The sequence below is a fragment of the Styela clava genome, chromosome 1 (assembly GCF_964204865.1).
Source record: "Styela clava chromosome 1, kaStyClav1.hap1.2, whole genome shotgun sequence".
NCBI classification, from domain to species: Eukaryota; Metazoa; Chordata; class Ascidiacea; order Stolidobranchia; family Styelidae; genus Styela; species Styela clava.
This window is the reverse complement of record NC_135250.1, coordinates 24,296,912-24,369,000: the sequence shown is the minus strand read 5'-3', so window position 1 is coordinate 24,369,000 and position 72,089 is coordinate 24,296,912. Positions and strand designations below refer to the sequence as shown.

Sequence of the window (72,089 nt, the reverse complement as noted above, 5' to 3'; positions counted from 1 at the left end):
CCAAGAACATAATATATTTTGTTTAAAATACAATGCAGAACGATAGTTTTTCGTCCTCGAATACCATGGTTCGTATACAATTCATATCGGAAAAGGATTCTCAATTTTTTTCTTTTTTAAATTGTGCAATTTTTGGTGATTCATAAGTTATATTAACTAGCCCGTATAGTTTGAGCACTTATAAGTATGGTCTCATTACTTGAGGTGAGGCATTAAAATTTGTATTTTAATAATTCCCTCGTTCGAACTTTGCCCCATATTGGTGTTTGATAAATATTTCTTTTTATTCCTATATATCGTTGCACTTAATTTCCTTTTTAGTCATTTCCGAAAAAAATTATATTTAATTTTCCCAAAACGAGATATATATTAATATTTCAAAAGAACTAAATTATATTTTATAAATAATTCAATGAATTAAATTGCACCAAAAATAAAGAACGAATAAATATTTCCCCGAGTATGGAACGTGCGTCAATCTATATTGAGCATGATTGATTTAGATATGTTTTATGCATGACTACGTCACAAAATCCACAACCAAACGTGTCAAACTGAAGTGTCCAATTTCAATATCAAATTCCATATAATTAATTTGGTAGGTTATGTACGTTTCTAAAAACAACTATCGACGGCGCCAATTTAAATTAAACGGTTCCTAGGTTTCGTGTTATTACGTATTCTTCGTGTGATAGATGAGACTCGGTAGTTTAAGGGCGATATAGTTTGATTTCCTACTTATGGAGAATTAGAAGATACCGGGAGCCTTGTTGATGACGTGTGTTTAATGTTAACAAATTACCTTATCTCGATAATCAGCGGGCCATCCTCGGCAAATGAATAGATTGAAACTTAGGCATGAAAAATCATTAACTGAGTATGAAAAGAATATAATATATACATGGTGTTTATACTGGGTTTCGAATTAAAATTTCAGCATTTGTATTCACTCCATTTCCTCCCACCCAAGCACAAAACTGCTTACGATAGGCTTCAGATTCGATCACAGTTTTGCTTCTGCCAAGACAACTTTATGGATTTGGGTTGTAATATGTACATGAATTTACCACAGGTGAATAGATGCCAATGTATTAGGAAGAAAATTTTTTAAAGTTTTTCCGATAAGGGTAGGCTACCAGATCTGGACTTGCAATCAAAAATCTAGGACAGAACAGAATAAATTCATTCGCACCGACTTATTTTCATATTTGCACAAACCCTTCCTGTAGGTGCTATAGTGACAAAGCACGCCGACATCCGTTAGATGAACCCTTAGCTCTGAAGCAAGTGTTTATCCAAGAGTCTCTGTTTAGGAAGCATTTGTTTACCTTCACAAGGAAGTCTATTCGTCAGTTATCTTCTATTCCGGCAGTCAAGCTTAGGAACAGAACTAACCTCACGTGAAATAACAGAGAAACAAGTGCGGCTATATCTTATAACTTGATAAAAGGCACAGTTTAGCAGGCCCCTTGCCAGCGACACTCTCAGATAGCGTTTTGTTTGTTTACTGCTCATCTGGCACCCGCAGCTACCAACCTTCATTTACGCTAATTAATGAGTTAATTAATTGAGCACTTGACAATAGACAGGATCAAAGGAAGTCTGATGATGTCAAATTCGCACTTCGGCGCGGATTGATTTCTCGCAATTAAATGTCGATGGTTCCCGTCTACCAACAGTAATTTAACAAGCAGTTATTTGCATTTCTGCAGTAGACTTGCGACACCAAATTGTGAATCACAATGGCGCTGGCTAAATCGTGTTAAGTACATTTAAATCACCGGTGCCAGACTTGTTAGAAGTTTCGTCATAGTAAAATCGAATTGAACATGAGACTGAATGTACTTTTTGGCGCCAATTTTAAGCGACTGATAAGCCATCACACGCCACTTATATAAAGGTGTAAAGTTGGAAAAGGCTCACACGGTAAAATATCGGGGATGTACCATGTTGCTATATATATACCTATATATTTCAGTAATAGGTCAGTAAATAAGAAGAATGATATAGACGCAGCAGGCATAGCCCACATTTGTAACTAGTTTGAAATTTGGGATTAAATAAGCCTACTTGACGAATATTGGAAGTCATTGTTGTTCAACAATATCATCAATGTATGCTTGTGCATTAACATACTCTATTTTTATATTTGACCCAAGAGTCTTGCTGCACAAATATATTTCTGCAAAGTTTCGTCCCACCCAGGTCAGACAAGAATATTTCAACGATGTTAAGAAAAGCGATAGTATGCAAATAAGTAAAAGTTGACGTCGAACGAAACGTTACAGAAATAAATTTGTGTCAGGGTGCATTAATACTCTTGAATCAAATAGAACGTCATCATAATTCTTGCCACAGCATTCTTGCATTCTATGCATACGGATTCACTTGCACAAAGGCAATAAGTAATGAAAGGTAGTTAGCCATACGCAACCCCGACTGGTAGATGCTTTACTTTATTGTACGTAACTGCGACGGAAATAGATCCCAGAACATTGCGCCCTAGTTTAACAGGAAATGGCATTATTAACAAGTGCGACGTAGTAAACGTATTGTCAATAGAATTACAATAAGTATTGTACATTTCATAAAACGAAATCTATTGTCGCACGCCAAGGAGGAATCAGTCAATCTGGAACTCGAGTAAATCTATTGTTGCGTCACATGTAAACAAAGCAAATGGTTAGCGAAGGCGCGAAATGCAATAAGAAACTAAGAGAGAGGATTCGGAGGCGCGAATAGAAAAAAGGCATGAAAGTGAGAGGATTAATTAAAGAGAATAGAAGAGAACCCGCTGGGTCACTGATTCAAATTTCAATCGTCGAAACGACTTATTGTCATCGACTTGGTTCGCGAGTCGTAGTCGTCGAGTTTTCGTGACATATTTCCAATCGAGTACTGCTGTTAGTTTGGCTAACTAAGTTGTGTTTGACAGATTGTTGATATTTTATGGTATTTAGCTTATGGAAATCATATCTGACAGTTTCCTCCCTTCTAAATATTGTTTCCATATTGTGTTAGACGCCAGCGAGGGAATTTGAAAATACATGTTAGAATTACAGTTTTATATTTGGTTTGTATCTTGGAAGAGAACTTTTTTATAGGCAACAAAGTCAGACGTTCTAATTGTAGCTTTTTACTGCATTCAATTATTCCGAAGTTCAAAGGGTTTTTTTATGTTCAGATATACGTGCATAAATATTAAACATATTATCGACTCAAGAGCTTTATTTTGATGTGGATTTTTGAACTGGTATCAGAATTGATTTTGACAACAACTATCTAAAAAGCAAAGAAGTGTTTTGTGCAACGAAAAAAAGTTGGTGGCCTAAAATGTGGAAAGAAGCATTTGACGGCGAACCCGTAACAGGGATGTCTGCTACGTATTACGCGGAGGACGGCGACTCTTATGGGTCGCGTCGTGTCAGTGCTGCCTCCGACGATTCGTTCGATGCTTCGAGTTATGTACATGTCGACAGTAAACTCAGCTTAAAAATGCCAAAGTGTATTTTAAATGACGAAAACGTAGAACCAAACGTGAATAATCATTTCACAAATTGTACGGACAATAATGCAAATCATGACGTCACAAAAAGCGGAAAAAAGATAATCAGAAAAAGATTGAGTGTATCTCAATTTAACGCTTCAAGACTGAAAAACTTGAACAATAATAATTCAAAAAACAATAATGACTTATCATCCTCTTCATCGTCGGATAGTGACACTCTTCCCAAACCAGAGAAAAAGAACAAGGACGTACTTTCAGCGAAAATACAACATCTTCTATTTGGAATGGTGAGTCTGAGTTTATTCCATCTTTTCAGCATTTACCATTGTATGTCATCGTACAGAATTTAATGCTTCCTAAGTATTTGAACCAAGATAGCGCACACCTGAAAATAGTATGTGTACCAGGTTAGGGTTAGGACATAATTTTATTCCAATTTTTCTTATTTTAGTTCTATTACGAGTTAGGGGACTAGCCAACTGACTCCCGTAGTATTTGTACCTAAAATTATGGCCTAACCCTAACATGGTACACATACTACATTCCGGTGTCCGCCATCTTGCCTCACATACTACGGGAGTGCCGGATTTAGTATATTGAAATTCCGTATGGATTTATTTCCTCGTGTGTTAGTTGAGCATATAGCATTTTGTGACTGAAATTTCACCAATACTGTTGGCATTTATGACGTCACATTGGGAATTTAAAACGTTTTGGAATTCTATTACGTTTAGTTCCCGTAACGTTCGGGTGACAGGTGCGATCGAGTTACTTAATGCAACGGTCTGATGAAATTTAGTATCGTCTTATTGCGAAATAAAACTTGACCACCTTCTGTAGGCTATGTTCGGTTTTCTATTTATATTCAAGTCTTATTTGGCCATACTTGGTTGCTGAATTGAGTGGATTGAAATGGTAATGAGGCAAAAAGATGAGAAAATGTCTCTTAATGGAAGTGCACCCTATCGATTTCCAGGCGAAAGTATTTTGACTAAAATGTCGCGAACATATTATATGTTTATCATACATGTGCTTTTCGTGGGCTGGCATTTTATACATTGATTATCTCTGGCCAATGATTCAAGTCTGTTATTTTTCATCCATATAGTTTGGCTCGCCAAACTTTTCCAATATCGACCCAAGAAAGATCGATGCAAATAATTTGGCCTTGATATTAGAGGTCAAATGCCATACGTCATGCTTGATTGCGCGTCTCAATAATAATTGTATATCTGAAATGTTTCGGTCCACGTTAAGTTCTGAGATAAAACGGGATTACTGCATAAACTGATGGGGTATTTCCCAGTAGACCAATTTACCTTGAAATTGAGGATTAGCGTTGTATCAATTTTCGACCGAATTTACGTTAGCGTATGATTGTCTTTGAATTTAGGGAACGATGGTCATTTATTTTTTTCAAAACGAAGATTATTGTAAGTTTATCGTGGCATGAGTATTTAATTATTCATTTAAGCGATTGATCCATAGCCTATATACCGTAGCGGGGTAAATCATACACCATACACGACCAAGAACTAAATATTTTATGCCTTTGTGTGATACGTGGCACTTCGCTTAAAATTATCGTTTGCGTGATGACGTAATTTTGAATTGACGCAATAACGTGACTATTATTTTTACATTACGTATAATATATATCACGCAGTACATGTCGCCATTCCGGATAATGACCATGATTTTACGAATCTATACAAAATTGTCCCGAGTTTCACCACACGGCAATTGTCCCATTATGTTTAGCTGATAGCATCAGCGTCTCTGCATTTAACTTAGAAAAAAATCCCGAACAGCCTAAAAATATCAGCATCGACCTCCAAACCTATTTCTCAGACGCATCGCTGTAATGGCCACCTGGCTACCAAAATGGTTTTCTGCTCAAGGCTTTTACCTAAAAGCCCACTATAACGTCCTATGTAATAGATACCCCTGATATGTGTCTGTAAACCGCTTGGTTTTGGTCTATTTGCTCTTAGCAAAAGGCGCCGCGATTTGTTTACGCCATGATGGTTGACGCGTGGCGGTTTCGCAACAAAGTCGCCAGTCCGTTACCCTTTGTATCACAGCAATCGTTGCATCTGGTGAGCGCCCCCATATCAGAAAACATTGCTGAAACCACTTATCTATTCTGTCATGTCATGATTTTATTATAAATCGAGATAATATTCACATTGTTGGACAATCTATATCTCGAGCTTCACCCTCATACCCACCAATTTATCACAGCACATGGCATTAAAAGGGTAGGGCTGTGCTTAGGCGGTTCAATTTCATCCCTCTCTAATATTGAGTGGTCTATTGTGTACAGTAGTATGCTGTTCTAGGACCTTGTTTAATTCGAAGGCTTTTCGCATAAATATATGGAAATATTATTGAAGATTCAGATTATTTTGAATTCAATTTTGTAATATTCTCGTTACCAGTACCTAGTTTCTTAATGCTTCTAATTTATATCAATTATATATAATTTCCAGTGAAATAATTGAAAAACCTACAAATTTGTCACTAAACACCAAATTTGGTGGTACTTATTATCCGATTACGGACTAATTATAATGTTATGCTGAATTTCATATAATTTGAAAAAAGCCAATTCATCAATTTTGTGAAAATATTTATAATTTGTAGAAACTCGACCGGTTCATATAAAACAGGATACAAACATTTATGCAATATCTATCGATTAATATCCCAGCATGGAGTGTTTCTATATCAAAGAAATAGAGTTTAAAACTATAATGTATCACGTTGTTCGACCTATTTACCGCTCTGTTCACTTCGGTATATCTTTGAAATACGACAAAGCTTTATACGCCAGATGGCTGACTCTAAGTCTATAAGATGTAGATATCGTACAAGTGATAACAGATTGCCTATTATCGACTATTATACTGTTATACATTGCAACGCGGAAGAAACACGCGTCCTTGGTGTAACTAAATACGCGTACACATTTCATACAAAAGTGACCACTGTTAGAGAAAGGTATTTAATGAAAAGAATCGTAAAGAAACCGAGTTTTAATATTACAACCCAAAACATAGGTGAAACCGTTACCGGATATTTCTTTTGGCGCCAAAATACTGCCAAAAACGCTCTGTAATGCTTCGGTTGTAACGCTATATTGAATACAGCTTTTAATAGTAACACAAATCAAAATGAAATCTATATTTAGTTAAAGTGTTATTTCGGTTTGGCGTTTTTGTAAAGGTTTCATTCAATATAAATCACCGTTACTTGTCAAACACTGGGAGTTATTACGTCATAATCGCGTGTAAGAATTTTAATGCCGATATGCGTGGATTCCCGTATTGTAGGGTTTTAATGATTACAATAGTCGAAATCGAAAACGAATCACATATCTAACGGTCTTATCTTAAACGAAAATAGAAGTCTTCAACGATTTTTGTGTATAATGGGTTTCGTTGCGTTTCCAATAGATCACGTAGAGGTGATGCAATTAGAATTACGGTACTTTTTTAGACGACGGGGTGATCAGGCAGTTTGGTCGTATTGCCTAGCTGTACAGATTTTGAAATATAGTTATACAAGGTATATATGCAAGTACTTTGTCACTCCTTCAATGGCGTAAATCAGTTTTAATATATATTTATCAAAACCAATACAGCGAATATCCGGCTTGGTGCGCTTAACAAAGGCCACATGACATGTCTTTAAATACTAAAGCGGCTTAAATCAAAAGTTTTCGTCTTAGTGGAAAAGGCTAAATTTTTTGTTGTTCAAAGTATTATACGAATTCAATGCTTCTTTTGTAATATGTTTGTTCATTTGGGATACTTTTGTTTTAGTCGACAAAATATGTCATCATTAAATTTTCAGATTTTCTATATTACTAATTTTCTACGTTCTTATTGGGGACATAAGAGGGCTCAGTGTGTAAACATTTTATTACAGAATGATTGACAATGAAATTTAAGTAACCAAAAAGAATTTTTTTACAACTGCACCGTCCTGTAATTTGTTTGTCGTAAATAAATTCCAGTACTTGACCGTAACACGCGCAATTCGCATTTAATTGTAACCTATTCCGAAATTTTGTCTGCGTTTAATGAAATTCCTCAAGAAAATTGCACTTTGTGCGCTGCCTTACCTAGAAATTTTTAATTTTGTTGTATCGTTTGCTTTAAAATTGCAGTTAAAAACGTTTAATTAGCATATTTGTTGTTTCTGCAGTTCATGTAACATTTATCGAGTCCAAAATATCATTGTGCGCATCGAAGATGAAAATAGAATTTTTTTTCCAATAAATACAGCACAAAACGCTGAAATATAAAAGGCAATTGTCTTCGATTCTTGGTTTAAATCGATTCATAATAATTACCCTGTCGTTGGCTACCTCACCATATCGACAGCTAGCTTATTAATTTCTATTTTTGTGCAGCCATGTTTATTATTTGCTAATGGAAGCCAGTTAATTTAGGAAACTTTGTTTACTGATTCCAATTTCCTTGAAGACATCATCTCCGCTAATCTGAGGTTTGTTACGTCACCATGTACCTTGCTCCAAGATTATTACGTCACATCACGTGATGCATTAATACAAAGAGATTAGTGAATTTAAATTATTACGCTCTTATTAACAATAAGAACAAACCGACAACGTGCGGCCTAAATCACCGTGATTTAATTCGATCAATAACCGATGTATATTGGATATTCGTAAGAATCAGTGGTGAAAGGAGTCCCTAGTTTATTATCCGAATATGAAATTAAACCCAGAATATGGATACAAATTAACGTTAGTATGTCCGCCCCTTTCTGACCGCTTTGAGCAGTTAGCCAGTTATCAGTATAACCGAACAGCTATCGCTTTTTCATTAGTTATATGTATGTACGTATCTCTTATGAAGTACAGTATTGCGTGATATCCACGATTTAAACGCATTTCTGTATTTCTGATTCAATTGTTTCAAATTATAGCCCTTGCCTTGAAATTATTTGTTTCGCACGCACAGAAAAGATTTGCGGACAGCGCAGGCTATCATTATACCTGGCCTATTTTGGATCATAGGATTTTCAACGGGTGAATCCTTTCGTTCGCACATAGTGTATCGTTCACAAAATTTTCGATCAAGGTTATTTCCACTGAACTAAAGTAAGAAAATTGTTGATGAATTGGGAAGTACTGCCGTTAAACCAATGAAATTGCTGTATTTTCTTACATTCGCGGAACCGAAAAATAGTTTATTTGTCCGAATAAACTCCCAACTGTGGTTGTTGGTAGTAAAAGCGGAACGTAAGAACAACAACATCCGGTAGTTTTTGTGTGATATCCCTCCCTCTCTTGAGCTTCGTACTTTACCGCTTTATTTTGTGTTTCTCGTTTTTTTTGTCTTTCCCATTACGTAACCGGTTTTGGGAACTAAATTTGTGAGACAAATCGGACCGCCTGTAGAGTTTTTCCCACGCAATGAATTTGAAGATCAATTCCATGGGTTATATCCGATTGTGTGGTGATGTAGTTAAACCGTGTATGGTTTCGGACGAAATTTTTCAAATTGCAATTTGAAATCTGAAAATATATTTCAATCATTATTTCAAAAAGAGAAATAGTTACATAAGGGGGTTGGTTGGGTGTTTAATATGGATTCCTTGTTTTTATACGAGTCTCTTCTAATACTGTACCGACGGAAATTGGCTTCTTCCATAATTCGAGATTTTGTTAATGTGAGGTTTTTCAAATACAACTCTACCAACGATGTGAATGTTCGAATTTGTGCTATAATGGTTATACTATCAAACTTATCTCATTAAAATTTTAATATCTTTAAATTTATTGTAATCATTTATAAAAATATATTTAAATCACATATGGTTCTTGCCAACAAGGTAAATTGAATACTGTATTATGCTAAATTACTTCGGTATCCATGAAGATATAAATTTGAACCGTTGGTCAGTTTCGTCTATCACACCTGTGCGTTATTTTTATCCAATATCTCGGTTTTACAGCGGCTACTTTGCCACTGGACAAAAATAGAATTTTGTACGTGTCTGTACGGTGTATTTGAAATGTTTTAACGCGCGTAATCCGGGTAGCAATGTTCTATATTGACATAGGTGTTCTCTATTCTTTCAGACAAATAGCCACTCCACCCAATAACTTCGCAAAACGAAGTCGTATGTTTCTTCCAATATTGGCTTGTTTATACATATGAACTTCTGTGTATGGGAGTGTGTCCGCTGACAGCATTTACCCTATTTATGAAAGTTATTCTAACGGGACTTTATCATAAGCAGAAGAAACGGTGCGTCATAACATAGAAACAAGACTTCTGTTATCAAAATTTCGCATCAGTTCTCCTTTGTGTTTTTTTCGCTTCAGCTATTTCAAAACTTCGTCATCGATAGAAAATTATCTTCCGCCAAAGTGAAGTGAAATTCAACTCTCCAGGTCGAAGGGCTGTTGACCGCATTTCAACTCCCATCTACGTTCAGTTTCTCGCACTTACGTTTATTTTTGAAAACCGTTTAAAATTTTTATTGGTGTTACGAAAACGCGAATTTTTAACGTATGACATCATCTAATTAGCCATTCGTCTTAGTTAAAAAAACATTTTCATCTATTTCCAGAGATGAACCAAAGATAAACCAGGAATAAAATAGTCTTGTTTCAAGTTCTAACCCTCGCTTTGGAACGTACAGATATGGGACTTGCTTTGTCAGGGACTCAATCTACTAAGTACAATAGGTCTTTATGCATTCGGTTACGGTTACCGGTATTGTTTTCAACGTTTCATAAAATTTGGAGCAAAATTATTCACGGTTTTTGACGTCACACTCCTAATATGGCTGGATGTCGGTATTGAATTGCGCTATAAACACCTTAACATGACTCCATACATCAAATATGGATATGACTAACATAAGAAATTACGATTACGGTATCAGCAAAAAGAGTTCAGACGTTAAAATTAGCGCATCAATGCATACGACGAAAATAGCGAGATGGATCGTCCATGGGGCTGTATAAAGGGGTCGGGGGTTGATATAGGATTTCCTGTTTTCGTATGAGTGTCTAAAACTGAACTGACTTAAATTGAAAGTTTTTCATATGATTAAAGATTTTTTTAATGTGAGATTATTCAAATACAAAAATTCGGCCCAAACTTTAGCGATGTGGCTTAATTTGTTTACTATTTTTGGGTCTGAACAATGAAAGATAAAAAACAAGATCCAAATTGCTGATCTAACCACAAAGCATTAACTTTATTGACGTATGTTTTTACGTAAACCCACAATAAAGCGTTCGAATTATTATTTATACATTTTCGATATTTGGTTGATTTAATTTTCTAAGTGTGGCCCACATATATATCGCGTTGTTCTCATGCTTAATCGATCATACCCCATTTGTTATACCTCCAAGTAGTATGCTATAAGCGCATTGGAAACTTTCTCATATTGAGATTGATTTTTATCAAAGGTCAAAAAGGTTCGTAGGTGTTGTGCGTGGCATGAACTTAAAAGCGAGATTCGTGGTGTTTTTCACGCTGAATAGCGGTTATGCATTATTTGTTGTTACCGTTTGTGTTAAATTTTGCGGCGAAGACTTCTATGTATAGGTTATGGAAATTAGACGTTTAATTCTTGCGTTATGCACGAAGCTTTTTGATTTGTGATCGTTGTGAAAAAGATGTTCTGGGCAAAAGTCAAGTTTATTTTTTCAATGATCGAATTTATTTGTGGTGATATGTTATCCCAGATTATGACCTTTCATAATATTATATTTGCCCCAAGGCACGCAAGAGTCTAGCACCAAACTACTCTCCTCGGTATCGATGCTACGACATGTTACTCAATTTCGTCAGATGTTGCAACACAAGGATAATATCCTTCACATTTATTATGAAAACTGAGAGACAACGCCTATACCATGGGAGTTGTTGAATCTAGCAGTGACTATCCATGGCATGTACATAAAGCACGGTGTATCCATGCCCCTCTCTTGAGGGATATATTGTTATTATCGCCCTAATAGCATCTCTAAGAGATAATCCTCTCTTTGATGTCCAATTTTCTTGGAGATTGGTGCCGTAATAAAAGGTCGTAAATCCGTATAAGTTTTGTCTTGATAAATCAAAATTGCTCTGTTTTAAGGGTTCTAATCTTAATCCAACCAGTCAAAAATTTTGAAATGCAATCCGTGGTTTTAGGCCAGCTGTATGCTATAACCACCACCACAAAATATTACTCGATTTCATATTACTATCGTTCATTCCTCACTATCCATATATTGATTGGTTTTCGTTTTACAGTCATAATATCATAACTCCACATATTGACATTCTAATTATACAAAGTATCCTACTTGATACGCCGTTTTAATATCTCTTTGTTATACAATATTGAAATCCGATTGTGCATTATAACTGTTTATTAGTCTGCAACGTTTAATGATAAGTACATGCGATTAAGTCATAGAAAAATTAAGTTGGACGCAAGTATGCAATTGAAAACTTCTCCATGTACTATTTTATCGGACTATAATAACATGATTACTAGATTAGAGAGTTTAATGTTTTTTAGAGTTACCTCTGCTCTCTCTCCATTGAGATATAGTAACACAGTCCGCTATTCCCCACTTTATACCTATACATTGCCTTTAACGTCATCTATTTACCAAGGTTTTACGTTCCCTCATACATCAATCCAAAATGACAATATGGCTGTGATTTTAGGGCAATTCCCGCCTTGTTTGAAACACACAAAATCCTTTCCAAATGTCACTTTTTATGTGTGATCTGCTCAGGTCGTATTGTAACTCATAAACGAGTTTGCGATACACGGATGGTGACCGAAACGCCTATTTGATTATGTATTAACTCGATGTAAAGGGATAAACTCACTCCATTGATACCAATGTGTGCCCAAGTTACGAAGCTTTCTGTGACATTCGTAGCTATGACAGAGGATTTATTCTCAACGTCTACGATAATTTAAATGTATGTGGAAGGCGTGGGAAAACGTACCTACTCGGATAAAATCGTGAACATCGAAATTATCAGCGATTACACCGTCGTTTTATCGTCGATCGAAATCTTATCTTTTACCGCGAAGCCAAAAACCACCAAGAAAAGCTCATCCAAAATATTGGGTAATATAACACGTAATATGACGTCAAACAAATTTCAATTCAAAGCGTGTAACCAAGGGCGTGACACATTCTAGAGTGAAATTTATATTGCATTTTTGAATTGGTCTCAGTAGTGGTGATAGCAGTAATTTCTGCTTTTCAAGCATCTATCCTTCAATGTTATTCCCACACAAAAGTGCTTCAAAGGGATCAATCAATCAAAACCATTTAATCCATTTTTGACAAATGAATTTCAACGCCCTGATGTTATCAACGTTAAGTATGCAACCCCCGCTATACCTACACGGTTCATTTACTATAATATACCCGGCCCTAATTGTCCAATGTATTTCGTTATGAACATAGCATTCAAATCCAAAAGCACTTAGGTTTTTATATAAGTGGACAATGAGTGGTGGACATAGCCGAATTATTTCAGCTTACTGAACTAGGGTTGCTGAGTGCAATGTGTTTTTCTATCTACACGCTTGTTTGTGCAGTACGCTCAGAAGCATTTCGCTTTCGTTTCAAGTTGTTAGATTTTTCGAGACTGAAAAAATTTAAGTGTTATTTGACATAGTTCCACAAATGTTATATAATTTACAATATTAATGATTGCACCAATTCTAATTAAATTTTTGTTGTTTTAATATTTTGCCACGCGATGCTGTTAAAACTTCGTTCAAAATGTTTTCATTGGACTGACCAGCTATGAAAACAAACATCGTAACTTTTCATCGATCACCATCTGTAGAGTTTTCATTTAAAATATTTCAAATGACCCCAGTTGCCCAATTCAAGACTGATTTTAGCGTCTTAAACCTTGATTGAACGTCACTTCATCGGAATACCGCAAATATTTTGGGCCCGATTCATAATAACACCCTGGTCATGCATTTTGATAACAAGGTGATGCGTCTAAATTTTAGGTTTAGTTTGTTTACTTTTATTTTAGGTAAAAGTGTAAAATGTGAAAGATTATATTGAAATTTGTCGCGTTATTTTTTGATCATAAACCGTAAAATTCAACACAAATAAACGCAGATTACCGTAAAATGGAAAAGTAATTATGTTTCCTAATATTAAAATTCATTAGTATTGTTTCCCCAAAGGCCCATGATAATAATCTTTCGATCAAAATATTACGAACAGTGTGGTTCAATCACGTCTTGTGTTTGACTATTTTTTAGATTCTGTAGCCTTTCAGTTATCAAATATTAGCGCCAGAATGTCTCTTCACATATGACTGATGGTAATACCTCTATGATGCCTCGTTTACCCGTATTTTTACCAAGCCCATTTATATTTGAAATTGTTCTCAACGACTTATCTTAATTTGGCATTTTTATCAAAACCTAAAAATGTATTTTTTCACTTGAAGCGATAGCCGTGATGTTCGTCATATGAACAAATACATAAATGATTATTTTCTATTTAGTATGATATATGTTCGAGTGTAATTGCTCTTCACAATAAAAGATACATATTTATCAAATCAATATGACATAACAAATCTTGATAATTTGGGTTTCGACAGGCTATAACTCAAAGATGCGTTAATGTAGCTTAATTTATTTTGTTTCCCGATTGTAATTTTACGACTCTAGATCGTATATTTGAATTTTTGTCGTTTTTATGAGCGCTTTGACCTAGAATTGATAGTTCGTATACGGTACATACGTTCATAACATGCCAAAGGCAGTAAGTTTAATGAGGCGTTGTTCTCGACAAAGACAGGGTGTGGAGAGTTGCACGGAGCTTTATTTGCGTAATGTACTGAATGTAACAAGAACTTATGCCGAAGTTTTGAAACGCATTCACGTACCCAAACGGTAACTCTAGTTCCAGTAACTCAATAATTATCGAAACCTCTATATTGATATACATATTGTCGCAAGCTTGCTAGTGAATAGTATAATGAATTCCATATAGATGAATTTGTTAAAACATTCTTCACAGTTTGGCAAAAATAAAACGGAATCAAAAATTTAAAAAATAGGAATTTCTCAATCCTGCCATTAATGTGATTTATCGCGCCTAAAGCACAATTATCCTTCATTTGTGCTCGTTATCCCATTGGGTGGGCGCTTTTAAGCGATAATCATGTACCATAACGATTTTAGTCCGGGGGCAACTAACCAAAGCCTCAACGAATCTGTAAAGGATTTCAAAATTATTTCACCCCGTCAAAAGTATAGCAATGGATAGACTATATCATATTCATACATGGTCTGTATGTAACTTATTTATCCCAAAACAATTTGTGAAACCATGTTTGTCGCCTTGAAGTGTAGGATTTCTATTCTGTTGAACCTCTTGTAAAGAATCAGACGCCGATTTCTTTTGTCGTTCTCAGCGCCGAGTCTTGTCACGCTAAGTCGTATCGATGTACTTTTGAAGTTTTTTTTTTCGCGTGGAATAAAATCTATTGCGTGAGTGAGAGTAGAAAATAACTCGAATTCCAACACGGTATTGGCATTTAAGTTGTGTTTTCTCACACAAATGTTTGCGATAACATGTTTTGTGATGTCCTTTTAGTGTATTTTAAATCACACGGAATCCGAACGTTTAGAAAAAAGACCTTGGAATGCTATTTATTTGAGATATGAATCGGTCCCTTATACAAACTACTATACATATGGTTGGACAGGAGATTCCAAACCTTTTTCGATATCTTCCCCTCTAGGCCTATTAACTCCGTTAACGTTTTTTCTTCAATCTTCAAAGAATCCTTATCCAGTTGTACGCGCACCTCGCACACTGGGTTTTGCACAGCTTGACTAGTTTGTGTCCATAAATATGGGTTACTATAATAATAAATGATTAAAAAAAAATTAGCAAAACTGCACAGTAAACAAAGTAATATTTCGGAATTTCCATCTCAAGAACATCAAAATTCATCTCTTGGGAAGCCTGATAATGCTGTTTTGGGTATGCTGATTTTAATAGCTTTGTATACCGCTAGCGGCACAGCCAACACATTTAACTCGTCTGCTGGTAGCTCTGCAAATATTTAACAACCATTCCGCCATACATGGAACAAGTGAATATTCAGGAGTAGCAGACTTGTACAATCGTTGAACAAAAGTCAAGTGCCCACTGTTAAAACAGGATAAAGTCGACAAGAGTTAAGAGTTTTTGTATTTCGACATAGCTTTTATATAAGCAATTTGGTTAACGTGAAACGCCGTCGTTGCGATAGGAAAGTCGATGTTGTTTTAAAGAATCGCCTACACACTTTGTAACTCTGGACGTCGGCAATATTACAATTTTCATATGACGCCTTTTCGCGTCCTTCGCCCAGAACAAGGCCAAGTACATGCAGCCATTGATATCTAACGATATGTAATAGCTAATATTTTTGAAGGGACCGTAATCTTTTCGTTTCAGCATTGTCTACCCATTATTATAGTACGCTGAGTGAGGTGGTGTGGCATGGAATTTGACCCCGAGACGTGTTCTGGCTTTCGCTTATGCGAAGTAGATGTATTTTTCACACGAAGCACAATAAAGTGCTTTTCATTACAGAATCGTGCATTTTCGCCAATTTCTCACGCTTTGCCCTTGTCGTTTTCTGCTATTAGCAATTTTCCCCGCAATATTGGGTGCCTGGTAACAATGAAATTAGTGTTTAGGCAACAGTCCTGTTACCAGGATGCGATGGAAAACACTGCTCTCGGACTTGTTATCAGACGAGATGGAACTTAGATACAAGCACTTAACGTTGAGAGTCGAATAGGGGTTTGAGTACGTGTGAATTATCCATTTTGTGTGGTTTACCACAGTACGTGTTGTTCTGTGGTTGTCTGTCTGCTACTAAAATTACTCGATGGGGCTTATTGTGACAGCATTTGAGCTTCCAGCTGAGGGATTCGAGTTATTGGAAAATGCATACCTACACGGATAAATGTTTCCATTTTTATTAAGATTTGTGGAAATATTCTGTTAATGCAGAATTTTACTTTTCAAAATCCAAACTTGCACTTGCGGTATGCACTATTATGATTGTCCAGTCTAGCGACTTATTATGATAATGACACTTCAATTCTGCGAGTATTTTATGCGCGTGGGAATATAATTATTCTGATTTATTACTCGCTAAAATTCATCAACAAACAGCAATCATTTTCTTTACTAACACCTTCATGTTTGCTAACCACATTAACAGTTAAGACGACACTTGCTTCACGAAATAAATTCAAGTATCTGTCATTTCCGAAGTGACGTATTTAATTATATCACTTCGAAGAGTTTTATTCTGCGGATGGGCCATTCAAATGGCGTATAGAATTATATATCCATCCCACTCATAAACTAATTTAAATTTTCTTGTCATAGAGACATAGGCTCGTATAACCTTAGCAACGCAAATAACGGAGATGAATTTTTCTATCCCATAGCTTGCTTTCATCTGCGGTTTTCTGACAGTCATAGAATTCGCGGAGCTGCTCAGCCTATACAGTATATACTGTTTGTTATGTGAATAACCCTAAAATTCCATGAACAATTACTTAAGATTTCTAATATCATCGCTCCCGAACAAGGATCTTGTCATGTACACACAGAGAAAATCAAATTCACAATTCGTGACTATGAAACCGCAGCGCTTTGTAGATTTAACAACTTTGTTTATCGAATGACTTTTCAATGAGTGTGCTTTGGAATCTTCACCTATAAATTTGAGTCATTGTCTATGAATGTGATTTCAATTTGATTTTCGAATTATCAGTGGCGGGAAATGCGAAACAAAACAGTAGTTCGCGCGTAGGATTCATACCGAACAGGGCAAATTGGCAAAGTCACTAAATAGCCAATTTCAGTCACCGCCCACTGAAGAATCTTTGTTTTCATTATGACTTCCTGACAAGGAGAGGATAAGCGCTTGACTTCACATTTAAAAACAAAGTTGTTTTAGAATTACTTGCTTGTTCATTGAAGCTGAATTGAATTTGTGACTTCCCAATATAAATATATCTAAGATTATTTATATTTTTCTATATAGCATCGTATGCAATATTTCACTCAATCGTAAAGGTAATCGATATTGTTAAGTATTGTAACAGTTTTCGTCGATTATTTTGTACCGTATCTAGATCGTATTTGACGGCTGTCGCAGAGAAACACAATTTGTCAAAATTTGTAAAATATAAACCTTCATCAATATGGCCTTCAATTCAAGGTATGTGTCAACGCAAACTCGGTCCTTGACCAATTTCGATGATGCAATCATGACAGAAGCTGTAGGAATTTGTGGTCCTGTAGTTCCCTAACAAGAGTTTGTTTTGACTACTGACTAAAAATGCCACAATGCATTTCGAATTGCATCCAATTGAGGTAACATTGTATATATGTGCAAAGCCCCACGAACAGCAGCTTGCGCGTGCCAAACACAGGTGCAAATATTTGAAGAAAGCACTTTATTTTTAGTTCAAAATTTGTCCCAAAACAATGTCTTAGGCTTCTAAAATTACACATAAAATGGAGAATGTTCGTGAGAACGGTTTTTAATAAATTAAAGCCAATTCCTCGCGGTTTGGAATTAAAAAGGCTCAACCAACCATTATGTTTATGGGTAATTATGGGTTGGGTAACACTAACAACTAAATCAAAGAGGGTTTCCCCGCGACTGTTACATGGAATCGCACCTTGAAATATTGTAGGGGGTAAATTAATGCCGAAGTACCTGTTTCATTTCGACATCTGTATCTCATTGCTGCTTCAGTGGAAATATACACAGAATGACCATCCTACCATGATTGATTTTGATTTACTGTACCGTGATATAGATGATAAACAATAACAAATCTGATATTTCCGTTTCGTCTTTCATTGGCATTTATTTAATAAACCGTGGTAAAGTAATGGGGATAGGTATCAAATAACAAATATTAACCCGTGGTTATCAAACGGCAAATAGCCCACCTGATGCATCAAATAGCAAGCGAAAACCTGTTATTTCGTATGCAATTATTGCCCCAATCGACGTTAACCCCTTGAACTTTCAAATAAATAACATTATGTTTTGGGTGGGCATAGAGGGTTAATTTCATTCAATACGTCGTCACCAGATTGTCATCTGTCAGGTAACAACAAGCGTGCCAACGAAAGACAATTGGGACCGTTTATGTAGTAAGCATTTACATAATAGACTTGTGGACAATACTATCGCGTTGGGGATCGATTTCATCTTATTGAAAACGTTGTATTCCACCAACACATATGGTACATATTAAAATTATACGTGTGTCATCTTTGTCCTGTTGTAAATTAAAAAATGAAATCATAAATTAAAACATAGGAGGTTCCATTTTGGCTTGGGTAATATGACAAAGTATTGTTAATACGGGCTCCTTTCTGAGCTTAAGTTTTCTAGTTACAATGAAAACACGGCGTCGTCCGGCATCGGGCCTTTAAAGTTCTGCTAAGATATTACAAATAAACAAGGCTCGTGTGAAATCAGCCTTTTGTTATCTCAGCGTCCTTATGGTGTATATACGATATCGATGAATGTGTTGTAGCGAGTGAAAATAGCGACGATTTCACGTGGCAGTGTGGATATGACTCAGGTAAAGGTTACTTTTGCACTAGTCTGTCATAATATTTCTGAAATTGAAATTCTCTGAAATTTCTGTAAAATAGACACGTTAACTATCCCACAGGTCTTGTGACCAAACCTCTATAATATACATTATCAACTTCACTAACACTAACTAAATCTCTTAACTGTTGCCAGATTTTTAAGTTTTTTGATTGTTAGTTGCCACATTTTCAATTTTTTCAAGAATGGTTGCCAGATTTTTACATTTTCTAACGATGGTTGCCAGTATTTAAGTTTTTTTACTATGGTTGCCAGATTTTTACATTTTATTGCAATGTTGACTTTCCGTTATACACTACAACATTTTAGTGGCTTTGATATGGCGAGGAACTCTTCCATCACTCTTTTAACATTCCTCTTATTGTACTTCAAGAATCTTATGACTTGAACTAAATTTCATTCAGGGTGTGATTATCATTAGGTAAGTATGATTGACAAAAAACTTGAATCTCTTATTGAAAATTCTTTAGGTTTTTTAAATTAGAACACCGATGAATTTAATCATGCCTGGGACATACTTATAATACAAACTTTTATCTGCGGCCATACTATGCCAAACACTAATTTCCGTTTTCTGAAGAAGTAATACTCTCGGAAACCAGCATCTTTTAATAATTGTTTGATTGCTTCTTGAATTCTCTTGAGTTAGAGGAGCAGCAGAAACTTCCAATTTTGAGAGGTTTTAGATTTGTAAAGCACTTCAAAAGCTATTCAGATGTACCACGATAAACCCGGCTTCAATGCTCCACAATACGTTTGCAGATAGGCACGAAAAGAGTTTTGTTTTGGTCCGCGAAACCTCGTTGAGTTTAGCGAAGCGTTTTCCGCTAGGTTCGTTTAATTGGGCTTTACTGGTGTACGAAATGGTCATGAAAAACCCTCTTGACAATTCATGGGCGTGAGTTTGAGCTGACTGTATTGCGAATTATGCGCTGTAAATATTTCTAATCAACCGCGATTGCGGTTTTCAATATTTAACGGATATTTTATATATCTGGCAGAATTTGGGTATTCTTGCAGTAAAAGCAAAATTTGATATATTTTTTGCCGATCTCGACTTTGCAGGAAAACCCGTTTCTTAGAGTGATGGGCCTAATTACCGCTGGTTAAACATAGCGAGCCCAAATTCCGGGTTTGGCAATGCTAAGCAGGAAAGATTTCTGTCCTTCCAAACTGGCAATTTCTTATTTTGAATTTTGTTAAAAAAATGTAACGAACTTATTTAAATTATCAACCAGGACGTAATACATCAGGTAGGCAATACCAAAAAAGCAAGATTGCGGTCTTTTCACACAAAGTAGCATTTAGTGGATGCCAGTACAGGGTATCACAACAAAAAAATGATCGTAGCACAGAATTGAGTACCACACATTTCATATTTCGTTAAATAAGAATATGGTTATAATTTCTTGTATAATTGCTTACAGTTACAATTACCCATTCAATTTACGAAAACATGTTTATCATCCATACACGATTCCCTGTGAAACGATTAATCAGTTTTACTTGTAAAATCTATAATAATCGGCGTGACAAACCTTTGATATGGCACCTGTTCATTGAGAAACCTTATAATTACTACGATCGTAAATAGAAACAACCCCTACGGCGATTGTGCAAAGGGGAGTAGAGAAGGACGTTAGAATATAAATGGGATGGACAAACCGACATCCTTTACACTTCTATTATCACGCTCCGAAATTTTACCTAACCAATACAGTGGCATTATATATATATTTTTGCTTGGATCGAATGATAAATGATATCCAATATTTTTATAATAATTGCGTGCTTTTATTTCGCAATTTTTGGAGCCATCTAAATATTTGATCGATTTTACACTACATGATCAAAATGGGAAACTATAAAATCTAGAAATAAACGAAGTTATTGGGGTTGATTATATGTTTGCTCATATAACAATCGTTCGTGCGGAAGGGAATCTTTTTTCAATTTTCAAAATTTGATTCCAGTCGATTTAAATCTTGCTAGTCTTGGTTTACTCAATGCTACCAAATTACTGTACTCCATCTCTCTCTCTTTTTCTATCCGTAATGATAAATGAGATGATTTACGAAATAAAAACTAGAAAGTTATTAAAATTCCAGTTTGGGCGATTTATTTTACTCATTGAGACCGCATTACTTAGTGAGTGGAAAAGGTCTGCATATTATCACGCTTATCACGGTATAGTTTTATCTGTTTTGTGTTAAGTTTACACAAAAATGTACAATTTTACAACACAAAAATGCAATTATCGTTTCTGTCGTGTCTTGGTTCGATATTTTACTGGGTTCCTGTAGCGTCAAGACACGACTAAGACATACATCATCATCGGCAAGTTTGGTAAACTAGTAGTTTTTATTTTCTCAAAAATGGTGGTTAAGGATGGACCTTCGGTAAATGACCTGTTTTATATATGGCTGATACGTAATTTGGCATTGGTTAAATCGAAATAATCAACCCGCTAACTTGTGTTTGTTTGCTTTATGGCTTACTATTTCTGACAAAGACTGATAGCGGGCGTCATCGAGGGTTAACGGAGTGCATTAACGGGTCTAGACTATAATTTTGTGGTTAACAAGGGAAAGGGTACTTCGATTCGATTAGAATATAGCTATTATTCATTACTGACCAAAAAATAATTAGAAAAAATCTGTGGAATTGATAATACTGACGTCACGCGTACGTGACATCATAATATTTGCTTTATTAAAAAATATATACTGTAGAAATGAAGAGCTACTCAAAACCTTGATATATGTCGAACTTATGCGCGATCGAACTTAAGGTTTATCACTTGACGAGTTCGGACCATGCATGATAATGGTGTGGATTTAACCCATTTTGAATTGTTGAATTTTCTTATCAGTACCTGGGTATTGGTTTGTGTGTCTTTTATATCATAAATATTTGATTTTCACAACTTTCTAGGTCACTTAACTGGAAAATGCAAAAAACAACAATTCTTATCTGTGTATTTAGGTATCGACATTTCTATGAAATCCAAAACAATGCAAAAATAAATTGAATTTTAGCCGGAAAATGATTAAACGTCGCCAAATAAGTTTAAGCGCATACCCGGAAACCGAGCAAAATTTAGAAATTTTTTATTGTTTATAAACACGAATGATGGACTAAAAAATAAGCGTAAAATATGGTTATTGAGCATCTAACACCCTGGCGTAAATGCAGCAAAAAAATTATTTGTGCAAGAAGGAAAGCATACTAACAATCATATATATCGAAATGCAAATTGAATTTCTATGTGTGATGAAGTTGTACATTTTTACTTGTGCTGCAACGAATATTGAATCTGTAATTCTTATATGGAAAGAATTCCATTTGATAGTTATGCAATGAAATACCAAGGTATCTCCACTTTTGTGAGATAAGGAACATTGTTCCGACCAGAAGGCGTCTAGTTCGGTCTGGGCCATGACTTGCATATTGTTGGTTTATCTGTCTCATACCTATTAATAATTTATATTGATATAGATGCATAATTGGAATGTCTTGTCTGTATATACTCGTTTGGGTTTTTGCTGAATCTACTATTGCTTTCGAGACAGAATCGCCGCAATGTAGATTTCAGTAAATTTTTACTGCCTCAACTAATTAGCATAGCAGGATTTCTAAGTTGTTTGTGTGAAGGTCATTAATTTTGTTATGAAAGTCTTACGTCACTTTTGTGACGTCATTATTTTCAAAATTTGTACGAAAGGTTACATATCACAAGTAACTCATTGACCTTTACCTACGTTAAAATAAATACCGTAATTTCATATCTTACTTTTGTATGGTACATTGATAATCAAGCTCGAATAGAGCTAGGTTATCATTGAACCTTCCTTGGCCAATGTAAATGAAATAAAATTCAAGATGAGCCTGCGCAATGTCAAACATTTAAAAGGTCGTCTTGCGCAAACAAAAGTCACTGAAATCATTCACAAGACAATCAAGTGTATTTGTCGATGTCATTTGTTTGTGTGTTATAGACAGACACGAAGACAATTAAACTGTTGTGCATTGTTTTGAGTTACATAGTTTTACTGATTGCATGATATCTGCCCCACATCTGGGTTCATAAACGAGTTTAGAACGGATTTTTTGGCGTGGGTTACACAATAGCTTTTTTATACCCTGACTGTAAAAGATCACGCTTAATATTTATTTGTCAAAATTTTGGATATGAATTTTAATGGCATAAAACTATTGATTTTCGTTATTTTTGTGAGAATTTAGTAATTTACTCCATTTTCTTTAATTTCAGAAACAATTGCGCCAACTCGACAGAGACATCCTGCGGAAGTTTTTAGTGATCAACGATAGAATAGAAGAACAACGGTGGATGGTGGAAGAAAAACAAGAAGCGATCAAACGAAGTTTGAGTGAAGAAGGTCAAGATCCCGTAACTGTCAACTTTGACCTCGTACCGGAAATTGTTCCGGAAGAACAAGAAGATGACGAAGAAAGTATACAGTCTGTACTTTCGCGCCAAAATTCGAGCTGTGAGGTTTTTGATAACGATGACACATTACCGGCTGATGATACACCTGTAAATCAGGAACCTCCTATAGTGGCCTCAAAAAAGTGTTTAGACTCTGACTTAGTGTCTACATCGAGCGATTCAGCTCTTTCAATGAGCGGTGCCTCCTCTACACTGTCATCGACGACGTCTCTTCCAGTATCAAACCGATCCTCGAGTCCACCTTCGTCCAATATATCTAACGCATCCACGGGGTCTTCTTCATTAGATAAAGCTTCACAAAAAAGTGAGCGAACAACGACACTCAGACAGACAGACTGTAATCACCCAGCGACACTCAGACAGACAGACTATTCAATAGAAGAAGACTTTGCCGGTGATATAGAAGGATACTATCGTATGCACGGATCATCTATGAAACGTGGGTCATACCCGTTTCCCCGCCAAACGCAGTCTTTCAATGCGGGAGTGTACCAGAACAGCACAAAACATTATGACGATGGTATGATTCATAATAGCTCTGGTTATTCTACACGAAGAGGATCAAACGGTTCTGATTCCCGCGATGCTGCAGAATACGCACTTGCTGTAAGGAAAAGCATTATAAATAGAAGTTATTCTGGCCCGTTCCGCTCTAGCAGTGATGCGTATCAAAAGCCAAGGCCAAGATCCGCCTCCTCTAATCTAGAACCTCAAGATATTCGCAACCGCGCTAAAAGGATTTCTGTTCGTCCTGATGGCACTCATGATGCACTTCCTAGCGTTCCTAATCGTCGTCCGTATTCTGCAAACGATAAAAAGTCAGCTGCATACAGGCTCCTGCAACATCCTTCACATAAACGACATATAGCACGAATGAACGTCGGAAACCAGTTACAAAATTTAGCTTTTGTACCTATTGCTGAACAAGAACCAGACATAATGTACGAAAATGGACGATTATACTCCAACGATTCGGACGCAGGCACAAAATTTGAAATTGAACGTCGAGACTATCAAAATCTTATCGATGTCTCAAGACAACGACAACCGTTACGAAGCACAAGACAATGCCCTCCAGTGGTGCGAAAGCCTTCTGCTGCTGGTTCAGCAGGATCGCTGACGTCATCATCTTCACGTACGTCATCGTCATCCCTGACGTCATCAAGTTCGAGTTCGTCGTTACATTCCCCAACGAAATTTGTCATGAACGAAGCTGATAGTTACTCAAGACCAGTACAAGAACCTGTTTGGGTCCAGAGAAGGCGGCACACTGTACAGTCTAACGAATATATTGCCATACCGCACAGTAAAGCGTTCCCAGCGTCATATGCACCAAAGTATTCGAACCAGGGAGCCCACAATTTGCCTGAACCGACCCAGACCAGACCAGTACCGAAAATTCGGTCAAAATCGTACCACACGAAGACCGAAACCGACCGTGTTTTGACTGTATCTTACAAACCCACAAACAAGGGTTCCAATCAAGCGGTTTACAACTGGATACAAACGCAAGATGACGTCACGTACTTGTGATGTCACTAAAGTGTACGAAGCCAATGACGTACTATGCCTTTGGTTAGCAACCGACCAAAGAAAAACCAAGAAAGTGGGGTTGTTTTGTTTGACACATTGTGGCGCGCAGGCGTGTTTGCAAGATGGTCGTTATTGTATTCGGACAAGCACGGACTATGTATGGATCATCCGTGTTTGTTATGTATGTTTTTGCTAGCCGTTCTCATTTTTTTCTGCAATATTTATTTTTAATTTTTGTGATTTTTACTTATTATATTGCCACTCGACCTTTTTTGTAACGATGTTCCATAAATGTTAGCATACTTGTAACCTAAAAATAATGCCAAAGTCTAAGGCGTCCTGTAAACGACCTTACTGATTAAAATTGTTCTCTCATTCACAAAAACTGTCATTTTCAAGGACAATTTCCAACTTGTTTATGACGTAACAATAATTATCATTTTTTCCGCCTTTCAAATTTTTGAAAAGAAAAAACTGACCGATGAATTTTTTGATAACCTGTGTATAGGTGTTTACTACGATTCGCATGTCGGCTCTATATATGGCCGAATTTGCTGTTTTTATTATGTTTGTTGTTAAATTATGTTTCTACTTCGATTAATTTTCCCTTTTTGGAATCAAAAATGAAATACAAGCAGATGAAATGATTACAATACATTTGGTGTGAGATGTTTAATAGTGTCAAACTGTGAGACTCAAGGACGCACTATATCCTCTATCCTAGGAATCAAGACACGGATTGTTAGGGATTGCTTGCTATATTTACAAATCTTCGTTGTGTGCCGTGATAGACTTATCTAACCAAATAAGCCATAATTTTATTCCCATTTTCGTATTTTAGTGTATTAGGAGTTTGGGGACTGTCCGTGTTAGCAAAGTGATTATTATATCTCTTGCCCATAGGCTTCAGTCCCTTTGCACAATTTGATGTGAAGTAGGCGAACAAAATTAGTTATCTTCATATTGGCACACACACTTCTGGAGTGCCAAATTATTTATAGAAGAATCGACTGCCATTGCTTGTCGCACTACTTTTTGTGTTGCATCGTTGATTTCAGGTGCCATACAAAAGTATGGTGACTTTTAGAGCAAGAAACTAATATCAAGTCATGCATGCGATTGACTGATCGTAAAATTGTCTAATGTGACCCTTAAATTTGTTGAAAGTCCAGGTCTATCAAGTATTCCAAACACGGCAGCTATGTTGCATATTTTATAAATACAAACACTGCCTAGCTTTCGCATATGTAATCGAATCGAAAGATAAAAGTCGGCACGACAGCATAAATAGTTTGGCTGTGGGTATTCACTTTTGGAGTTATCCCGTAACCGCTCGTTCGCTCGTCAAATTTATGCTATAGCCCTTTATTCAAGTTTTCTGCGGATATACATAACATTAAGAATTATTGCACACTACATGATGCCACCAGCGATGGGATTTAAAATTTAAAAAAGTTTCTTGATATCAAAAGCACTAACAAAAGGTGCCTTGTTTCAGAAAACTATTCAGAAATCTATAAAAATACGAGAACTTAACATAAGATTACATGATAAGAAGAATTTGAACTCTATATTAACTGATATATGTCATTGCGTAAGCTACATCAACATGACCCGCTTTGCACCAATCTTAAACATAATTCTTGGAAATATAACGCTGGCCGGACATTTTAAGAACGGGTTCGTCTTCTGAATGCTCATCAGCAAGAAACAGCACATTATATTAAGGTCGTGCATGATTACAGTCTTCCTTGCTTCCACATATCAAACTGGGCGTTGATTGAATACAATTTAATATAAAAGATCGATTAAAGCAAGATTGAAAAGAAGATCAATAACGATCCAATAGAGCAAGAAAACTATAGAACAATATTATCGTAAACACAATATATATATAATGAGTAAATCATAAAAATACTGCCATGGAAATGATGATCAATGTTGCAATTTATAAGACTGTACACAAAAAAAGATATTCAAGAAAACGCGACGACCCGAATTCACTATAATATACAGGTATCTCAGATTTGGGACTGAAAGACTCGACGACCCCAGTTGTGTATGAAATTGGGTAGGTTGACTATACAGAGCGACAATCGTAGAGAATGAATAAATAAAAAGTAATTGAAGGTTAGTTTATGGCAAAATAAACCCTGAAACGAATTATTTGAAAATATAAAACTTTCACCCAATGTTATCATGGTGAATATAGTCGCTCAAATTTCTCTTTGCAGTATATGCAGGCCAGCAGTGTCGCGTAAAAGACGAGACCGGATAGGACTATCCAATAAACTGATTTTGGTGAAAAAATGTGACTCCACAACTGCGCTGCACCGCTGACACTCGCCTCCTATTTGATGATGGCAAAATTTTGACTGCGAAAACTTTGTTTGCAATAGTTTTTTGATATAGATTGTAATTTTAGAATTATGAAATCCCGACACGGGGTGTCTGTATCTCAAAAATGTTTTTTTTTACTACTTCCCAGACATGTCCCATTTTGTCCTACTTGCACAACTACTCTTGGTTAGGATAGATTAAAGCCGTTCGAGTAAGCATTCTATCCACATGGAGTGAGATTCATACAATTGGTACGAGTGTGGAACAAGCAGGACACGACATTTTTGAGACACCCCAGGGAAAATTCAAAATATACAGAGACGTTGCCTTCGACCACATATTAGTAAACGAATTAAAACAACGCAAAATCTTCTATACAAAAAGAAATGACCGCATATACGCTAATGTTGAGGCATCGGAAACACCCATATAAAACACTACGAACAAATCAAAATAAGAAGAATGTCGTAACATTGGAATAAAAAATATCAAAATCATAAAATAATAATGTTCTTATCTACGATAATTTACTGCAATGGCGGAACTGGATAAAATATGACGATAAAATGAAAAACAATAGTTGATAAGCTTATTTTATGAAAAAACAGAATAAAAAAACTTGAGATAGCTACGAGAGAGAAAAAAATAAAAATATAAAGAATTTTCAAATTTTTCATATAATCTGGGAGCGTGATAAATAAAAGACTTTCTTCTACGAGATGTATATTCGAATTAGTATGTGACGTCACCATGCACATGACGTAATTCCTAATGCGACGATAATTGAAAATAGCAATAATATCATAAAATTTCAATTGGCAGAGTGGCAACTGGAAGACGGGGTTTATAATTAACTTGCCTAACTAACTATATTGCCTATTTATGACGTCATTATCTAGTGACGTCACCCGTTGGCGATTTGGTACCTCCAAACAAACCTTTAGGAGACATCATACTCAAACATAGCTTTGACAGTGTCATTTTACGTGAGCGAATCAGTGCTTTGCATAAATCTAATAGTTCATGCGTGAACGTGTGCGTTAGCGTTCGTAACTCGTTTCTCATGACGTCATAAGGGTATTTTTGTTGAGCCAATCGAATCCATTCATCAACCTCTGATAATACGACGTCACGCTTTTCCATATTTCCATTCGAAAACCTGGAATATGCAAGTAATATATATATGAACAAGAGAGCAATGGTCAAATATATATAGACACGGGAGTCAAGGGGCATATACAAGTGTTCCCATTTGTTAAATAAAGTGTTCCCACAAGATAAAATAAATAGGTAAAATATTGGGTAAAATAAAAAATAAAAAAATGGCCATCTAGCGTTTTCACCCATCTTAAAGTATTTATAATTTAAAATAAGTTATTATTTGTAAATAAAAGCGATTTTTTACGTGTCACGCAAGCTTGTTACATATATGACTCTATTCTTAGAGCCGAACACGTTTTTACCGGTTTTACTCAAGTTGAAGTAGGATTACAAACGACAAAGAAAGTATAAATAAATTTAATATATCATACATTTTAAATAGCAATCAGATATTAGAAGCTCGGTTGTGTTTTCGTACCCAGTAAAACTATATGCCCACTTTCTTTTTCCTAATTTTTTACTACCGAAAAAACGTACCTCCTGAAGTATGCGCACCAAGATGGCGCACAACCTGAACTCAGGTTGTGTACCAGGTTAGGATTAAGGTTGTGCGACATCTTGGTGCGCATACTTCAGGAGTACCAAAAAAACTATATTTGACTATGACTATGCTACTGTTGAATGTCTCTCACCATGTTAATAACGTTTCCATTAAACACCGAAACGCTTGAGCATTGGTTGAACCGGATGTATCCAGTTCCATCGACTTTTTGAAACATTCAAGAGCATTTGTGTCTTCACCCTACAAACAAAATTAGCTGTTTTTTTAGTAATATTTTACACAGTGGGCACCCTAAAAAGCTTTAAGTAACAGCTTTAGACAACTAATAAATTTTTTCACTAATTGCTATAAGAACGCATTTTACTAAAAAAAAAAAAGTACTTTTTGAACTATTGGAACTCGACGTTTTTTGGGAGCCACGAGGAAAGGTTTCACTACGTAGGTTCTGCATTGATTTAATTTGTGATTGGACGGTAATGCAACTTTATTATTATCAGACGTTACACATAAATGATAAAAAAACGGTAAAAGCCAAAATAAGAATTTTTATAGAAGAAAAGTGCCACACGTGTTGAGAATTTATAAACAATGGGCCACGGAATATGAAAATTGTTCAGACTGTTCTTTAAATCGGGCCCAAATTATAGAATAAAACTCCAGAAAAATAAGCTGAGATCCTATTTGACTATCACAGTTCCTGATGAAGTGATTTATGATTTGAAATCTTACTTTTATCCTCAAACATTTTCCTCTCAGCAATTGTAACTCAGGTAGAATGTCTCCGGTCTCACATTGAAGAGCTATTGAGAAATAGACCAAAGCACTGTTGATCTCTTCATCGTCTACAATAAAAGATTCCTTGAAAGCATCAACCCCCATGAAATAGCAGACCTGTTTGTAACAAAAACAAAAATAACATTGAATTTAAAATCTGACTTTGACCAATACGGAATTCCAGATAGAACTATTGGCTAAGAAATTATTTGACTTTGTTTTATTTTACTTTAGTGGAAAATTTTGACTTCAGACGTCAGAAAAATCCTTACGAATCTGAGGCATTCGGATATCCGGCACTGAATCCAAAGTTCTCCAGGTTGACAGAAATTTTTAAATCCGGGTTGAAAAAACTCTGAATTCAGCTTCCTACATTAGCAGGCCTGGGAATATATGGCCTTATGCCCCTTCAGTGACAAATTTTTGACTCCAACTTTAAAAACTTCATCCGAATCTAAGGCATTCGGATATCCGACATCGGATCATGATTTCTTCGGATTGATTTGAAATTTCAAATCCGGGTTGAAATACTTTTGACTCCAAATCGAGCTCCCGAAATTAGGAGGTCTGAGGAATTAGGACTCAAATCATAGTTACGTGCTAATCATTAGAACCTATTATTTGAATTAGATGAAGCACGTAATTCATTTAACAACAATTAAAGGGAACTGTTTTTTTTTTGCATTTCACTCACTCCAACAAAATGAAGAATTTCAAATAAATCTCACTTGTCCAATTTCAACGTAAGTTGCTAAATCATCGTCATTGACCTTCAGAATCTCTTCAAGGTCAAGTTTTGCGATTTCCAATAATTCTCGGTCAGGTATGCTTCCCGTTCCATATTTACATTTTGATAAATCCTGCGAATATTATCATTATCATATTGTTATATCAAACCGCGAATGGTCATGGAATGGGCTCACAGGGACTAAATTGCTGTAGCTCGGTTTAAAAATGCCTTTCTCGACAATACTTAAAAATTAAAGAAGTCGTCGGAAGACTTTTTTGTCCCAACCTCGCAGTCCGAAATTTATTCTCTGATTTTGAATTCAATATGACATTCGATACAAATCTTCTGAAAGTTTGGATGACATTCGGTACAATGTTTTTAAAATTTATGGATAGTATTTGCCTACATTTCGCTGGCCATATTGGTCATTTGACACCCGTGTCCAAATATTTGAGCATTGCTATCATATTATTTTTTGAAAAATTCAAAGTGGAATATTGGAAAATTTGTTTGATTTGTTTGATTTGTTTGTCGTCATCCCATCCTACTTACTTACCCTGACATACAGTTCCATTCTCAGTCGCGCCCTCACGTGGTAGGCAGAAGAATTTTTCGTCGCATCAGATTCGACTTGAATTGACATGTCGGCAGCCCCAAGAGCAAGTTCATATTTTTGTGTTGACTGAAATAACTGAAAACATAAATAGATGATGTTGATTTTCCATGACAACTAATTGAGCAACTGTCTAGGTATATAAATACAAATTTCGTAAAAAAAAACAGACGAGGATAGATATAAATACAAAGCTTGGAAGGATTTTTCCGATTCGTTGTATGGGTGGCAATCTACTAACAAATGCGCTAGCATAAGTTAAAGCGCTAGCTCTGCAAACCCATGTGTCTCACAGAGGAACATAAGAAAAAAATAAATAAATAACAAACTACGTGAAGCGGCTAATGCTCTGAGCTCAACTTTGTTGGAATTGCTCGTTAAAGATTCCAGGTTCAATCCCAATTTGACTTCGATTATGACTAAAATTCTGATTCCAACTTAGAAAACTCAAAGTTTTTCCGACTCAGCGGAATTTAAAGATACCACTCAGATTCTGATTCTAATATCAATAAAAACACGCCAAACCAACACCCAGAACGTTGTGACACATGGTAGTAACAAAAAATCATATTTACTTTGGCAAGCCTGTTCAGTATTGTTGTATTTTTATCTGCAATTTCGATAGATTTGCTGTAGCAATCAACAGGTTCGCATCCAGTGTATCCACAATCATGGATGGACATTGGTGTTGTTTCAAAGGATGATTGTCGTTCTAGTAATATTCCTGCGAAAAGAAACAATCTTTAACTGCGAAAAGCTTAAAACTATAAGCATAAGGACTAAATAGAGAATTTTCGGAGTTGGAACATTTCGTTTCTCATTCCAGTAAACGCAAGATGTAAATCACTCTATATTTGAAAAAAAGAAATTAAATAGGTTTTCTCATAGCAGGGTTAGAGATCTCTCACTTGGGCTCAAGACGGGCTACTGATCGAGGAGTCGGAAGCGACCCATATTTTTGTATTTATTTACTTGATAGCGATGATTGTATCTCAGCAGGGCGAACCACTGACCCGTGGGTCACAACGTGACCCATCATGTGTTGTCAATGATACGCTAAGTCACGAAGTAAGGCATAAACTATACTATATCTATTCATAACTTTGTGATAATAATACCGGCCTTAATCTAAGCTAAGAATATGCAAGCTACAATAGTACTGTACACAGATACAGCATATACGCGCTGATAAATTTTACTTACTGTACGAATCTTACCCAAATAACTCCACGCTAGAGCTGTATGGTATGTTTGTGTTGATTTCGTTGCTTCTTTCAATAAGTTGATCGTTCGGTTATAACCAGCTAATCTTGTAGATTCCCGTTCTCTCGCTTGCAACATGAGAGAATCAAGTCCCAGAAATATTGACGACATTGATAAATACCAACGAAATCTCACTTCCATTGAAATAAAACTGAAAAAGTTTTTTTTATATTATCCAACTGAATGTTTCAAGCACAATGGCCTAGTGGTTAAAGTGTTGCACTCAACTATATTGGCATCGCAGGTTAGAGATCTAAGCAAGGGTTTACGCACAAAGTGTAATAAATTGCCGAATCACAGTTCGTCCAAAATGGGGCAATTTCCTACGTATCAGTGTGTAGAGAATGAAGGACGTAAAAATTAAGTCGTTACAGTCATTACCCGGATCCGACGGTTAGAGCCCGGTCATACATATTTATGGCTGTTAATAAATGTTGTTTTCTGTCGTCATATGACATCACTCCTACGTCAAACGCGTAAGCATACGCTTGTTCAGCAAGACACCGAGCCAATCTGACACTCAATTCTTTTTCAGTGACGTCAACGTCAGACCGTCCAAGCAAATCGGCGATCTAAAATTATTAATGTAAACTAATTTAGGAAAAAATATAATTTCAGTTTTTATACTTTGTTGTTTCAATTTTCAAATAAAATTCTAAATGTTTGTTACATTTTTCGAGCACAACTACATTTTTAAAGTGGTATTAATAAGTGTTACGTAATCTACCATTTTTTATTCATTTTTTATTTTAATTCACGGATTATTTATTTCTAATCATCTCCCTCAATGTTTACTCTCAATCACTGGTATCTAAATCATTTAAATATTAAAATATATCAATACCGTTTTCTTGCATCCAGCTGCTCTTTCCTGCATTTCAGGATTCTTTGAGCAAACAAACACAAGACCAGCTATTGCATTTAGATTCGTTTTGTCCTGATCTAGAGCGTCGTCAAAGTATTGAATTGCTTCTTTGTATTTGCCAAGATAGCCTGCCAGTACCTGGATGCAGGAACACAAATTTGTGAAAGAGAGTATGAATATAGATTTCTGGGAGGCGCGATGGCGGTTAAAACGTTGGACCCATCTATATCCGCATAGCCGATTTCTCATATCAAGTAAGTCCTTACAACATATTGTGAGATATCAGTCGCTTCTTGCATAGGCCTTGTTCGCAGCATTATGCGTGAATATGTGTCGCACAAAAGAAATTGCCGTTCAAACTTTCTCATCGAGGCCGTAAGTTTTTTCCCTGATAATTTGGCGCGGCACGGACAAGTTTGGAAATCCTTGTAATAGGCAATATGTACGTTTCAGTTACGCCACAGATGTATAGATAGATTGACAGAAAATTGCCGGTGACAATATGATCTTAAGTGATTTAACGCGGTTCTCACGGAATCTAAATAACTTGCCCGTATCTCGTTTGAAATTAACCCACAGGTAATATGATAACGGTGTATCAGTGTGCGTGGTATATCACGAATCACGATACATATTTGCATCTACGATTATCTAAATTGCTTGAAAGGTCGTTCAAGTTCAAATTCGATTGGTGGATTGCAAAATGATTTTTTCAGTTCGATAACAGGGTCGTTTTACCATTATCACCCAATCAAAGCAATAACTTGCATATTACTGGGAAACTTGTGCACTTCAATATCATGATGCACGCATATAAATGCCAGGTCTCAAGAAGCAATGCATTTTGGGTACCCCCTGTACAGGGTATCCCCACAAATAAAATAAAACAGCACCTATAAATGTATTACGAGAATGACGAATAACGAGAGAATGACGATAAATTACATTTATTTGAAACTTGTACACTTCTTCTGTTTATGTATGATTGTACTTAGAGGATCAGTACACTAGGACGCTTTGCACGAAAGTTGTTTTCTCTAGAGTCTAGAATATGTTCCAAATGATCTATGTTCAGTTTATTTTGGAGTAAGCTTGTAGATACGCGTTTTAGCAAAAAACTCGCCCTATTCAGGGGATGAAATTTCTTATTTCTAACTCAGAATGGCGGCATTGTTGTTCAATCCAACTATAATTAATAAAATTTTGGCAGACTGAAGTTTAGATTGCGATTAAGATATTTATAGTTCGTAGAATATTTCCTAATATGGTCAAAATAAATTCAAAGTAAACACTAATGACACTCCTATATAATCAATTTAAATATAGCATCGCCCACACTAGATATTGTTACACTATGAAAAACGAATTTACCATTTTACCACAATTTAGAGGTAAATGTAACCAGTCGTTCAAATTTTAAACGGATTAGTGTTTTATCAAGCATGGATAGGCGTTGAATCGCAGTTCTAAGAACGTTATAACAGCGGCCCATACAGATATAGACTATGACTGAAGCAACCACAGAATGCAAGTATTTTGTTTTTGTTTTTTTACTTAACAGTTCCTCAAATGACCTATCTAAGCAGAATATAGCCCGAGGCGAACAGCGAATGCATCAAACGTTCAACGAAGTTGATGACTTAATAATTTATATATATATAAATATATTTTAAAAAATGCCACTACGTTGACATCATTTTATGGATGAAAAACCGATTCTTCTTCTGGCAAAAAAGTACCATTTTGTGTATTTATCACCAAGCATGGGAGGAAAATAGTCAAAGATGCCATTTTTCAAATCGCCAACGAATTTACGGTTGAACATTTCAAAAAAACAATGGCGTTGAAATTTAAAAAAATGAAATAAATGGAAGAACTTGGAATTGAAATTACGTTATAGTTCGCAAAACATATCCTGTACCTCGTATTGTTTTAGCCGTGTAGTTTTAGCCTGGTTTAAAATAATATTAAAACGCTAAATAACTCACTCCAAGAAAAACCAGCACTGATTCTCGATCGATGACGTCATCATCGTTCAAATCTTCTAATAAACTTTGATATCGCAATGTAAGATCTCTTATATGTGATTTTCGTATGTTGTCTTCCCGGTCATACGAATTACTGCAAAACGAGACAATAGTAGAATAATTATTATGACAAATCGAATGACAAACACTGCATGAACAAGCATGAATAATTTCGTGAGAGTAGTTATGAGTAAAAGAATTGCTGGAATTCTCACCGTTGCACAGAGTAAATGACTTAGCTGGTCGGTTATGGGTTCTTCCACCAACCATCATGCATTCGGTAATACTCAACAGACGTAGTAATCAGAGGTATGGCCAATCTGGTCCAATTGGAAGACCTCATATATTGTATAATTGAGCCGTCATGTTCGTTTTACTTTTCCTTGTTAGACAGGGAATTTTAAATTTATTAATATGTGTGGCGGAGTTGTGAGCGCTATGGAGGAGTAGGTTAGATATAATTACCCCAAGGTGGATCCCGAACCGATAAAAGATTGCTCAATAGCAAGCAATATTAGAGAGTAGCTTTCGAGTACCCAAAACTAAGAACCAGTGCTCTATTTTACCCTTACTCAAATTATGTTAGGTCAATTTGACACACTCATGATAGTTGGAATAAGTTCGGATATATCGCTCAATCACCAATTGAATTTCACCCTCCGTGAAGGGATTATTAGGGCAGCCTTTTACTCACCCGCTAGATTTTCGTCCCGATAGTTTCTTCCTTAGTGTGACGTCATGGTTGGAGAATTTTCTCGAATTAATGTTCAGGTCCAGGTGAAATAATCCAGGAATAAAATCGTCGATGTCAAACGTATCATCCATATTGATACAAAAGAACGGCAATTCGTTCAAATATTGCTGTTTTAAATTAGACTACTCACGCTATACATTATTTCACACCGCCTACATTTCTAAAGATTCACAAAGAATAGCGTTGAGTGACTGTCGTAAAAATTAAAAGCCTATGTTGACGTAGTCTACTAAAATTCGGAAATTGGTAACAACGAATACTGAATGAAAATTTTGATCGTAATGTTCTAAATGATCATAAAATAATATTGCGTTCATTTCAATCGATTGTTATGCATTTCAAGTTCAATTAACGAATTAGATTTAATTGCATTCAACGACCAGAGAAAAAATAAATGCAAAGGCTGCACAAAAAGTCAATGTGTTGTAGTCTAGAATTAGATTCTAGAACATTTAAGGAAATGTCTCGTTAAACTTGAATATAGAGGCCCATTCACCAGTAACGCATAAAATCAGCATTACTTCGCCAAGATATACTTTTAATGCATTACAGAAACTCGAATGCTTGGAAGGCATGATTGCAGGCAACGCATGAAAAAGGTTTTGCCAGTACTGACATACCAGAGTTTTTTGATATTAACCGTTTTACGCCATATTCGTAGCTGAAATCTGATAGTGAAATATCGCATTTTCAAAATTGAAAGTTCGATTACGAGCACTATGTAAAATCGGTTGTTTCGTAGAGCGACAATTTCCCAGGCTTGCTTTTGCTCGCGGTGGCAATGGGTGCAAAAATTGCCATTTTACGACGCCGTTAAATTACAAGTCAATTTGTTTCCATGAGAATCGATTATTGTTTACGAGTTGGTCGACTACCACAGTGGGAGCGACAACATTGTCAATCATTTGGGTCTATCAATCAATTGAAATTACGACAATTGCGGCTACGAAATGCTATTGTAGTTTATGGAACATCAGTGAAAATCTACCATTAGGCTCATGGCCTGGGCATATTCAAACACTATTTACTGTCGTATCTGGCGAACAGTTTCGAAACAAAGACCCGGTTAATTTCCGAAAAAACACATCAATCTAAAACACAACGGTAAGTATGAAGTAGTACATTTGGATCAACTCCCTTTACATGTACTTCTCTGTATGCCGTAAAAGATGGGAGTTTCTTCTAGCCTTCCCAAAACTTTTCTTGGTGCTTATAGCTTGAGGTCTAGCGGCATATGTCGAATACCTTGCCGCAGTCTCATATTCCTTCCCGGCCTGAACTGGTTCATCGATTGAGGGCAGTTCAAATCGCTCCTAGAGCTGCACTCTGACCTCAACAGACACCTCACGCTTGAGGTAGATCTCGCACTATGGTGTGGTAGACTTCGCGCTATGGTAGCACCCTTTCTTTACGCCGAAGGTCTAACAACAGCATACAGTAAGGCATTTACGGGAATGTTATAGTCTAGTTAACACCGATTGAAGGCAATACAAAATGATGCCATGAAGTTTACCTCGGCCTCGCGTTAATGTAGATTTCGCGTTGTAGTGTGGTGAACCCGCGCTTCGCTAGCACCCTTTGTTTTTGTGAAGGGTCCAATCTACATACAGGTAAGGCATTCGCAGACATGTTATATTATAGCTTACACCTGAACCAATATATATGATAAGGGCGGCAAAATGCTCCCTTTTCACGTTCATAGACTACACAAATGGCAACTGACACAATGACTGAATCACTGCGGCGTTCAAGCAGAAATCCCTTGTTGTATAGATTCCTTCCTGTTTTGAAGAGGAAATTTCCCTTCGTACCGGTAAGTACAACGCACATCACGAAACTGGGCAGGTATTTTTAAAAAACAACAGAATACAATCAGAGAAACGAAATGGCATAATACGTCATAGAAGCAATAGAGGAAAAATGCTTACTTTTTATATTCGGCCATGCGTGAAAATCATTGATAAATGTATAGTACTCGCACAAGACTGCGTAGAGAAATAACCGACTGTGAAGTGTTAGGCTATACATTTTAAAGCTACAATGTAATGGGGAAATTACAGTTCGCTGTAGGCAAGACTCTGAAAATCGAGAAATTGGTGTTCTAATATTGTCTTTCAGTTATATACGAAGCCATTAGATAACAAGCTGGGATGCAAAGCCTGCCAAAATAATGAGAAAAAGACTCCTCCATTTTTTTGTTTAAAAAATTGTATTTACCTGCTGGTACATAATTCGTCATCAGTGAGCTCATACGTCAGGAATGTTCACGCTAAAACGGTTTGTTGACGAACATTATAATTAAGTATCGATTTCAAATTCTTTTACATTTACGCAAAGTGAAAATTAGGTATTTACAACACACCTATATTTTCTAAGGTGCGAAAACACAAGTATAAATAAATGCTTGTCTGTCAGATGTAATTACTGTGAAATTAACACTTTTAGTACTATCCTGATGCAGCGTAAAATTACATTGGAATATTTCAGGTGCATTTAATTCTAGACAATAATTTTGGAGACGAATGTATCATATTATTATTTATTATTAGAAAAAAGTGAATACATAGTTTAACTTGACTTCCGACCCGCAAATTTGTTCAAATTTTCATGAAAACTTCCATCAGTTCTAATTGATCTAAGCAGTGTCAACTAATTATGTTCGCATTGTAAAAACTCGCATCAAATAAGCAATTTTGATAGCAAAATGTCAAAAATAGTGTGGCATCATACCCAACGTCCACTTTTTGTATACAAGTAAACCAGGCGTCTATCAACTCGCGACCGTTCAGACGAATACTATCTACTTTACAACGTCATTATTCCATTATCTGCTTGGTTGGACTAGCAAACTCATACTCTATGTTGCATTTGCAATTTCTGAATAGCATTATAAACTATCACATTCCAACCTTGTGAACGCATTTTACTAATTGCTGGATTGAATATAAATGTTTACGTAATCAAGTACTTTCACCTGCTGCAGTATACACACGTTTATACACACGTTTGTCTCTGCTGTCTAGCAGCCTTGGGCAATATTACGATGGGAGCATAAACAAGATAACGTATCGGATATTTGTGGCCAATTGATATGAATACGACCAGGAGAACATTGGCCTACTTATTCAAAATGTTTTCTTCTACAGTAGCATACCGATACGGCGAATTACGGGTCCATTTATGGTCAGGCGATTTGATAAAAGGAGGCCAGCATGTCTATTTTCCAATAATATTTCTATTTCCAATATTATAACTATTATACTCTATAAAAATTCCGAATTTTATTTATTCATTTGAAAACTGATACTGGAAGCAAATTTGTGATGAAAAAAGTTGGTTTATTACCACACAAAAGTTAAGACTCAGTTAAAAAAACAGTTCTGGATTTCCTTTTCAACTCATCCACTAGTCCCTGTTCATTGTCGCTCTAAAAGTCTTCTGAAATACCATCAAGTCAAAATTATATATTGCGCAACATTATCTGGAATGCATTAGTTATGCACGCACAGATATGTACCCATTACCCAATTATGGAATCAACCAGAAAAATCGAATTTAAAGCGAAATGAACTTATATTGTTTGCGCATGTTTAATATTTCGAACAAAATATATTTATATACTTTAAGCAGAGGCGGAATTCAAAACTTTAATATCAGGTTCTCTTTTGTATCGAATTCACGAACAACATATTCCGTCATGTCTGAAAACCACGGCGACGTTATAGCTATAACAACACAAGAACAGGTTCACTGATTAATTATCGCGGCATTCCGAGCCCGGGTTCGAGCGAACACCCTGAATCTCAACACTGACTTTAAGTTTAAAATTTAGAATCTTGCAACGCAGACCGCCCTATATATTTCCTAATTATAAACACATTGTCTCCCATACGTTGAAATGGCCTTCATGCGCCTCATCATGGGTTACTTTACAGCAACTGACAATCCCGGAAGTAAACTTCACTTAACTAACATTTTTACCAATAATAAATTTTCTCTATCTTGGTTTATAAACTATTAATTAAAATTAAAGTACCATAAAACCATATATCTCCATAACAATCCAAATAGAGTAACATTCAGAACTTCATCGTTGTTTGACTGTCAACCTTGCTATCGCCTTGTACAACTCTGAGAAATATTGACGTCCTGAAAATATTAACATATCACGTACCTTCATTATAATCCTATATCTATCTAATTACTTACTCCAGGTACAAAGAGAATTGAAAGTATCTAATGTTATCATATGATACAGATCACCTAATCAATATTCATACCAGAGTCTATCAATCAAAAAATCAATTTTCTTCAAACGCATTCTTTTCGTTTGATGATGGATGGTCGTTGATAAACTTTTTGACTGAAAATATTTTTCATAATTATATTTGCTCGGTTCACGGCGTACACAACCAGTTCAATTATCTGCCAGTCCCCCTCAAAAACATAACTTGAATAGAAACACTGGCACTCTTGGGGCTATCACGTATTGTAACTTAATATTTTAACATGCGTTGCATTTCAAATATAACAAATTAACAATGCATATTATATCTCAAATATCGAAGCCATATTTGAAAGCCGCATAAATGCAAGGGTGGCTAAGTTCGGAAATCGAATTAAATATTTTTCAATAATAACACCAACTTTGTCAAATTCTGCAATTTAATTATAATAGTGTATATGTCAACGTATCGTCATTTTATATATAACTTGCTCATTTCGTTATTTTGTAAATTATGCAAAATAAAATGTACAAAATTCTGGTAACATATTTTCTACCATACTTTTCACTTTAGAATCTCTTCTTTCGACTTGTTTGGTTTTTTATTATTTGCTCAAAGTATCTCAAAAAAATAAAAATAAAATGAGTTTACAAGCTGCAAGTAAGAATTGAAACCACTTTCTAACATTCTAGTAGACTGCGCCAATAAAGAAAATCATTCGTATATCTCTATTAGTATTATATCTTTCAAATATCTCGCCAACAAAAACATCAAATATTTTCATTTTCTATTGATAAAGCCAGGTATCCGCCCACAACGTGAGGGTCGAGTTGTTACGAATATGTAAAGGAATTTTTGGAATCGGCAATTTTACGCCTCAATACGTTTGCCCGGAAAAGAAAGCAAACGTTAAACACATACCCTATACACGATTTTATATAACGTTCCTATTTCCCGGGTTTTAAAATATAGGTAACTTACTCTAGCAAGAATATAAATCACCATTCTCAGTGATTCAGTACATACTAACACAAATGTATTTCAGAAACGTTTCGTCTTGCCAATTCCAGATTTCTTCAAACAATCATATTTCAAATATAGTTACAAAAATACATTGCGCTATGGCGAGACTCTTGAATTACGTAGAATTTTGCGAAATCACCAATTTTTTCTTCTACGCCTTTGAGGAATGTTCTAAATGATTTCATACACAAATGTCGCAATGATACAAGGCAAGCTGATAATAAAACAAGTCGCAACTGAAACTTAAGTATTCCCATTTTCTAAAAAAACTTCTTAAATAACGTCGATTTTTTACTGACATGTATGCTTGCTTAATATTGACTAATCAATAACTATAAACTGGACAGGAAGCTTTACCCGAAAATGAAACTCATCTGATCTCCTCGTTGCGTGAATCGAGCTGGCATAGCGTATATGGATTAATAAAGATCTTGATTTTACCGTAGAAAAACACCACTTCAAACCCATTTTATCATAAGACATACAACATTACTAAACTACACGTCTTGTACAAAACCCTCACCATCGCTTATGCTGCCGTTACTGCATTATAGTACAAAGGTACAATATCACAGCTGTTCACGAACCGTCACCTCGACTTACGTCACTCACTGTCGCACGACTGCACGCAGGAAGCGTTACTGCGGTCAGCCTAACTGATGACGACCATTCAGGAAGTCATATAGTAAGGCATCGCAAAACGTGCTGTGCCACAGTTTCTTACGTTGCAAAATATACACGCCAATTTAATTGCTTTTACACTGACGTAGCCTCAGCAATGACACAAACGGAATAGGACAGCAAAGAAAGTTCTGAGCTATACTAAATACTTGAGTTAAGAGAATAGCCTACATACTGTTTGTACAATCCTTCATCTTTCTAAGCCTTTCATTTATTTGCAAAGATTGGAGTCGTTATAAGTGGTCAGCAGTGATATATTAGTACACAAATAATTATTAATGGAATGAACAAGTATTTGTACGAGTGGCAAAACGGTACTCCCGTAGTGTGTGTACCAGGTTACTGGGTTAGGGTTAGGCCATAATTTTATTCCGATTTTCCTCATTTTAGTTTCATTACGAGTTCCGGGACTGTCTGTGTTAGCCAAGTGAAATACCCCTGCCCATGGGCTTCAGTCCCTTTACACAACTCGATGTAAAGTAGGCGAACAAAATTAGTTACCTCCATATTGGTTCACACTTCTGGAGCGCCGGCTGAATCACATATGTTTTACTAAAATGGCTTCGTCATAACTAAATCACGCATCATCAAACATTTAAAATATATATCTGGTGTTGTTTAATCTCATGCTTTCGAGTCATATGCGACACGCAAAGGAATGCAACACAATGGACAAGCCATACTTGGTAAATATATATCAATATATACTTGAAAATGTAGACGCATTAAGACAAGACATTTTTGCCCAAACGTCTAGATAAATCATTGCTTCAGTTTAAAATATGTTCTTCTTTCTGAAAAATCGAAATCATACCGCGCACTACTATTCCTGTTAGTACAGAATAATGTCCAAACCAAAATCACAAGATGTTATGCGCGTTATCTTAGGTAAGAACATAAGAGAGACCACAAACAAAACTTATTACTGGGAATAACTCGTAATGACTGATAAAAAAAACTTTATGAATCAAAGTGTAATTTCAAGTATGCCGGAATATGATAGTTTTAATCCATTTATAATAATCTATTAGGAGACAGGGGCATGGATAATTGCATAGGTAATGATGGATCCGCTCGGTACAACATTTTAATGACCATTTCGGGCCTCTGAAATAATTTAGAATTGTGGTAACGATTACGCAAAAATTAAGTGATTTTTTTTTACTTTTAAGCAGTCACACGCACGTGACGGAAGATTTTCCGGTCGACTTCATTCCTTAAGAATGTTCGTTCAATCAAATAGTAATAACTAGCTTGCATAGCCTTAGATGGATCTAGTTTGGAAACATAAAACACGGTAACTCTTGACTTCGTGCATTTCCAGGCTTCTCAATTTACAAACTGGTTGCTAATAGGTAATACGGTCTAAAGATACACACAATAAATAAATTTATGAGACATGTGTACATTTTTCCAGTATTCGATCCAAACAAGTACACTCAAGAATGTACAAAAGAGGGAAGTAAGCTAGCTCCTCATCTAGGTGGAAACTTGGCTTGAAACCGAAAGTACAAGCCCAGCCTTAAAACTTTGTATCTAAATCTTAAAATAATCTAATTGAATGAATAGTGTTATTCATGTTTCACGGCCTGTGACATTCTGTTCTAGAGAATTGATGACTAAATGTAATAATTCCACAATACGTTGGCTCAATTTGAACTTGTGTCGAAAGGGAAACCCGAATGAAGCTAAGAGTTATGCCAAACGAATACAAAACTTACTCGATTTGAAATTCTGCACTTGAACATAGTATTTCAGCTTTCTAAACAATTATCTTTCATAACTGACAGTCGATCCTGATGTATCACCTTTCAGGAATTCGATGATCTGAGTCAATAGAGAATGAGTTGTCTTTTGACCTCGGGGTACAAAATACCAAATACACTCGAACCAGAATACTAACGCCTCAAGAATGTAAACATAACATTCCCTCATAATCGCGTAAAATCATAACATATATAATTTACTCTTCTGAAGTTATGTTTCAAATTATGGAATATTGGGCAACATCCAGCAATGCGTTCACATAAATCATTCTATACTATAATAATTTTTGTCTCAATAGCTCTTGGCATTTTAGTGATCACCAGCAGTTTCGCTCAAAGATGATTCTCTTTTACAATACAGCTGTACATATACATTTCCTATAGAACTTTGACTTTTTCGAAATCGTCAGAACTATTTGCATTTGGCTTTTCATTGGCGTATTGGCACTTTATCAATCAATGCTGCCGGCGTGTCGCATTGGAAATATTCATCAGAACTGCCGGTTAGCGGGTCGTTTCGTTATTATATCGTTCTTGTTAGTATTTCTTTTCTTCTTCTTGTTGTGAAAAAAATCGCTTCAGTGATTAAAAGAAGACTGCGGTACAGGTAACTTACTAAACTATTTCATACGTTTCAAGCTTAATTACAGGATCCATGTGCTTTCGTGACGTCTCAATCATGCTACCAATATATCTCATTGCGCTGATTGTGAAGTTAAAATATAGTAACGTACTTACGAATTTGCTGAATTATTTCCACCGTCACTTTTCAATTCGCGTTCTTGAGTGAAGCTGTAGGTACAAGGATAGTAAGGTATTCCAAAATTGGTATTGTTTTAGAAACGTTCTAACTAATGCTCAGACCAGATTGATCAATGATTTTATCGCTTTCTTTAGCGTAAAAAGTTGTATCAGGTAAATAACAAGACTCTTTGTTGAGTGAGCTGCGCGACAAAGGAATATATATATTTGAGGACAAATCAAGTCAGTTTTTAAGCCAAACAAAACAGTCGCGAATCATTTTCGAGTTAGGAATGACAGGCATTTAAAGTATCGGATATATATAAATATAAACATGTTTTCATACACAGTCCAAGTCGGGTAAAGGATCGCCTTAGACATTTTAATTTGTTTCAATGCAGGGGCGAGAATGGCTCAGGAGCCAAGCTACTGCTGATAAGTAAAACATTCGTCGTGGATAGAGGAATCCAAAATTTGAATGTATTGAAGTGTGTGAATAGTACCTGGTAAATTTTTGCTGTTGATATTAGGGTGATTGATGTTGCTGGAAAAAAATCATCTCATTTTTTTGTGCTATCTATTATTATTGAGATACATAATTAATCCGGGATTGTTTTCACATATAAATAAAGACCATGTTGTTGTACTGCCATAGCTAAGTCAATATTTACCCTATTATCACCTTATACATATAGCATTTGTTTTATCAAAAATTTCTTCGAAATTGCACTTATGAGAAAGATGCGCTTGTTTGCCACCAGCAAGTTTTCAAAATCGTACGAGGCTTTCTCTAAGTATAGCCGCTAGTCATCTCCATTTTGGTGCTACATTTTTGATTTCACAATGCACTGAATCACAAAGTCTCACAAAGACAAGTTGTTGCACGAAAACCAAGTTTTGAATGTCAAATTGTGAAACTATCTGATCCCGTTTGCACTTGAAAGCCTACCGTAACTCTAAGAATTTATATTTATTATAGGAGACAAAAAAAAGGAAGAAAAATATTGCATACAACGTATAACTAGACTGCATGGAGAATACAGATATGAAGCAAACTTCTTCGGGCCTGTTCATTCATCTTCTATTGTTAGAATAATCTAACGTTATAATATATACGACGAGAATTATCCTAATTCAACCTTCACTTTTCAATTCTCAATGTTGTTGTACTTTACAGGCCTTCTGTTTCAAGTTGTAGGTCAACAAACATAGAAGGTCACGCCAGGTAAGGCCAAGCCAACAAGAGGCTGTTACAGCACATTATTCCAAATATAGGTAACGAAATGTTTAAATTCTCGCCTACACCATCTTTATAAACCGTAACTGTTATAAAACTGTTTTTTTAGAGCTGTAAGTTCGTTATGGTTTTCCAAAAGAAGGATATATATTTCAGACAGTTGAATAAAAAAAACATGTTTTCGAAAATTTCGAACCTCATCTCTTCCGAGAATTTTTATATATGTGTGTTAGGAAAGATGTTGCTAAATAATTTCTTATCTGTATAGTTTTTGAACTTATTATGATCCATACGCTATTTAAGAATGTTAACTTTTTCTTATTGGCAATGTGGTTCGAGATCAGATAAAGTCGCCCAAACCAGAATGATGCATGGTAATAAATAAGGTTGTTATAGAACAGATGGATATGTGTGTTCATAAGTGATATTGTTAAATATTTTTCAGTTCTATTTTTGTGACTCAAATTGTAAGTGTAAATCTAACTAGCGGTGGTCATTTTGTATCTTAGTCAATTTTAGTTTGCTGTTAAAATGCCAGAAAAAGATGACATATAGCTGCAGGTACATTTTAATGGTGGTGGTTGAAAATTCTTAGTATTGAAAATAAAAATTATTTGATGATAGGCATAAAAATTTCGCATAAGTAAACTAGTAAAGTATATACATATGTAGGAAATATTCTGGGGACAAAAACCGGGGTAACATCTATTAGCATTACGTAAAATACAAAAACATTTTTAGAATTAACATTTAGTGCGTGGTGTTTTTAGGACAAAACTTATCAATCAAAATATTACATAATATGTAATTTGGTATTTGCAATTAAGATTCCGTCTTGGTCAGAGACCAGTGCCCATTGAAACACTACCTGTGCCCTATTCTTCTGTCGAAATTCCACTTGCAAATATGAAGTCTATTTGTTACTCCAGCTAGAGCAGTGCTTTCCGAACTTTCCGTGTAGATAACATACCTGTACTTTTAATTAATTTCATTCGAATTAAATTTCAACTGTCCTCATACCGGACATGGGTCATGTAACCGGAAGTAAGGCTGTTGTTCACTTATCCGTATGATAAAGCCACATTTTCGTTCTTTCTTTTTCCTAGTGCCCTGGGATAAACGCTTTTCGTCGCCAATTATTCAGTACCGGTAGCCATTGTTGAAGCTGACTCTTCTTTTTTATTTTTTTATTGGATTTTTATAAACTAAAAAATATTGCAATAAACAATATGACTCTTCACAAATGTGCAGTACCTTGCGACCAGTTACCGGCGACCAGTTCGGTACCGGTACCTTCGCAGTACAGTACAGTTTACCGTACCGTCAAATCACAGTCTACAAATATATTCACACCAATGACATTAAACAACATGATGCGCAACTCCGGCATTTTTGTCCGAAGATCGTATTCGATAGCACGCTCCAATGCACATACTTGACGAGACGAAAACGAGCGGATGTGTGCTGCTTTCAAGGCGTAGCACGAATGGTGTTCGTGCCTGCTTTGACAGTTGTTGTCGATTTTAATGATATTTTTGAAAGTTGGGGTAAAAAGAAATCGGTAAAAGGTAAGGTGAATACTATTGTTGTATATCACACCCGGGCATCGCACTGTTAAGTACATGTGGGAAAGCCAGCCTTTGTCAAATACTACGAAGTTATTAATTCAGTACGGTACGTAGTTGCCCATTTGCCGAAATTACATATTTACTTACTCCTTATGGTTTCAAATAGTTCATGCACCTCCAGTTAGATTTTTTTTAATCAGTGAGGATATATACTCATTGTTGATTGCTGCTCATTGTAACATACTATTACGCATTCACTTTTATTTGCGTATTTAATCAAAGTGTTAACAAGTTCACCTAACATGTCACTCATACCGGTCTATATTGTATAGTCTGATTTCTCAAGTATTTGGAGCCACGAATGCTTGTAATTTTCTGACTAAACCCTTTTATTAGTTGGTTTATTTTCCAAAATTCAGTAAAATATTTTTTAAATAAAACATGAGATATTGGATTTATTAGCTTTTCCATTCTGAATCATATAGACTGCTTTATTTATTCTTAACGAAAATTAATAAATCTCCTCTTTTTCTTCAGATGTGAAAGTTGTGGACAAACCTGTCTAAGCATTGTGAGACTCTTGCAGCACAAGAGGCAATAGCAGAAATAGTAAGTATATCAATCAAGAAATTAAGCCGACATAAAGCAAAACTTTCAACTATTCGTCTAATCTCAATTTCCTATTATTTATTCACAGGACAACTATAGCAGACGTGGAGATATCAGAAGTCTGGCGACATATCAGTGACAGTGTGATTCCAAGAAATATAATGCAATTGAAAATAGAAAATTGCAATAGAAAAACAACCTATGGAGGCATGCAAAGACATTTGACCCTCCGGTAGAGTTGTGTATGGCCCCCACATCCTGCAGGGCTTTAGGAAAATAACTAAAAATTCCAAAGCGTAAGATTGCATAAGCGGTCTTATTTGTAAAAAGGCACAAAACACGCCAGACATACTTAAAACAGCTTTGGAAATGAGGATTACGGGTACCTCACTGCACCTGTGTTATATTTGGTTCATCAACTTTTGGTAGTACTATAGAAGAAATTCCGAAAGGGGTATAATCATCATTCATGATAAAATACTATAATATATTTTTTGAACAACTTCAATCTAGACCAGGGATCTCAAACTCGCGGCCCCAGAGAACTTCCAGTGCGGCCCTCGAACGCTTAACAATAATTGTAATAGTATTTTGGAAGTTTTTTTTTTATCTAAATGTAATAGAATTTTCAAACCTTCTAAAGTGAAATTGATTATTCACACAGAAAACAATTTACTGAAAGTAGTTTTGGAATATTAATTTTTTTTGTCCACATTTTGACCCAATTAAGAATACACATCAAGCTAGCAAAAGAATACTTGAATAAAACACTTGAGTAATTAAATTAAACGCAAAGTACACGAAGAAGGTGGCATTTTCGAAGAAAATGGGAGTTGTAACATTTCTGCTCTTCACAAAATTCTGAAGCACATTGTTTAATTTGTCATATTTCCATCAATACAATCAAAAAACACAATAAGCTCAGCAGTCAATATGACAAATTCGAAGACCAACTTCGAACAGAAAATTTCCATGTGTTTGTATATTAATATAATTATACAACGACTTAGTTACTAAAAATCAAAATCAATAATAATTCAAGCAATCCTATGCCACGCAATGTAGTGCGAAATGTCTTGTCGGAAAAATCTGTCATTTGTTTTTTTACTGATCTATACATGAAATGATAAAAGTAACTTTTTTGCATTACTGGAATTAATTAAACATTCGTAAAGATCCAGATAAACCCATGATCATGTGGCCTCGTTAGTTAGAGTTGGTACTATAAAATCATTTCAGACTGGCCTTAGTATGCTGGTGACACAAAAAAGATGCCAAACGCCAGGACGAATGTAATTATTAAAACATTGAGTTTATACTGTAGTATTTTTGTTAATTTTAGGTTCATATATTTAGATTAAGTTATTTTCAGTGTATGTATTTTTCTTTCCTTATTCAAAGCTTGTTCAAATATGATTTTGATGGTTGTACATAGAATTTTACGATTTTTTATAATAAATACTGTAACTTGCAAATGTTGCAATAATAGTGGAATGCAAATATTAATATGTAATTGCATTTGAAATTGAAGAAAATAATCCGCTATCGCGTTTGTAATCTTTTCTGATAAAAAAAAACGTCTATGATGTCCAGAATTGCTCTTTACAGCTTGCCTGTTATTCCAGCTTTCCAAGTAAGCAAAACTTCTTAGATATAGAGATTATTTTGTTTCGTTACAGGCGCAAAAAGGCAGGTACTACACGTAAAAAAGACGCCGAGTAGCAAAAGCGAGCGGAAAACGGACGCGAAAGGCGACGAGAAATATGTGCATTGGAGCGTATCATGAAATACAATGTTTTGCCTGTAGTCTTATGGAGTGACGTCAGAGTTGCCTATCATGTTGTTTAATGTCATTGTTCACACCAAGCGAAGCAGTACAGTAGGACACAAAATGGCGTCCGACATCATGGCAAACAAAAACAAATATCACAGAGCTAACAGAAATATTTAAAATGAATAAAAGTAATAGCCTTCTGGGAAAAAATTTTATCTTCAACCAATTAAAATTTCAAAGCAATTGGTCCAGTACCGGTATTCGAAGAGAAAAGCGGTTTTTTAATATTTCCACTAGGTGTGTTATTCTGTGTCAAACAACAAGAACAACATAATATTGAAACGATCGTTATGTCCACTACGTGTTCAAAAATGTGAAAATCATAAAGTCTCACCGGTACCGGTACCAGTAAAGAAAACTCACAACGCAATCGCTCTGTGATTAGCGTTTACTCAGTACAGCAGTAGTGCCGACTGAAATGATACCGGTATTAGTTGTAAGCCGTTACGGTACGGTACGTAAAACCGGCTAACTTCGGATGCTTTGTAACTTCGGATGAAATTTTCAATCATTCATATCTCAACTAAATTTCGTCGTATTGCGCTTCTGTCGGTTTCTATAGTAAGGCCTTACATATCTGAATCTGCCGTAGCCTCCAATCGCTCGATTTGATTTTTTATCATTCAAAAAATCATATTTTACCAAAAAAATGACACCGTTTTTTCGAGCGGCTCAAATCGTGACTTCTACAGACGCTACCTTCGTCAAATCACCGCCAAGCGCTAGAGAGCGTACACAATGTATACAAAAAAATACAGTGATCACAAGGTGTCGTACGAGATTCGAGTGAAATCGGTTATTTTGATTTAAAAATTACATTAAAATATTGACGTTTTGATGATTACGTACAGCGTGACGTCAACGACGCAAATCCCGTTCTCTCTCTTCGTAGCCGACGTCACTTTGCGTAGCTCGTGCGTTACTCGCTGCGACATTTGAACGCCAGACATCGCGGCGCCCAGTTTTGTGAAATTTAAAAATTATGCTTATACATGATCCTAGTCACTAAATCCTACAAAAACATCACTATCGTCTCAGTCATATGTTGTTTATTTAAAAATATGGGTATGCATACGCTTAATGCATATGAAATTTGTCGATTTTTGTTTTTGCATACTTCCTCCGACACCGATAGATACCGTAGCAATTGGTAATACGTTAGGCCTGAAACATGTATCTATACGATCATAATGATTAGATATGTCTGTTTACGATCGGCAGATGATAATAATATCTTTAACAGGTGAGCGTAGAACTCTACATACATGCACACAGCAGGAGGTTGGACCACATACAGGTGAGGCGCAAAATGAAAAAAAGTGGCAAAGTTTCTTTTTGCCGTTTTTATCCGTTTATTGTCATTTGACTTTATTAAGTGAAACGAAAGCGAGGATCGAAAGTCACACCGGGCAGGAACCTCTGCCGAGCCGATCAACGGGGAGCTCTGAGAAAATCAGAAAATATGAAAAGTGATAATCAAGACGAAACCTGCTCTGCTTGTGGATTATGGAATGAACCAAATGGAAGTACGGAAATTGAGGATGAATGGGTCGGTTGCGAAAGCTGCAGCGAAACACATTGGTTCCACAAGACCCGTCTAACCCATGTGGAAATGATTACAATTCTTGATTTTGCCAGCGTTTCCTTCAATTCATCTGTTTATTTTTAACTGTCGATTTTTTGTTCATACCTTACTTGTTCCATATTGCTTTTTGATTTCAATTTTTACTTTTGCCAGTGTTTCATTCGATTCATCCGTTTATTTTTAATTGTCTAATTTTTGTTCATTCTTTACTTGTTCCATATTGCATTTCAATTTCAACCTACACCAGTGTTAGGTACTTTCAATTCTTCCGTTTTTTTTTTTTGCTAATCCTTTTATTGCATTGAAAATAAACGATCATAAAAGAACGAACTAGCATTTTGCAATAAATTAGGAGTAGTTAGTGAAATATATACGAGTTATAATAAAGGACACAAGAATAAATAGTTAAGCTTCGCGAAGCGGCAAGAGTAACGTCACGTACAAACGTCAGTATTCAACACGCAAGACAGGTCGTGGCGGCGTAAGGTCTATTCAGCGACGTTGTCACGCGTCATTGCTTACGCAGACATTTCTCTCTCACGACGAGTTGACGCAAAGAGAAAAGTGGCCATCCGAAGTTAGATAATTTTAGAATAGACGAATAAAGACAATAATTTCAATGAAAAAAGGCTTTGATGGATATGGAACCGACTTTATCAAGACGAGAATAGCCACAATGTATTATATTCCAAATTTGGCTTCAGTTGAACAACATGCGGCGGAGATATTGTTCAAAATATAGTGAAATCATCCGAAGTTAGCCGGTTTTACGGTACCGGTTTGGCGCAACATACAGCTGTACAGACATGCCGTGGCCCGTGGGTAGGCTAATTTATTGGGTAAGACTGCGTTTGGTATAAACAAATAGGACCGGTACCGGTAATGGTTTAACGTTACAGCGTTAAGTGTAGGCAATAAAGCATAGGATTTACATACCGGTATTTCTCTATTTACCGTATCCCTGGGGAAAGGAAAGGGATAAGATGGCTTAGTGATCAATTAGAAATTTCCCTTGTGTTCTGTTTTACATATACCATAGCATTGGTTCCCAACCGCGGCGGTGTGGCTCAACGGGCTAAGCGTTAGGAATACGCTCGCCACCGCACCTCTAATTACTCTGCGTCGGTTCGCAGGTTCGAATCCCATGCAGGGATGGTCCATGGCAGGGATTAATATGATAAACCCAATGAAAAAGCTTGATTCAAATTGTGATTCTACTTTACAGTCCAGATTTAAAAAAGAATCACTGTCACAATTTTGGATATCTCTTGATAACAAATACCCATCGCTAAGTAATCGAGCAATCAAACTGTTGTCCGTATTTTCAACGAGTTACTTATATTTTTATTACTTTTAAATGAAAATATTTTCATCACTAGCTTTAATTAAAGCGAAGCAAGGAAATTGGTTGCACGCCGCTGCAGGGCTACGTGTTGCAGAAACTTCCTTGAGGCATCGTTTGCAATCCCATATTGGAAACTAAACAGCAGCAAAATTTTTAGTTAATTGATGTTTTTTTAAGTGTGCCTTTTTGTCTAGATGCATATTGAGTGCCCGACGTTGCATTGTATTACGCAAATATGCGATATTCTTTTATGTTCCGGTCATTTCAATTTTTGCCGGTCCTCGAGTACATTTAATTTAATTTAACCGGTCCACCAGGGTAGAAAGGTTGGGAACCACTGTACTATACCGGTAGTACCGGTATATTTGGTTACTGGCTTAAATATGTTAGGAATTCCATGAACTGACTAAGCTGCATTTAATCTTTTGTCATGCTGGTGATACGGTACATTTTTACCACATTTTTTGAGTTCACCATCCACTAATACCGTATACAGCATAGCTTGTATATATAGACTATATATCTTTATTTTTGCTCTTTTCATATATCGAATGTTTGTATATATTATTGTTTAACATCATCTAAAGCCCACAGAATTTATTGTTTAAATGAGTTTTCAACAAAATATGCCCTCACCCAATGTGAAGTTTTTCTGGGATTACAATATATCGAATTTATTAATGTGTTATTTGCCAGACCAACATCATAATCAGCAACATCAGCAAATAGGGTAGGAGTTGACTTTGATGACTCCTATGCATGCCGCATGGGCGTATCGCTCCCACCTGTCCATACCAAAGCAATTTTTATTTTAATTTTGCCAAATTTTTTTCTAAAGTTGACTGTTTGTATTCTGGTTGACTTGATTAGTATTGTACTTGATGAAAGTGTAGTATAATATATATAGAGTTTTTACACATGCCCTCTGAACTATACAATGAATCTAATGTAAAGTGTTGAATGGTAGAAAGTTTTTCTTTATCAGCCGACTCGTTTTTCATTTTTCTGTCTTTATTTTATAATTTCATAGCGTGATAATCCATGCTGACAGTTTGATCACAGCGTAAATAAAATGGTCGGGAGCCTCGGTGACCTGTGAAGGTCTTGCATACTGACCATCACAATTTAATGTTTGAATATCCACTGCACTGTATTTTCATAAAAATATGTACTGTTATCCTTTTTTAACATTGTTTTGTGGAAATAAAGTTTTTCTCTCTCTAACCATATGGCGAACCACGGCCACTCGTCCGACTACCATTCCATGTCGGGTATGGAATGGTTAAGCTGTCTTATCGACTTTCCTCTCTCCGGGGAGAAATATGTAAATCCTGTCCTACAGTCCTAATATCTGGTAATAATATAGGCAAAAATTAAAATTCGGGACTTGTAAATTTCAAGGTATTACAGTACCGGTATCGCGCTATGTGAACACTTTTGTCATTGTTTTTGATTATGTACCGTACTATTCTCAGTTAGCTGGGATAACTCATTTCACACTTTATCATAAAATCATTTTTTTCTTCAGTTTCACAATGTAATTCTTTATAACTATCATTTTCCAAGTAATAAAGTAGATGGTACTAGTAATTTTGTGACTGGAATTCTTACAAGAGTTTATATAAATGGAGAAACTTGTTAAATCTGTGAATAATATAAAACAGTATTATGGCGGAGAGACAACAGATGCAAATAAAAAGGAGCAGATTCCCATGCCGACGAAGGCAGAAAGACAGGAATGCTGTAAAACAATGGCGGAAAGCATACTGTCCAGTCCTGTGAAAGGCAATAATGAATATTCTGGATTATTGGGTGTGACTATTGAAATGCTATTGTTGTGTTGTCAGGATGCTGAGGCTGATGTTAGAATCGCAGCTGAGGAATCTATTAATAGAATCATAAAAGGAACAGAAGAACTGCATTTTGGGAAAGTTTTGATTGAGTTTTACAAAGAAATTAAAAGAAACGGATCAAGTCGTAGTTTGAGAACTGCGCTTGTACGTTTCTCCAGTTTGGCACACAGGATTCGTCCAAGCAAATGCAGGCCATATGTTGTTAGTCTTCTTCCACCATTTATAAAAATATGCGAACGGAATGACGAAAGCATACAAGAATGTTTATCTGCATCTGTCTCTAAAATATTTCCTTTAATTGGGTCGTTTGCCGCGGAAGCAGAATTGCAAAGTTTTATAGACGCACTGATGAAAAATTTATCGAGCCCCTCTGCAGCGATTCGAAGGACATCTTCGATATGTATTTACGAAGTTGTGAGCAACTCAAGTAAAAAGCAAGTTATGTTATTCAACATTGTTTCTAGTATACTTGGATCATTTTCAACAAAAAATTTTGATGTCAATTTCATATTAGGAAGTCTTATCATATTACGGTATTTGATACCTCTGTTTGCAATTGTAGGGACAAAAATTACAAGAAGAACTGGCAGTTTTGGTTCAGATAAAGATTCAAAAATTGACGTTGTTTTCGATGATATAATTGTCCAAATTTTCGAGCTTTGTGTGCATTTTTCTTGCTTCAAAGAAGCAAATGTTGTAACAGCTTCACTCGAGACTTTACAAATTTTGTTGAAGTTGCCATCTGCGTCACTAAAGGAGTTACTGGAAGCAAAGCCTATCAAAGAAACAGTTTTTTCAAAGTCATTAGTGACATTTTTGAAATCGAAAGGAATAAAAAAGCAAAGTTCCACGAACCAGGACCGAGATTTTGATAGCAGTGGTACGAATGCTTCTCAAACTATAGAGACACCAGTTTCTGAAAATAATACAATTGAGGACACGATGACAAGTGTAACAGAAAAATTAAATGAAGCTGGTATTTCATCCGAGGATGTGTCAACACACCAGAATGAACTACCTATATCTACTGTGCAATCTAATGATGCCAAACCTGATGCTATTATCAATGAGCCATCATCAGACATAACACATGAAGAGGTGGATAGTGAACAGAATACAGAATTGGAAATAGCCAATCTTGACAGTTTGGATTGTAATTCATCTGAGGAAATTTATTTCAACAAACTCGAGAATCTTTATTGTGAAGCAGATCCAATTCAAATGTTTGTACGAATACTCAGTGAGAGAATTTTGAAAATAGGATCAGAATCTACTAAAGATGTTCGTGTGAGTGCAATGAATTTGACTATTTCATGTATTGGGTTGATTTTTAAGCTACGTCCTAAATTAATGTTTATGTCGGTTTACGACAATAGAAACTGTCATGTATCAGATATATTATCATTCAAATCTTTTTATGATCCACAGATACGTGGCTGCACTGTGATGGCAGTTTCACAGTACATTGCTTCGTCATTAATATTGTCTCAAAATAATTACACTTCGTGGCTTCATGAAAATTTTAAAGGTAACAATCGAGATGATATACTACTTGAAAATCTTGTTGATTTCCTTTCTGATGGATTAAAAGACGAATCTCTTGTTTGTTTACGAGCTAGTATTCAAGCTGTGAAAACCTGTATAGGATTTTTGCTAAGGTCTGATTTCATCAATCTAGGAGTAAAATTGTTGGGGAACATTTTGGAACTTAAAGATACGACTTACTGGCTTGTTAAAGTTGACCTCATGGAATTACTGGGAAATATAAATTTTAGACAGATTTTATTTGCTTCGGAATCAACGCAAGAAATTCCGAAATTAGAAGTATTTTCGATATTGAATCGAATTTATGAAGAAATAGTTGATATGTGCTTTGAATATTTGGGCGATAGAGATGTCAGAGTTCGTAAAACGTCAGCGGCGATGCTCGTAAAGATTGTGACAAATGGTGGTCTTGTTATAGATTCTTTAACGTGCAATATGACAACATCAGAGGCTGCTGTGATTTGTAACAGTTTCAGTGTTTCTGCTGGCTCTCCTGCTTCAATTGACCCGACACAAAAAGGAACGGTAAAAAACTTGTTAAAAATTTACAGGGGCTATGAAAAAATTGATGAAAATTCACTAATATCACATAATCTTTCTGTCATTGTCGGCAAATTAACATCTCTGTTAGCGGGATCAATTTCTAAGCCTTTGACTCAGGGATGTATACACGCCCTCCTTACACTCTCAAATGAGTACTCTGTATCAAAGCACCCTGTTTCTTATGATTGTAATTTCTACAAAATGCAAAATGTTGAAGCCAATGTTCCCGAAACCCAACAGCAACATACAGGTATTATAACAATGCTTTTAGCTATGTTAGATTCTGCCTGGGTTCCGCTTGAGATAACAACACATGCAAATGTATTGCTATTAGCAGGGAACTACATGTCCGGTATTGCATATCATAGCTTTCAAACTATCGGCCCTAATCCTAAACTCGGTGAGCAAGAAGCTTTGATACCCATAAAAGGATCGGCTACAACTGAAAGTCCGAATGCACTTTCATCACTGTCAGATCATAAAATTGGGATTCTGGCTGTGAAGTTGTTCAATCATATCTTGAAACTTATATCTATATTTCATCATGTTATTTCTGACGCTGTGCCATCATTACCAAATAAAAGTGTTCTTCAAACTCTACAAAATACCCCTTCGCTACCAAACACTTTGAAGAAAAAAGACAAAATTGAAGTAAAAGATGCTAATTCTACAACTGAGCAAAAAATGCATAAAAAGACTGGATCAGCTGGAAAATCTCCTGTTTTAACGGAAGAAGCTGAAAAGGAGAAACCATCCAAGCAGAACTCTCCTTTTCATTTTGCCAATTCCAGACTTCATATGAAGGTTCATGATTTCCTAGTCGGTGCATATGATAGTTTTAAAACCACTTTGGATGGAGATGAAAATGATAGATTTTGCATATTATTACAAGCAGTTTTGGACGTATTCTGTCAAATTCTTGAGATCACGACATTTGAAGACATTGAAAAATACACTGAAGATTTATTGATGTATTTGCGAACCATTTTCACCATAGAACCCACACAGACTGTTCAGTCTGTCCAACAACTTCTGAAAAGTCTCTTCGGAACGAATTTGGTTAGCCAGCTTGATCTTGATGACCAAATCAAACTCAAACCATTACCGACTCATGGAAAAGATCAACAGCATTACAAAGCTAGTTTTTACCATCAAGTTTTTCATAGGCCATTAAACGATCTTACAATGGCAATTGCAAATGCATCTTTCCACCATTATCTTCAGCAAGAAAACACACAAAAAGCTAGTTCAGGTTGGTTTGGATCCATTAAGAAAAAAGTCGAAAAAAAGCTAACTTTGACTGCGAAACGTTCAAAAGGAGATAAAATGTCGATTCAGAATTATATTCGTCTCTTTGAGTCGATTGTTATTAAATCACTAAAAAATTACACGATGACAAGCTCCGTGAATTTACAGAAGCATGTTTTAAACCTTCTTGCGCAACTCGTGCAATTGCGGGTCAATTACTGCCTACTTGATTCTGACCAAATTTTTATTGGATTTATAATCAAGCAATTTGAGTCAATTGAAGGTGGATTAGTGCGTAATTCAGATATTTTGATTCCGCATGTTTTCTTTTTTCTAGTTCTCCTTTCATATGAAAAGCATCATTCAAAAAGCGTTATGACAATGCCGAAAATAATTCAGTTGTGTGATGGCATAATGGCAAGTGGATGTGATACTGTAACTCATACAATTCCGGCATTGCAACCAATTGTACATGATCTTTTTGTTTTGCGAGCTGGTATGAAACATGATAATACGTCAGATCTTGATACTCAACGTGAAGTAACACAAAGCATGCTTTTTAGAATTATTGAATATCCAGAAGTTCTATCAATGGTGACAACAATTCTACAATATTATAGAAAAGAAAATCCGGAACAGTGGAAAAAATATTCACGACAAGTTACAGATGTGCTTTTGCCTCTTATATCACACTTGAAACTAGTTATTACAAAACATTCTGACATGGCATATTTGCACAGTCTATTTGAAGCCTTGTCACCAACCGCATTGCGTCCTATTGACTTGGTTTTAAATATATTTTTCCTGTTGCCTTCCGATTTAAGAACTGTGGCTTATCATCAGAGATGGATAGCGAAGACTGTATCTCTACTCCGAGTACTTTTGTGCCATCTCAAAGAGGAATATTTGCTCCTCCGAGTAAAAGAAATGCAAATCGATCCATCCATGTTTTCTAATCAGCTATTGCGATCTTTGAAATCTATTGATGAAATTCACGCAAATGATGAAAAACAGGCTGCTGAAAATGGCGATAATGTGCTTCCGCCTGAAGAGGTCATTGCTTCAACTTTTTTGCAAATAATAGGATTCACAACTGAACGAATGGTTGATGAATTATTCAATCCTGTCATATTATTCGGACAAGAAAAATCATACGAACTTTTGTCTCAACTTTTCAGTGAGTTTTTGCTCACAGTGACTTATATTTATCGCTCGGGATCTTTCAAGCGTCTCACTCACTCTACAAGGCTGTTATTGTCTCGTGAGGATAAGAACAAAAATTTCTACTCTACTGAGGAATTATGTGTAAACTTTAATCTTCTATCGAGCAAATTTCCAATTTTAACTGTTCTATGGTCACAACTGTTAACTTGCATCGGATATACAGATCTTACGATGTGGGGAGAATTGACCGGTAAAAGTAAACAGAGTCGTGAAACGGCAGAGTACGTACCACCTTTGAACACTGGAATGGTACAGCAGGGATCTATCATAATGCTGGCAGATTATATCTGTCAAAACCAGTCTGAAGTTGAAATAATGTCCTGGCTTATAGTTAACCATACTCGAGAAATAATAAGCCTTCAAAATGAGCCACCGATTCAAGATTTTATAAGCGCTGTCCATCGCAGCTCACCAGCAAGTGGACTTTTTATAGAATCATTGAAATCGTTATTATCCTCGGGAACCAAATTCAGGGCGTCGTTTAAAAAGAGAGTACTGTTTTGTCTCAGGGGTATGCACCTCAACCAATCCGATAGTCTTTTGTCACTATTGCTCTCAGAAGACTGGTTCGTGTTTTCACCGATTTTGGCAATTTCAGAATTTTGTGATCGACTAGCTTGTGGAAGAGTTGAGATGATGCTCACTCAAGCTCATGATAGCCCACGGAAAGAACAACTCATTTTGCACCTAAAGTCACTTCAACCAAAATTTGACAAATGTGAGTCTATTTCAAGGCTTGGGCGCCTCGCTGCTTTGGGAAAAAGACTCTTTGCTATACTTGTAAATGGCCAGGATAATGCTAGTAATAAAACAACGAAAATAGTTGCCTCACATCAAGACCAGGAGGTAAACAAATCATGGTATAAAGCTCTTGTTTCTTCATTTACTAAGGGAAGTCATAAATCCAACCATGTTGTCGAAGCAATTAACGTTCTAGATTACGAAGACATTTTAGAGATAATACGGATCGAATCATTCAATATGAATTATCTTGAAGAATGTTTGAGGTTTGCAATATCGGAAATTACGAAACCAGATGATGCTGTCGCAAGATATTCTAACGATATCACGTCTCCACTTTTAAATGCAACCTTAGAAGTTTTAATAGAATATCTTGAAAGCATTATGCGACAGTTACCACCTACCCCCATTACAGATTTTGCAAAAGATTTTGACAAGCCAACTTTTGTGATTGACGATCAAAATTATCCTGCACTTTCAGCTTACTGGCAAAAACTGTTTTCTGTATTTGAGAAGAGAGAAAACAGAGATCTGATGATTCTTCTTTGCAAAGCGTTTACAAGGTGTCTCATTTGGAAGAATATTGTGGGTCAGCCATTTCAAAAACTTGACACTTTGAGCGAAAATTTGTTACGTTTGGCTGTTGGATGCCATGAACTCATAATATGTTCCATTCTTCATGGAATGAAAATTGAAATTGATGCACAATCAGTTTGCCTCGAGTTTATGCAACAAGTGTTACAACAGAAGCCTGAAATTCAGAAGCAGTTTTATGCAAATGACAATCTATCTTATTCTTTGACTATTGCGAATTGTCTAAACTTGCTCTATGAAGCATACGCAGGGAATATTCAAGTTGCCAATAAGCATTTTGATGATTCAAAATCCCCATATCGTTGTCTAAACAATAAATCAACCCCTATATTCGCTGTGGTTAAAACTTGCAGACTGTTTGATAAAATATCAAATTCTGGATTAGATATTATTCCAGCTGTTTTGAATGCCCCATTTAAGCGGGCTGTTCAACTTGTGCTCTGCCATCCTTTTTTCAATAATCTTGCACGTGTTCCTCAACTCCTATTCAAAAACGATATGAACGAGAAAGAAATTGAAAGCTTATCACATGTACCACCTGGCGAATATTTACAAGAAAAAGACATGTTAAAGGATTATATTGGTCGCATTAACAGTCTAGGTTGGATCAGTAGAATGCAATTTGAAGAGACATGGACTAGTCTGTTGGGTGTCCTAGTTTCTCAACCTATTGGAGATAGCAGTCAAAATGCCACGCCACTTGATGAAAACGCCATACAAATTAGTTGTTTAACTATTCGTGGTCTTACAGCTCTAGTCATGAATACTTGTATGAAACCGCATGGAGGGAAACCTGCATTAGGTGCTTTTCAAAATATTCCTCGTGTTTCGTCTCCTGTGTTGCCAGAAACCAAAATAGGCCATGATCTTCACGTTATACAATGTACTATAGAATGTGCTCTTAGAGATGTCATTTTTGGTGATCAACTTCACGAAACCTTCGATTTTTTTCAACTTGCGACAAACTACTTGAAAGTTGCAGAATCCTCTTCAGTACCCAATGATGTTTTCAAATCAAGGTTGTATGCAAATCCTGAAAGACGAGAGATGAAACCGCTTTATTACGGCATAGGTCAAAGGTCGGTGAAGTCCTTTAGGATGTTACATGATATTTCACCTCTAGAAGAGGAAACAAGTGAACTCTCGAGTGATGATGAGAATTTTGGTGCTGTAACTTCCAGTGATGATTTGAACAGTGAAGCCAGTGATGTAGCAACGGAAATGAACGTCATTACTCCCTCCCCTCCTCGTGTACGAGTAGAACAAAATTCTGTCGATGCTCACTCTTGCGTACAATTTCTAATCGATCTTTTTTCCGAATGGTTCCGTTCAGCGAGTGCAATGTCACCGCAGAATCAGCAGTCTGGGAATGCTCCTTCATTTGTGATGCGACTTCCGCGTCAGTTTTTGTGCGATTGCATTCATTCTCTTATTCTTGTGTCCGATTTTTTCACAGAGCGTCAACAATTTGAATGGATGTTCACATCTTTGAATTCGCTGCAGCTAGTTCAGCCTCCGGAAGATGACATTATGCTGCAATATCTTGTATTGGGAATGTGTAAATCCGGTGCTGTGCTTGGAATTAATAAAAAGATTTGCGATATACTACAAGGAATGATGGAATCTGCATTAGGATCAACATTGATTTCTTGTCCAACGTTTGCTTTGTATGGTGCTCTTTACATCCTCGAGTGTGAGTTGAAAGAATATGCTCGTCCTTTAGTCAGCTTGATATCGAAGTTTGTGTGCGACAAGTTCAAGATCATCAATTCTGGTGTGGTTTTCTATTCACAACAGTTTTTACGCAATGTCGTGTCGGTCGGATTTTTTCTCATCAAAAATTGGCAAGATTTTTTGACACCTGCTCATACTAAAACATTTATACAAGGAGCAATAAGTATCCTGGGTTCACCACAATTAAATTATGTTCCGAATGATGTTTACGTGTCGATATTACGAAGCCTGGAAACGCTTATAACTAGTTATAGTTTGTCTGGCAGTGATTGTGACGCTATTGCTAAGTTAGCCGTTGATCAGTTCACAGCTAGTGAATCATCTATTCGTGTTTTAACTTCGTTAAATTTAACAATCACATGCATGTATTTTCGATTGATGAGAGTTTCGGAAACAAGCTCCACAGAGGATGAAACAATAGAATCAAGGCTTTTGTCTATGGAAAGAATTACTTTACTTTTCGATAAAATTAAATGTGGATTTCCTCAAGAGTCAATAGTTTTGATTCATGTTCTGCCGCTATTATTGGACAGTTTCTTTTCTACTCAAGATATGATGAATAAAGTGATCGGTGAATTTGTTTCGAGTCTCCATCCTTTCCCAGACCTTATTGCTACCTTACTTCATCATGTTTTTCAAATATTACACAGCCGAGGCGAAAGCGCTGTTGTTTCAGAATGGGTAATGTTATCACTCGGAAATTTTACTCAAAGAACTCCGATATCTACTGCAATATGGTGCTTAACTTGCATCTTTGTCAGTGCGTCTACAAATCACTGGATCAATTCTTTACTGCCGATCGTATTGAGTGAAATGCACCTTCCACCATCTGAAGCAAATTTTGAAAAATTTTACATTTCAGCGAAAGATTTTTATACAAATCAATTATCAGCTGAACTGGACAGACGCTCATTCCATTCGATTTTTAAAGCTGTTGCACAACCAGACAATCCATACCATATTATGCTTGAATTGATAAATAAACTTGATATAGATATTACATAGTTTTTGACATCACTATATTATAATATATTTTTGACCTTCTCTTCAAAATTGTTTGTTATTGAATATGTTCCACAATTGTGTATGTCTAAATCATACTATACCACTATGTTCATTGTCCAGCTAATAATTTGAGAGCAAAATTATCAATTATTCATATCAAGGAGTTCAAAATGTCCTGCATAAGCATAATTTTGATGGTTCCTATAATTATGTTCCAAATTCCACAGACTCAAGACATGCTTATATCTTTGGTCGATATTGATAATGACCCTTTTTGGCTAATTTTTTGATGCCTAAAAATTATAGATACTTTTGAAAATTATGCAGATAGAATTCTAATTTCAAAGCCAATAAAACGTCCTTCATAAGCATGGTTCTGATAGTTCCCATATTTTCTGAATACCACCTAGACTTGATACGTAGCAATCAATTTGGCTTATTTTGTATGAAAATTATGATTCTGAGCTCATAATGGCAGTTTTTAATTTCAAACTACACCTGTCTAGGGCACAGCTATGGTAAACAATATTTATACATATTCTGGATACTCTATTTTGTCGTTCTGTGCTACTCATATTATCGGTAATTAAGCATGTCCAAAATGAATAGAATATTTGAAAAGATTCCAAATTTTGAGTCTAACTGAAATAGAGGAAATTTCTTTTAAAATTATGTTGTTTTAAGCATCTATGCTGCTGTTTGTTTATCTCAACAATTGTACATTATCAAATTCAGTTTCTATAGATTTACGATTTGACTTTTGAAAATTTATCTGACAAACAAATTTGGGTTATATGTGATAATCCATATTCAGTATAGTAAATTTTTTTTGTTTTTGGCTATCTTTTACAGCTACAGTGCATTTCACTCATAAAGAGGCCTGTTAATTGCATTAGATTTCTTTGAACTCCATTTATTTGTGAAAATAATGTTTAATTTTGTTTCAAGAGCCTTTTAATTATTATTATTTTTTTGCTTATATACTGCTTTTTGAAGGTTCATTATATTCTTTCATATATATTCCGAAAAAATTGAGTATGTTTCCAGTAAATGCACCTTTGGCTATTACACTCAAAACTGTTCGGTGGGCCTACCAATTAAAAAGCAAGATGTTCGAATTCTATGAAAATAGATTTTGTTTGTTATTAAAATTTTGATTTGAACCAATTTTATTGTTATTTCATTAATTTTTATTGTGCAATTTTTTTGTCATATCTTTGTTTGAATTATCAGTTATTGATATTCTTGTGTGAGGCTTTTTTAAAATGCTAGTTACATCACAGGGTGACCCATAAAATAGAACCAATAAATACTTTTCAAATTTTTTTCAACACTTGAACTTCTGTATTATCTATGATTGTACAAGGAAGTTTCAGTATCTAGAAGCTTTGCACAAAAGTTATGTTCTTTTTAGTATGTTCAAAATGACCTGGGTTCTGTTCTTTGATGGTCACCCTGTCACATTTTCTGAAAATCATCAGGGTACCCAGTAGTGGAGATAAAACATGTATATTGTAGAATTCATTTGAATATAATAGTCTTACTTAAATGTTAAATTCAAGCAAATATAAAGAGCTAAATTTTTATAAATTTACATGCTTTAAAATGCATTTATTTCACCTGTACTTGGAACTTTGAATAAATTAAATCAATACTAATTTTATTTATATATGTCAGGTTTATTAGGTCGCTCACTAAGTAAGTCTCCTGTAATGTAATTCATCATTATTTTGGTTCGAAATATTAGCAAATCTATTATATTGACTTATTGAAAAAAATATCTCAAATGTTAAAGCAAGAAATCTACTTTAGGATGCAATTCCTCCTCTTCACTTTGAAGAGAAATTCAGAGCCATTTTGGTATGAATACAACATCAAAAATAAATATGAATTAAATTTCACTTCACTTAGAATAAATTCACTAGAATTGTACCAATAGGCTGTATGTACCATTGGTATACCCATAGAATGCGGAGATATAAACATTGATATATTATCTGATGAAAGAAATTAGCCTGCAATGTACCATGTTCTATCAAATACCCATGATTGGCATTGAAGTGTATTGTTTGCTCGCTTTTAATCAAGCTTATCATATTCCTATTTACTTTGATGATTGAATCTTGCTGTCTAATTATAATATTGTCTTTTCATTGTGTATATTTAGCATGGAAATTAATGTAGTGTAGTAATGGTGAAAATTTTCGATCATACTCTTATCTGACGAAGACAATGCTGCTTGTGATTTGGCCATGAGTTCTCTCTATTTTATTATCGGGTAACTTCAATTTTCTACCTTAACTTAAATACTTTCAAAATTTGAATTTGCAACATCAATATCTCGATTTCTTGAGCACCCAGTTGCTTGATTTTATTCAAACTCAAGTTCAAATAGTTCATGAATTTTTCCTTATTTTATTCATTTTCTTAATTTTTGGTAATTTTTCTAAAAAGTTACAAAGATTATGTTAATATATTATTTAGTTTTAATATGTCAAAAACAACATGGCATTAACGATCCTTCTTCTGACTATTTCAATTTGAAGAGAAATTTCATTTTTGAAAAATGTTTGCTCCTGCTGGGTTGGATAAAATTTGATAATTTACTGTCCTGAATATATTTTGAAGTGGTTCATGTTCAGCAGAACATGGTAGAAGTCATTATAGTTTCGTAAAAATTTAGTGATCCCTATTTTCTGTCCGCCTATGAAATGGTCAACTTGTTATAAATTGTTCCCTAAATGAATTAACCATATCGAATATATGAATGTTGACTCAACCGAATATTTGTTTTTTTCTAACTCCCTGACTACTAATCTGCAAGAGAATTTATGCCATTAACTGTGAATATTTATAGTGAATTTGGCGAGAGCTGACACTGTTGACCTTATGGTCGTATCCGTATCGTATCGCGCATCCAAATCCATGCCGAGTAGCTGTTGTATATATTTTATTGTACCTTTGCTTGTTTTCTGGTTGACAAAACAAATCAATTTCTCCATAAAAATTTAAAATTGTTTTGTAAGTGATGCATCATAATGTCTTGGTGTGCATGCTTCTATACTGTATTTTATCACAGCTAGATTTCAGATTTGTAATTTGAATTACCGAATTTTAAATGTCGAGGTTACTCATGAAAACCGTAATTTTCGAATTTTTAGATCAACGATCAAGAATGTGAGCTGTGTGTGTTCATCAAAAAACATAAAAATGTTGAGAGAGATGTTATCATTACCGCGAGAAATTTTGAGTCTACAGAAAATCGGTTGACTAATAGCAATGGGTTGTTCATTGTTTGGTGTGGGTCACTCAGTATGCAAGACTGATAAGGCAATCAAGGCTCCACCTGACCTATGTTCGTCTGCTGTAAATGGGTTTACATTTGGACATAGCATCAGCAATAAAAAAAGTTCATAGAGTGTAAATAAAAAATGTAGGTTATGATTCAAATGGAATTCTGTATAGAAATTAGGAACACAGTGGGTAAAGTTCATATAGGAACTTGAAATGTATTTTATCATAGTATACTCGGATAAAAAAAGTTGAGCTTGTGTTAACTCTGAGAGCCCGGTTCGCAGTTTATGATTACTGTATGCATGCCTTTTCATTTTGCCCACGAAACTACGTTAGGCCAGAAAAACGAAAATTTTGTAACGGGATCATCATAATCAAATAAGTAAACCCGATTCACAGCCGCTAATGAGTATACGGTAACTACCGAAAATCATGTTTCATTTTTCAAGACTGCGTTTTATTTTTTTATTTTTGCTTAAAAATTAGTACCACCAACTTAAACTGAACTATATTATCATTAACGTCGCCAGTAAAATCAGCGATAGAATCTACGCCACTGCTTGAAACACTCAGACTTGGTGTTGTGTGAAGTTAATAAGCAATAAATTTTATTAGCATCGAACTATCAACTTTGAGTGAACGATATAACCTGATAATTTATCTAAAATTCTGCAGTTTCCTTTTATTCATGGAAAAAACCATCGTATTACGACAAGACTGATGTTTGTCTGCTATATTCTTTTGCTCAGAGAAATTGGTGTCCTGTTTCAGAAGTTACCGGTACGCAAGCGCAAGTATGCCCGACAGCCTCATTTGTCAAACTTTAGAGAATTTATGCAGAATTACTCCACGATAATGCATATTAGGAAACATAAATATGAGGATAATAAAAAAGGGGCACGTAAGCAATAACTTCTCACATTGAAGCCGAATCAACCTTCAAATGATTTAAATTGATATTTTCTGAATAAAATGCGGAATATTTTTCTTAATTCGAGTTTTATGGTAAGTATTTAATATATGTCTCGTTCAGTCAATTTAACGTCACACAGACTAGAATCTAGATAAATGTTTCATTTTAGTACCGTACGCCTCTCCAATTACAAGAATGTGTTTTTATTCAGATCAATGACATTAAACAACATGATAGGCAACTCTGACGTCACTCCATAAGACTACAGGCAAAACATTGTATTTCATGATACGCTCCAATGCACATATTTCTCGTCGCCTTTCGCGTCCGTTTTCCGCTCGCTCTTGCTACTCGGCGTCTTTTTTACGTGTAGTACCTGCCTTTTTGCGCCTGTAACGAAACAAAATAATCTCTATATCTAAGAAGTTTTGCTTACTTGGAAAGCTGGAATAACAGGCAAGCTGTAAAGAGCAATTCTGGACATCATAGACGTTTTTTTTTTATCAGAGAAGATTACAAACGCGATAGCGGAAAGATTTGTGTGGAACATTTTGCAGATAATGACAAAGTTCAAAGTTAGTAATTTTAATGTTTGCGCTTAATCATTGAAATTTCATTTAAAGAGGGTGTCATACAAAACTGTGCTGCGATACTATTCCATAACACAAAGTTTGCACCTATCGAACTTGCTTTTGTAGGTGAATTTATTAGACATATTACATATTCAGTTAATCGTAGGTAACATTGCTGGTACATAATGCATCGTAGATAGGTTTGTTTAAATTTAGGAATTTAGCTCATAGCCCACTAATTAATATTATCTTCTATGCAGGAGGTTGCAGGGCTGAATTCAACTTGCAGCCTTACCGATCACCTGACGATGCTCATTTAGTTTGGCTCGAGCAAGTCTTCTTGAAATGCTTGTGTGGATGGAAACTACCTATATTTTTTGCCTTCCTCCGATTTTAGACAAATTTATTCTGAGGGATTTCGCATATAATTCTCACTGATTGTTGGCTGTTTATAATTCCTATTGATTGTGAATTCTGATTATAACAATGAGTTGAAAATTTTTTTACCTAATTTACTGGCACCTTTTTCTTGTCAATACTCCAAGCTGAGGTAATAAACATGACAATACATTTATGTCATCTGGAAGCAAAATATGCACACTAATTAATAGTTTGGCACATTGAGATAATACATCATGACAGAAAATACAAGTTAAAGATATGTATGACCATCACATGGTAATTAAAATTAAAAAAAACTAATAGGGGCTGTGGAGTATGGAAAGTTCAAGACAAAGAAAAGAACAAATGTTCATAGTTCATGAACTCTCAATTTTGCCTCCATTGCTTTGTGAAGGCCAGTATATTTCGAGTGGCTGAATTGGTTTACCTTTATGATAGCAACGATTTTGTATTTAATATAGCGAGATTATTTCAATTTAATTGAAGTGATATAATTTCCCAAAGCAATGCTTGAATCGTCTAGAATAGATCAGTGGTGTCAAACTCATGGGTTTTCGAGAGCCGCATTGCATTTTGAAAATTGTAAAAAGAGCCGCAAACAGTTTTTGATAATGTATACTTGAAAGATATTTTTAGGATAGTTTTAGTTTGTGACAGATATTGTGATGCAACTAAACAGTTGGATTAAGTTTTATTATTTTCTTCAATTTCAAATGCAATTACATATTAATATTTGCATTCCACTATTATTGCAACATTTGCAAGTTACAGTATTTATTATAAAAAATCGTAAAATTCTATGTACAACCATCAAAATCATTTTTGAACAAGCTTTGAATAAGGAAAGAATAATACATACACTAAAAATAACTTAATCTAAATATATGAACCTAAAATTAACACAAAATACTACAGTATAAACTCAATGTTTTAATAATTACATTTGTCCTGGCGTTTGGCATCTTTTTTGTGTCACCAGCATACTAAGGCCAGTCTGAAATGATTTTATAGTACCAACTCTAACTAACGAGGCCACATGATCATGGGTTTATCTGGATCTCTACGAATGTCTAATTAATTCCAGTAATGCAAAAAAGTTACTTTTATCATTTCATGTATAGATCAGTAAAAAAACAAATGACAGATTTTTTCGACAAGACATTTCGCACTACATTGCGTGGCATAGGATTGCTTGAATTATTATTGATATTGATTTTTAGTTACTAAGTCGTTGTATAATTATATTAATATACAAACACATGGAAATTTTCTGTTCGAAGTTGGTCTTCGAATTTGTCATATTGACTGCTGAGCTTGTTGTGTTTTTTGATTGTATTGATGGAAATATGACAAATTAAACAATGTGCTTCAGAATTTTGTGAAGAGCAGAAATGTTACAACTCCCATTTTCTTCGAAAATGCCACCTTCTTCATGTACTTTGCGTTTAATTTAATTACTCAAGTGTTTTATTCAAGTATTCTTTTGCTAGCTTGATGTGTATTCTTAATAGGGTCAAAATGTGGACAAAAAAAATCAATATTCCAAAACTACTTTCAGTAAATTGTTTTCTGTGTGAATAATCAATTTCACTTTAGAAGGTTTGAAAAATCTATTACATTTAGATAAAAAAAAAAACTTCCAAAATACTATTACAATTATTGTTAAACGTTCGAGGGCCGCACTGGAAGTTCTCTGGGGCCGCGAGTTTGAGATCCCTGGTCTAGATTGAAGTTGTTCAAAAAATATATGATAGTATTTTATCATGAATGATGATTATACCCCTTCCGGAATTTCTTCTATAGTACTACCAAAAGTTGATGAACCAAATATAACACAGGTGCAGTGAGGTACCCGTAATCCTCATTTCCAAAGCTGTTTTAAGTATGTCTGGCGTGTTTTGTGCCTTTTTACAAATAAGACCGCTTATGCAATCTTACGCTTTGGAATTTTTAGTTATTTACCTCAAGCCCTGCAGGATGTGGGGGCCATACACAACTCTACCGGAGGGTCAAATGTCTTTGCATGCCTCCATAGGTTGTTTTTCTATTGCAATTTTCTATTTTCAAATGCATTATATTTCTTGGAATCACACTGTCACTGATATGTCGCCAGACTTCTGATATCTCCCCGTCTGCTATAGTTGTCCTGTGAATAAATAATAGGAAATTGAGATTAGACGAATAGTTGAAAGTTTTGCCTTATGTCGGCTTAATTTCTTGATTGATATACTTACTATTTCTGCTATTGCCTCTTGTGCTGCAAGAGTCTCACAATGCTTAGACAGGTTTGTCCACAACTTTCACATCTGAAGAAAGAGAGGAGATTTATTAATTTTCGTTAAGAATAAATAAAGCAGTCTATATGATTCAGAATGGAAAAGCTAATAAATCCAATATCTCATGTTTTATTTAAAAAATATTTTACTGAATTTGGTATATAAACCAACTAATAAAAGGGTTTAGTCAGAAAATTACAAGCATTCGTGGCTCCAAATACTTGAGAAATCAGACTATACAATATAGACAGGTATGAGTTAAATGTTAGGTGAACTTGTTAACACTTTGATTCAATACGCAAATAAAAGTGAATGCGTAATAGTATGTTACAATGAGCAGCAATCAACAATGAGTATATATCCTCACTGATTAAAAAAATCTAACTGGAGGTGCATGAACTATTTGAAACCATAAGGGGTAAGTAAATATGTAATTTCGGCAAATGGGCAACTACGTACCGTACTGATTTAATAACTTCGTAGTATTTGACAAAGGCTGGCTTTCCCACATGTACTTAACAGTGCGATGCCCGGGTGTGATATACAACAATAGTATTCACCTTACCTTTTACCGATTTCTTTTTACCCCAACTTTCAAAAATATCATTAAAATCGACAACAACTGTCAAAGCAGGCACGAACACCATTCGTGCTCAGCCTTGAAAGCAGCACACATCCGCTCGTTTTCGTCTCGTCAAGTATGTGCATTGGAGCGTGCTATCGAATACGATCTTCGGACAAAAATGCCGGAGTTGCGCATCATGTTGTTTAATGTCATTGTTCAGATATACATACGCACTATTTGTCTTCGGGGCCAGGCCACTAAAATAGGGCCAGGCTACATCAAATTCAGAGCCAGGCCACATGAGTTTGTATCCCAGGCCATGGGGTATTTAAAATTTTTCACACCCGATTAAGTGCTAAACCATGTCTGATCCAGGCTTGATATATTCCGCTTTTAACCTTATATACATGTGTTTTCTTGGGTTGGCGATAATATCGCATATTCAACCAATAAAAAGGTATGCCACAAGCAATAAATATAAGCTATTTCACTGAGTTTAGTCTATAAGTTTTCAAACTCTTCATAACGGAGGAAGGGCCATAAAGAGAAAATGCCGCTTTAGATTGTCACCGACAGACACAACCTGCGGACATAGCAAGCAAGAATTGTGGTATTTTCCCTTCCATATCCAGTCGAAAATCTGTTTGAATTGGTCAGCTTTCTTTTTAAATTTATGTTTATAAAACAACTGCAGACTGATTGATTATCGAA

General features: G+C 35.5%; 3 protein-coding genes and 2 long non-coding RNA genes across 6 annotated transcripts; 3 read left to right on the top strand and 2 right to left on the bottom strand.

Moving 5' to 3' along the window:
* The first annotated feature begins 3,178 nt into the window (after window positions 1-3,178).
* On the top strand, window positions 3,179-25,880 carry LOC120339464 (uncharacterized). Its single transcript, XM_039407598.2, has 2 exons — window positions 3,179-3,795; window positions 23,495-25,880. The coding sequence occupies exons 1-2, from the start codon at window positions 3,334-3,336 to the stop codon at window positions 25,223-25,225; spliced, it is 2,193 nt and encodes a 730-aa protein (XP_039263532.2). The 5' UTR covers window positions 3,179-3,333; the 3' UTR covers window positions 25,226-25,880.
* A 1,121-nt stretch (window positions 25,881-27,001) lies between these two features.
* Window positions 27,002-36,413, bottom strand: LOC120339488 (tetratricopeptide repeat protein 22-like). Its single transcript, XM_039407627.2, has 11 exons — window positions 36,195-36,413; window positions 35,462-35,594; window positions 33,453-33,611; window positions 32,990-33,180; window positions 32,563-32,759; window positions 31,921-32,069; window positions 31,289-31,423; window positions 30,731-30,862; window positions 29,958-30,119; window positions 29,359-29,468; window positions 27,002-28,724 (listed from the first exon to the last, which is right to left on the bottom strand). Exons 1-11 carry the CDS (start codon window positions 36,323-36,325, stop codon window positions 28,457-28,459), a joined length of 1,767 nt encoding a protein of 588 aa, XP_039263561.2. The 5' UTR covers window positions 36,326-36,413; the 3' UTR covers window positions 27,002-28,456.
* Window positions 36,414-47,287: 10,874 nt separating this feature from the next.
* Window positions 47,288-48,669, top strand: LOC144425922 (uncharacterized). Its single transcript, XR_013477729.1, has 3 exons — window positions 47,288-47,496; window positions 48,034-48,105; window positions 48,194-48,669. It is a non-coding gene; the product is annotated as an uncharacterized LOC144425922 (long non-coding RNA).
* A 2,426-nt stretch (window positions 48,670-51,095) lies between these two features.
* Window positions 51,096-67,364, top strand: LOC120339448 (huntingtin-like). 2 transcript variants are annotated; one of them, XM_078112400.1, is made up of 3 exons: window positions 51,096-51,236; window positions 51,316-65,634; window positions 66,518-67,364. In XM_078112400.1, the coding sequence occupies exon 2, from the start codon at window positions 54,495-54,497 to the stop codon at window positions 63,354-63,356; it is 8,862 nt and encodes a 2,953-aa protein (XP_077968526.1). In that variant the 5' UTR covers window positions 51,096-51,236; window positions 51,316-54,494; the 3' UTR covers window positions 63,357-65,634; window positions 66,518-67,364. The 2 variants fall into 2 exon arrangements, with proteins under 2 accessions (XP_077968526.1, XP_039263521.2); XM_039407587.2 differs by having other exon boundaries at window positions 51,195-65,216; window positions 65,296-65,634.
* Window positions 67,365-69,805: 2,441 nt separating this feature from the next.
* LOC144429087 (uncharacterized) lies at window positions 69,806-71,465 on the bottom strand. The gene is made up of 3 exons (XR_013478805.1): window positions 71,379-71,465; window positions 70,772-70,843; window positions 69,806-70,683 (listed from the first exon to the last, which is right to left on the bottom strand). It is a non-coding gene; the product is annotated as an uncharacterized LOC144429087 (long non-coding RNA).
* Window positions 71,466-72,089: the final 624 nt, after the last annotated feature.

Coding starts and splice junctions, on each gene's coding strand:
- LOC120339488 (XM_039407627.2), bottom strand. CDS start 36,325: ATGGATGATACGTTTGACATCGACGATTTTATTCCTGGATTATTTCAC. Junction 32,760..32,989: donor GCTCTAACCGTCGGATCCGG/GTAATGACTGTA, acceptor AAACTTTTTCAG/TTTTATTTCAATGGAAGTGA. Junction 28,725..29,358: donor ATGGAAACGTTATTAACATG/GTGAGAGACATT, acceptor TGCATATTCCAG/GTTTTCGAATGGAAATATGG.
- LOC120339464 (XM_039407598.2), top strand. CDS start 3,334: ATGTGGAAAGAAGCATTTGACGGCGAACCCGTAACAGGGATGTCTGCT. Junction 3,796..23,494: donor AACATCTTCTATTTGGAATG/GTGAGTCTGAGT, acceptor CTTTAATTTCAG/AAACAATTGCGCCAACTCGA.
- LOC120339448 (XM_078112400.1), top strand. CDS start 54,495: ATGGAGAAACTTGTTAAATCTGTGAATAATATAAAACAGTATTATGGC.